Here is a 71,008-nt window from a genome sequence, read left to right on the forward strand (position 1 = left end):
CCTGAAATTTTTCTGCCTAAACCAGAGCAATGATGATTGCAAATAAGAATATCTCTAGAAGAAAGTTATCTGTATTATGCGGCTGTATTTGCATGGGGAAGTATTAAACATCCCAACCTAGGCATCGCTGTGTTAATGGCATTGTGGCAGTATTCACTACATGGAAACTAAACATATCAAGAGTTTTCAACGTAAGCTGGAAACTCAGCCCAACACTAAGTCTGAGGAGAGTAAGTTTACAAATTCTCTTCCAGATCTGCTAATTAAACACTACTTTATTGTAATAATAATGTGCTTGTTGTTTGATTCCCACAGGGAAGTACTGGGGGGATGTTTTGGCTGTTGTTGCATACTAACCTGATGATTTTGGAGAATAGCACCAATGGCCGAAAAAGCCAACATGATCTTGGGTGTTGTCACTGGGAGTGGGACAGAGAAGATAATTTTGCTGCCATATAAAACCTTGGTGGGCCTACATGTGGGGTAGCCGGAGCCATTGTGGTTTCTGCATCTCCAAAAGGACATAGTGGAACTGGAGAAAGTCCAGAGGAAGACAACTAAAATAACCATGGGATTGGAGCATTTGCTTTACAAGGAGAGGCAGCAAAGGTCTAGGGCTGTTCAACATGGAGAAGGGGAGGATGTGGGTAGGTTAACTGTACTGCGAAGGTGGGTGATATGGTGAATATAGACCATAAGCCACCAAATCCCACAACAGCAGAACTTGGAGACATTCAGTAGAACATCAGTTTAAAACAGATAAAAGGAGTCCTTTATTTGCAGGACGGGTCCTTTAGCTTGCTGCCAGAGGAGGCTGTGGAGGCCAGGAGCACTGGCAGGTTGTCATGGCTTAACCCCAGCCAGCAGCTCAGCCCCATGCAGCGGCTCACTCACTGCCCCGCAGAGGAATGCAGGAGAGAATTGGAAGCGTAAAAGTGAGAAAACTTGTGGGTTGAGATAAAAAACGTCTAATAATTGAAAGATAATCATAATTGTAATAATGTAATGGAAAGGAAAATAACAAAGAGAGAGAAATAAAACCCAAGAAAGACAAGTGATGCAAATGAAAACCATTGCTCACCACCAACCAACCGATGCCCAGGCAGGCCCCAGGCAGCGGCCCCCTGCCAACCTCCCCCCTAGTTCATATGCTGAGCATGACACCATATGGTATGGAATGTCTCTCTGGTCGGTGGGGGTCGGCTGTCCCAGCTGTGTCCCCTCCCAACTGCTTGTGCCCCCCAGCTTGCTTACTGGTGGGTTGGGGTGAGGGACAGAAAAGGCCTCAACTTCGTGTCAGCACTGTTCAGCAATAACAAAAACATCCCTGTATTCACTGTTTCCAGCACAAATCGAAAAGACAGCCTCATACCAGCTGCTACAAAGTCAATTATGCCAGCCAAAACCAGCACACAGGTTCAAATGGGAATGACACCACTGATGGACAGCAGGTCCATAAATAGGGCCAAAAGGCATGGGCAGAAAAGCAGCATTTCATGCAAAAACCATGGACACCTGGAGAAATGAGGGGCTTGGAAGCAGCCTAGGTCAAGTGCCCTCCTAGACTAGCATCTCCTGCTGCTGTTGCTGCAGGTAAAAGGCTTGGCTTGAGGCACCATTGGCCTGATCCAGCAAGGCTGTTCTCATGCTTCTTTTACTGATTTGTATAAACCTTCAGGTTTAAGAGGTTGCTCTTACTGGCCAGTGAGGGTGGCTCTTTTTTGTGTTTTTCTCTTTCACACAGAAAGATCTTTAGGATCCCTGCATTGCACTGAGGTCTTCATACTAGTCTGTTCTTTCATACACATCTCAGAGCTGTTTTTCCAACAGAGAGTTTGATTCAAAGCACTTTGTGTTTCAGAAAACCCCGGAATTTCCTTTGTCTCTGTGGATGTGAACTAAAGGCCCATATTCTTAATTTGATAGAAGTGAGCCTTAGCGTAACAAATATTCATGGAGAAAGCTATGGTGAGAAGTATGATAAACACAGAAGAATGAGAGCTGTAGAATCTTGCTCTCCACTTCAGGCTGGAGGATGAAACCCTTCTGGTACCTGCTGAGGAGTAGGAACCTTTCAATGCACACATCCCCTCCAATTTTTGAGATGGTAAAGCACACAGAGTGATTTGTTTGACGGATTTAGCCCAACACTGAATACTGGACCCTCGAGGTCCTTTGCAGTTTTATGGTCCTCACATATTTATCACAGAACTTTGCATCCGTGAAAGGAATAGTTAATAAGAGTATAATGAACTACGTTCAGGGTGTTTGACAGGGAAGACTGTTCTCAGTCAGTAAATAAGCAATTTAAATACTCTTTTCAAATTCAGTACAGTTTTGCAGGGTGGTTTTGTCTCATTCAGCTGCAGCTGTCTGAAAGACTTGTGTTTGGTTTAAACTAGTTATGCTGGTTTAACAGTTGTCTGCAGATGGAAGGGAGGGAGAGAAGCTCAGATGGGTGATTCATCCAGTAGAGGTAGATGTCCAGAAGAGGAGGTGAATCACTCTCTAGATGCACTTGTTGACTTTTTCCATTGACTCAAGGGGGAACTTTGACAACTATGTTGACCATGCAACTCTCGTGACTTGAACCTAAATCCTTGTTGACCTTGTAAATATGCTCCACTTAAGATGCAAAGTTTGTGTGCCTCATGTCAGCTCTGTCTCACTTTTATAGGAAATAAAAAGCAGTTCAAAACAGTTCGACTGTTCTAAATAATGAGGTTGGGTGAAAAATTTCTAATGATCATTTCTAGTATATGGTATAACTGGGACTTCCTCACACCTCTGCTTTGCAGCGGAGCTGGGTGCTGCTGTGGAAGATGGGAAGGGCTCTTGTGCATGGCATCTTTAATATCTTTTCTTGGAAATACTAAACATAGTCCTCTAGGTAGTCTGTAAACAAAGCCAAGGGTGGCCTATTTAAGTGCAAAACCTAGCTATTTGAGCTTCAGCTGTTCACAGAGTAGTAATATATCCCATGCTTAAGGTAAAATTCTCAATACAGTTCCTCCCAAGTTAAAAAAAATAAAGTGAGTTTACAACCACCATTACCATAATTTCAAGGATGTATAAGCAATTTACTGATTAACAGAGTTTAGTTAGCTATTAGAGCCACCCACACATGCTCCTGGCAAAGTCCATATGAAGCATTACTCCCCTGAATAGAGGGCTCATGTAAGTGTGATTCAGAACAGGATAACTGAATTAAAGGAAGACAACAAAGCTTGCTTATTTTAGTGAGTTATGTGGATATTTATCATTGCTTTGAACTGGGAAGGGCTGCAACAAGATCCTAGTGTTGTCCTTTTTTAAAGCTGGCTGATTTTTCCTTGAAACATCATTGGATTTATAAAATAATCAATGCCCAACTGAAAATTCAATACCCGTTGGTTTTATTTGAGATGTTGATGTAAAGGGGACATGTCTCCTAAGTCTCAGGAGATCTCGATACACACCTCTATGAATGCCTGTTTTCTCCCCAGCTTCTGAATGATCCTGGTTTCTGTTCATCAGATAAAACTGCACCCGATACACTGGAGAATCTGCCTACAGCCTCTGCTACCTCCAGACCTCCAGACCAAATGAGTTTGTGCACTAAGAGTTTTAAAAGCACTTGCAGAATTTTGAAAAGCCCTTGCTAAATCTAGACCTAAAGAAGGCTGGAGCTGTGTCTGTGTTTTACTCCCTGGCAACTCCATTTCTGCATCTTTCTTGGTCACGTGGCATGGTATAAAAATAATCTTCATAATCTTGTCTGTGGTGACCTGGGCCATGTGACAGGCCTTTCCCTCCCAGCTCTCTGCTGAAAGAGAAGACTACTCTGAGCAGCAAAATCTGGCGATCAGTGGAAGAAAGTCAACAAGCAACAGAGGCACCAGCACCTGCTTCTCCCCCTACACCTTCCTGGATGTTCAAGCTGCTCCTGTTTCCCTCCATCACTCTCCAGGTTCCCACCAAGTTTTCACAGTGCTTCCCCTCCTTTATTGCCACACACCTCTGTTGATAACATCTGATGTTAATAATCTAAATTATAATGCTAGTTATGTTGTCGTCCCGTCCCGTCCCGTCCCGTCCCGCCCCCCCCCCCCCCCAATCCCCTAGTTTTATTTTTACTTTTTGTTTTTTATTTTATTTTTACCTCTAGATCACTTTCACCCTTGCTGGGTCCCTCCAGTCGCCACCCCACTCTGCTTTGGGGCAGTTCCTTGCAAGAAGCGGCACTGGTTTTTCCTGGAATCGTTCCACCAGCTGACCTGTTTCACAAAGCTGACCTAACTAATTGCTCTCGCCAGCAGTAACGGTTTTTATTCTGACCTTTAAAAGGCCTAAATGCCGAGTTACGAGTCTTTCTCCTGCAAACTGTGCTTGTAGCAATTAGCCACCTGGGGTCACCGTTCCTTCCCGTACAACTGACTGCACATAGCGTGTTCTTGCTAGGATAAGAACTCACCGTTTCTAGTAAAATCTTCGTGGCTATTATCCACCTACGCTGAGATCTGCTGCTTGAAAGCAAATGGCTGCGTGCAAGAGGGAGTGGATCTCAGCTCATCTGCCGAAAAAAGACCTTTTGCAACAAAAGGAAAAATTCAGCTTGTTGAGAAGCTGCGCTTGTGGTCCAAGCTGCTGCCCCCTGCTCAGCCTGCAATCCTTGATTAACTGGCAGAATTTTGTACACCTGAGAGAGGCAGACTGAGCTGAAGGACTGCAGAAAAGGTGCCCTCTCTCTGTCTCCGTAATGCAAATAGCTATGAAATTAAATAGTTTGACCAGGCAAGAAAACAGAAGGTGATGGTGGGGTGTAAATCCCCGCACCCTCAAAGAACAGACCCCATGCTTAGTAGGGGAAGGACAAATTGTGATAAAAAGACTGGGATTTCTTTCTGGGAAATCTAGCAAATATGGTTTACCAACTCAGATGGCTGCGGTTCTGCATATGCAGTTGCATATCTCCAGGTATTGTGGACAAAAGGTGAAGAACTGGGTCTAAGATTTTCGGGCAGATGTTTCAAGAACAAATCCCTCAAAATCCTTCAGTGGGCTTTGGCATGAGCGTTTCCTATTATGCTATTAAATATGGGAGATTATTTGGTACTAAAGCAAAGGCAGTAAATATCTGTGGAGCACAGAGCAGCCCTGGGTAAGCAAAGCATTTCACCTGCAGCAGTTGCTCCAGAAGTCTTACTTGTTCTCTATGCCCTGTTGCATTTGGGTTTGGGCAGTAACCTCCTGGCCAAAGCCTTGTTGCCAACAGACCCCCCAGGAGGAGTTGTCACCTGCATCAGTGAAGCTGCACAAAAGCTTTCAGAAAAAGGGCAAAAGGAGACTTATCAGGAGAGAGCAAGCAGGCACTGTAGCATCTCTTGTCTGCTGCATCTTTTCACATGCTGGGGCGAAGGTGCACCTTTGTGCAGCCTCCCATAGATAATGGCATCACGCGCCCCCAGAAAAGGTCTGTTTTAGGTCTCACTCAAAAGAAGCTCCCTTGTGTCAGCTGTCTTTCACAGGACTATCTCCCTTAAGGGTGTGAGGACAGAAGAGTCTCTACTAACACAGCATCCTCTGCATCTGTGCCTGTGACTGATGGATGCAGCTGTAGTGGCATTTAAAAATGTATCACATCTATTTCTTAGCATGCCTGTTTGGAAGATTTTATTCCTTAGAGAGAAGTAAATGTCCAGCGTGTAATTGATTTGATTATATATATATATATGATTGTAAATAGAATAGACCGAATACCACATATAGTTTAAATCTGGTTTTCCACAATCTATCCCAACTAATTCTCTAGGTACTAACAGATAATAATTTCTGTGGAAGTGGCTCAAGAAAACTACATAAAGTGTGATACTTCCTTCATCATTTCCAGTTTACCACTGACATTTGGAAGAACAAATTTCACTGAGGCATGGAAAACCAGACAACTTCGGAACAAGAGAAACCCTTTCCCAGCCTGCCAGCCTCATCCTTATAGATTCTATTTGATCAAACCATCCATCCTTCAGAAGCTCAGCTTTCACACAGTGAAACTGCAGACATGCATACATCAAGAAACGAACGGAGTGTGGCTTTATCATCCTTAGCAGACGACCCCCCAAAAGCCAAACTGATACCCCACGGGACCTTCTCTTTGTAGGCAGAGCCCACAGATAGTGCCTAAGGTCCACTGTCATACACAAGACAACTATGCTACAGTGATGGTCCCTCTTAAGTACCTGCCTGGACACAAATTCAGGGTTAAGTGGCTGCACAAACCTACCAGAATCTTTCCCCCTTCTACTGACCTCAGCTGTAGTGGAACAGCTCTGGAGTCAGTAGCTCTGATGTGTCAAACCACTTCCTACACACGATGGCAGACTCCATCACGCTGAGCATTAAGTTTGATTTCCTGGATAAAAGCTACTAATACCTGAAGAGAGAGCAGCTTTTATTCTGTCTTGCAGAGCCAGCCAGTGAAACAATGATTTGCTGACCGAAGAGCAAAGACCTCACCGCGCACGCAGGGCGATGCTCCCCACCAGCCTAGCCAGGCAGTAGGTGACTCCTTGGCTTGATTGGCACCAGCTCATCAGTTCTGAGAAGCTTCACCATCCTGTGTTACGGAGAAAAGATGTGAACAAGTCCCATGGAGCTCAAGTACCTTTTGATGTGGCTCTTTTTAGGATCCGCCAAGGGGAACAAACCAGGTAAAAGACTACTTCTGCCTTTTGGGTAGGGAAAATATGATTTGCTTTTTTGTGGTGGCTGCTGGAGGATGTTTGCAACATCCTGACTCCTTTCAGGTAAGGAAAGATGTTAAGAGCTTAAGGAATTTATTATTCTAAGGAAATGAGAGAAATGGGTTTTGTGCCCACAAACCATCAACTGCAAGCAATCCAGCGCACTACAGGATATTTTTTGTCTGAGTAATGTATGTATCCTCCAACCCATCATTGGAATGGTGGGCAGATCAAAGCAGCCTTGTGCACTTTAGGTAGCTCTTTGAATTTGTTTTTTTTCCATTTTGCCCGTAACTTAAGGAAATATAAAAATAGACACTGAAATGTCAGTACCTCTGTAGGTAAAATTGATGGCAATGCTATTAGTTCGGAGTTGCCATCCAGGTTTGCTATGAGTATGTAGATACCAAGTATTCTTTCAGCCACGCCTCCCATCCAGTAGTGCCTACAAACCATGAACAGAGGCAGCTAATTCATTCAGCATAATTTTACACATTCATAAATTGTGATACTGCTTATATTGGGCTTAGTTATTGTGACAAGTGTGTGCATTCAGAAATGGTCTGGTGATATACTAGTGTATTTGAATTTAAACTGCTTTGTTTAAAGGGGGAAAAAATAATCTTACATTCTCAGTGGTCCATTAAATGTGGTATTTCCTTCCTTCTGTATCTGATGAGGATGTCCAGATTGAGAGGTATGAACAGATACAGCCTAAGGCAGGTTCTCAGATACACTGGTACTGTAACTGCTGACGGATCGTCTCTAGTAGGGTGGTGAATTTTACTAGGGGCTGGGCATCTCAAGGGAAGATTGCGTAGCTTATGATTTATTAATGCAGGAAGGACCTTCAAAATATTTAACCCCCAGGTGATTTTATTCTCCTTAAAATATTTTGCCAGTAAACGCTGTATCTTTTCCTTCACTGGGTGTTTTCATTGCCAAGTGAAGTGCCAGTGCCCGCGGCAAGTGTTTCAGTGCTGCGTGCAAGAGCATCGCTGCGAGACATTCAGCCAACGATATGTAAATAGGATCAGTTCTGGGATGAGTCAGGTCCCTATATCATGCTTTCTGTATTACTGTGGTGGGACACATTGTGAGATTTCTTGCTGGCAAGCCTCATTTATCAGAAATCTTTCTGGTTTTTGGAAAAAATTGAGGGGTGTTAGAGCAGTTGCATTTTATGCTATTTGATGTGATTTAATTCTCTGGTGAATGAATAAATGCATTGCATTCTTCACTGTATCGCTAAGCTCATCTCTCCTCAGCTTCTTGTATTTATTTTCAGTGTCTCTCCCAATGTTTAAACATAGTATCTTTTTTTTTTTTTTTTTTTTTTTTTCATTTCTCCCTGCAAATAATACGCTAAGGTAGAAATACCACCTTTTACCATTCAGGGTCTTTCATTGTAGAAATGCCTGAAGTACTGTGGCTGTAAGACCTACCGTTTTTAACTCATTAGAGGGATCAACAGAGAGACCTGGGAACAGACATAAGCCAAGAAAAGGGAAAGAGGCTAGGTCAAACTAGTGAAAAATCAGCTATGACTCAGTATACACAGTGCTCTTCATATTATCTTGTCTCAGTCTTTTCAGCTTGTCCCAGCACTGCAAGTTCAGTTCTGTAAATAGATCCTGCTGTAGATGTTGTTTGCAAGAAGGTTTCTGGCAAAATGTGCTATCAGGAGTAGATATAATTAGGGGAAAAAGAAAATAAAACCCCTTTGTTTTACAGAACAGTTTCACTGATAGATCTGATGTGTTCTGAAAGGGCAAAGTCCTCTGATATGTATCTGCGAAAACTACGGCATGGGATGATCGTTCATTTAGTAATAATAAAACTACACCTTAGTGCTAAAGAGGATAAGAGAAATGCTGATTTTCTTGTGAAAAGCATCACATTTATCTCATTTACTCTGCACAGCAGCAGTGCCTAGAAGCTGCATGGATGAGGCTGGAAGTATGCTAGGTGAGCGTCAAACACAAGATAAAAGCTGTTCTGTGCTCCTGTGACCTTTCCATCTTGCTATTCATCTTACAGGAGTACATTGAATAGATTTGCAAGTTAAACCTGGAAAGGATTAAAACTCACAAAAGAAAGAATTTTATTCAATTGAATTTCATTCACACAAGATGGGTACCAGATCTCAGTCATTTAAATGAGAGGAATTTCTTTCCCATTATACTTGCATATTAGTGCTTGCTCGCATGGATTTGAAACGCAATGCAGAATAAATTAAGGTTGTCAAACACATACAAGTAATTCTTGTAAGGTCAACCAGAGAGCAAATACCTTTATAAACCTTCCAGTTACAGTGGCCCTCAGCAGTGAAGTGTCCAATACATGGCTACAATTAAAATAAAAATGTTTAAAAAATTGTTAAAAAATTGTGATCCTGCTGAGAAAAAGCAGATGTTATGGACAGAGATCCTGCAGTATCTGCTTCTGCCTTCAGAGGGAGAAAGCTTCTCCCCATCTCATCAGAGATAAGATGTTATGTCCTTCTATTTTATCACAGCAAAAAATCCACTCTTTAGCTACTGCTAGAAAGCCGCTACCTTTGACCTCACTCTGTTGCCTTCAGAGTGTTGCAATTTCGGTCTCCCTGCTTTCTTCCTCGATGTTTAGCTTTGTCTCTCTTGTTTTTTCTATTGCATTAATTGTATCTTCAAAGCCCGGGTTTTGGATGTTTTCTACCCATGGTTTCCACCTCCTGACCCTGGTCCTGAATCATTCAACCACCTGGCTTACTGACTCTTTGCTTCGTCTCCTCCAATGCTTCTCCAAAACACATTTCCAAAGTCCACCTTTACTTTCTTCACTTGACTCCCTGTTCCTCAGCCCTGCCAGGGTAGCAGCACTCTCATCTGCTGCTTTTTCTTTATGTTCTCCATTTGTAAAGTGTGAGCCCTCAGATGAAGAATATAGAGCCCTCTTTATTTAGAAAAATGTTTAATGCTTTACAGAAAATAACATCAACATTAACCAATAATTTCCATCCCACTCCTGAGAGCTCCAGCAAAAAGATCAATGACACTGCTAAGGCCACAAGTCAAACGAGATGAGTCCTAACGCCACATCTGAAATCAGAAGACCCTCATCAGACCTTTTTTCACTGTTACCCAAGACTGGGACACATGCTTGTCAGCCAGTTCAATTATTTTCAGAGAGGTTATTCTCTTGTGCCCTTCCAACCCAACAAAAAGCAAGGCTTCCAGCCAAAGAGAAGAATCTGAATTTCTGCTGCTGTTTTAAAAGTTGGTTTTCTTTCTCAGTAATGTGTTTTTCCCTTTAGATGAAAATACAGAAGAGGCGGGTGTTACTGAACTCACAGATTAAAATGCAGCCAAACCTATTCAAAACCCAAATGCCACACGCCAAAACAAGGCTTTCACATCTGGTATTTTCAAAACCAGACTCTATGTTCTGCTACCATAACATGTGCAGTGGTTGCCTTTAAAGAGTGTGAGCTCTGTGGCTTTACCACAGGTCCAAGAAGGTTGTAAACACCCAGAAACAAAAGAATAAAAAAAAAAGTTCTCCATTCTCCACTTCATGTATTTTCTATGTGGTGCACCGTGCTTACACTAGTTTTCCTCTCTCTCCCTGCCTTAGGAAACATTCTCCTTCTTTCCTAAAGTTCCCTCTTCCACATTTGCAGTCCAAGTCCCCTGCCCAGCCTCCCTGCCAGGGCAGGCATGAGATTCATCTTTCTTAACTTCAGAACTCTGCACCATCTTCTCCATCAAGCTGGACATGTGGACCCCCTTCACAGCCAGGAGAGAGAACATAGTGCTTTCAGGGCACAGTTCACCTCCAGGTTGCAGATAAGGGTGCAGAGTCATGTCCTGTAAATGTCTTTCTAGTGACTACGCAGGGAATTGAAATGTCTGCATTTTGTTGACTGGGTGGCACTCAGTCCATGCCTTAAAACAGGAGTCATATGGTGCTGAAGGGGGATAATTGTGTTTAGGAAGAGGGGAGGCAGACATCAAATCAAGAAACAACTGGGTCAGCAGAAAACACAACATCTTCAGGCTGCTTTCCTGGGAGCTCACAGCAAAGTGAGCTTTAACATGGTTTCCATGCATTAGCTAAACCATACAATTATTAATGTGAGCATGTAAGAGCGTTCGTCCACCACTGTAGCTGATAAAAAGAGAGAAGCACCTTTAAGCATTGCTTTGGAGAACTTAAGTTAGGCATCTGCTGTCCTCTAGAGAGGTCTGCTCATCTCTGCTTTTTACAGAAGGAACTGAGAAGGCTAAATTATGCTGAGCATGAGAAAGCTTAGTCCACTGTCAAACCAACTCTAGCTTTGCTGTATATGGAAGTTTTTTTTTTTTTTTTGCACTACATTCCACTGACTAGGTCAATGGCAAACCGCAGGTTAGCAGATTAAGCCAACAGATAAGAGAAGTGCATGTCTCCCAAACCTAATGTTCTATGGTCCTACAGAGTTAATGGACAGCTCCTGATGGTTCATATTCTTTTACACTGTCTTGCCAACAGAGGCATCTTCTAGTACAGCAAACTCAGCAGGTGTTGAACTGCCTTAGAATCAGACATGCCTCTTCTCCACTGCTAGGAGTAATAAAACCCATGTCCTGCCCCATAAGGCTGATCTCCATTCCTGTTTGCATTAAATCATGTGCCTGGCAATTTATCTGCATTGTATTTCTGTCACTTACATTGCAGACTCATTGCTATTCTTGTGACTTTGTAAGATAATCTCTGTGTAGTCTACAGTATAGCTAATCAAAATCTCACAGGCAAATTACCATAAACTTCAGGTCTGCACCCCAGCCCCACAGCTGGGATCTATTGCCAGCTTACAAATCCACAAAGACAATAAATGACATTAATCAGAAGTGAAAGAAGCAGGCAGAGCTGTAGCTAGCTTCTTAATGGACCCTCTGGGAATAAGTTTTGAAGTTAGAAAAATTCATTACCATTTCATTCCAGTTGCCAGTACCAGTTCCTTCTTTTCACCCGTAACAGTTTCATCTTCCAAAGACATGCGCTATGTAGAGAGCACATAGTTTCAGACAGCATATGAACGCCCAGGGCTGAATTAGCTTTTCAGGCACATCTGGGGAAATGCCTTCATTTGGGCACGGTTTGATTTCTTGGTACCTCTGGGAAGAGACTCTCTTCATCTCTGAACTGGGCAAGTATATGAAGTGCCTGGTTTCTTCCACTGCTTCTACCGAGATCTTCAGAACAGCCAGTTTCCTACAAATCCCACCTTACTGCTTTTGTATTTAGGGGAAAACTGTCCTATTTTTGCACCTTGATGTTTTAACTTGACACCAGAATAATATCAGTGCTGGTGACACACAGCTGCATGACAGAGGAAATTCTGAGTTTAGGTTATCATGGCATGACTCACTGTCTGTGTCTATCTAATACCGAAAACACTTATCATGAATTTTCCCCATTCACTTCTTCTGGATAAAATATATTGTTCTGATGCCTTGTCTAACACTGTTCTGCTAACTCAGGCATGGAAGAGAAGTAGGCAGGAGAGCTTCATAAATCCTAATATTGCTAGCAGGTCTACTCTGAGCGGCGTTGTGTTAACTCACTGACTGTATTTGAGTGGGAAACCCCAGGGAAGAAACGCAAGCACTGAAAGAACTGATAGTGATTTAGCCAGCAGGTTTCTTTGCCCTGAGCCTGCATGATGATGCTAGATGCTGAGGGCAGCCAAAAGCTAGATGCTGAGGGTAGCCAAAGACAGTTCAGCTTTATTTAGCACACAGCAATGAACTTGCAAAAGACAGGGCATGGCAGGGTATTGTGCCTGGCACCAGCCTCCAATAACTCCTGTGTGATACCTGACAGCTTATGTGGAGGTTCCAGATGCCTTAAGATGCCTCTGATGGCCTCAGGCACTGTTGCTTAAGCAGGAATAGCAGAATCCCCCTATCTGGTGGCTTAGATGACAAGGTTTGCAGGTCTCAGAAAGGTTATCAAACTTAATTTTGGGAGCACACCAGAGGATGCAGTAACTACTTTTTAATTTTTATGTTTCATGGATGTCTATCATCTAAATTCACTAGTCTCCTAATCCCAAGAGCATGTCTCCATCCACTATACGGTAAGACTTGAAACCAGTTCCAAAATTTCCAGAAATACTGTAGACATCAAAGAGTCACTAATATGGGGAGAAATGTGGACTCCCAGCTGCCTTAGGCAAGTGATGTGGTTTAGCAATTCTGCAATTGATAGCAGTGCTAAATCTCATGAATGTAATTACACCAGCCTCTCTGTTCAGCCCATTTCAATACATTGTGTTAGTACCTCTGAGTGCATAGAAATGGAGTCACAGGGCACTTTTTTGGTGTAGGAGATAAGAATGGTAGGTGAGGGCTGATGAAGCTGGTGAATGAAGGAAAGGGAGGACAGAGGACATTGGGACTGAAAGGGAAGGAAATAGGGACACAGAGCACCTTGTCATGGGGGTAGAGAATTGGAGGATGGGGGTGGGGAAATGAGGAGGCAAACAAAACCCCAAGAAATGCGAAGATGATGTGAGGGCAGTCTTTTAAACCAATGCTAGCAGGAGTGGAGCCCTGGAGCAACTGTAGAAGGATACAGAATCCAGTGGAAATCTGGGCTATGCAAAACTGGGTCATTAGAGGCTATGAGGCAGGTTACACCTAGGTGTACTGACCTTTTGTAAGATTTACATTTTCATATCACAAGGGCTCAAAGGAATTGACAGACTAATTCCCAATCAGGTGCAAAACAGCAAAAAAAGCAAAGTTAATCTTCCCTAAAAATGTAAAAAAGTCAGAAACCTAGTCAAGGAGTAAATCTGCACTGCCATTCCATAGTTCCCTCGTTTCTTCCCATCCCTTGTTTTTTCTATCCCCTACATGGCAGGGATGTTGTTTTTTTAAGGGAAAACCATGCAGTTCGCTTGGGCACAAAGTTCCAGGGATAAGCAAGAGGTCATTCTGTGCAGGCACTATGGTCCAGACCTCACCAGGTCTGCCTGCCCTCTGCACAGTCTCCCCACACTATGCCAGGAGGTCCAGTGCCATGAAACACCCCTGCACACCTATACGCCACCACCTACGGCCTCTGCAGCTTTGGGGGATACTTATTTTTCCCTGATGGGAGTTTGAATACAGCGTTTAGCTTGAACCTGTGATGCTGCTAAATATCAAAGCACGGGGAGCTCCTCTGGGTCAAACTACAGCTTTCATTCTCAGACCAACTTCGCTGAGCGTGTAGTCATTATCAAGAGTTATTATCACATCTACTGCCACAATGCCTGGAGTCCTGGCTGATGGACTTGCTTGCATAAGCGTGGTACAAATAGCTGACCAACACAGGAAGTTTAGGATCCAAATGTAAGACAAGAAAGTACAGAAGTAATGCTGATCAGCATGTTGCGTGCCTGCCTGTTCTTGAAAGATGAGTAAAAGGCCACTTAAAGAAAAGCACCTCTGAAAATAGATAAGATACTTAAAGACAATCAAGAGGAATGATGACAACAGGTATCTTGAAATGTCCATATTCATGCACGGCTCCTCCTCCCAGTGTGAGGACTGGTATAGCAATAAATCCAAAAGCTGATGACTTTGATATCAAACACGGTGGTGAGGAGGTCTAGCAGGAGAAAAGAAGCCAATGTTTTGAATGGTTATGATGGTTGATAGGGAGAACATTCTTGAAAATGGGAGCAAAATATTGGATGTGACAGTGAAGCAGTTAGAAGTCAACAGAGGGAAGCAAACAGAAGATCACTGTGAGACCTAGGAAATTCATCTTTCCAAGTGCTTTCTGGATCAGAGTCTGGAATATGGGTGTAAAGGCCAAAGAAGTAGATACCGCAGTGGTTTAGATGTGAGAAGACAAGGGTGTGAGTGATGTGGATGTAATGAAAAGGCTGGGTGCTCGGAGTGTTGTGTGAGATCCAGCTGCAACGTGGGTGAGTTGATCCAAGAGCACCGGCCTGATGCGTATTGCTTTGCCATCACCCGAGCGCACCATTTTTGTGTAATCCTTATCTGACACGTGCAAGTACAGAGCTCTAACTTTGATCATCGATTAAAACAACAGTTGCCCTATATGATGAGTAGGCTAAATACTGTGGGTTTTCTTAAGAAGAGACTAAAGAGTTGTAGGTTTGAGTGCCTCGTGCTGAGATTCAGATCTACAGTCTGCTTCAAAGAGGCTTTTGAAGTCTTGAGGGAAACATGCTTTTAGCTTTCAGGGAAAGTGAGAGTACGTGATCTCAACTTACTGCTAATCTGATAACTCTTTAATTTTAATCACCCTGACAGTCTGTGGTAAACCATGTGGTTAACTATTTCGGGTACAGTCACTTCTCTTGAAGCCACAGTCTGATGTCGTTTACAAGGTGAATCCTCTGATAACACAAAGATACACGGGGGTTAAAACAGCCTTCACACAGCTTCGATGTTAAGCCACTCAGAATACTTTTCATTGTTGCCTTCTTCAAACTTTGTGACTTTTACTAAGCAGCAAGGTAATTAAAAGTTAAAAAGGGCAGAAAATATCAAAGTGAGAAAATGACAGGTGGCTCTGAAAGAAAAGGGCATTGCGGGACTGGGTCTGGGAGTCGCCGATTGTGTTGCTGTCGGCAAGACATGGCTTTGTTTCAAGAAGGCACGTTGGGAGTCAAGGGCAGGTGCCAAATGATCAAGTCTCAGGGATTCAAGGCCCTTTTGCAGTCATTCTTGCTGGTTGCTAAGGCTGCGTTAATTATGGCTGCAGAAAATGTGTAGACGTGATGACTAGGAAATTTTGCTCCTAATAGCTGTTACTATTATGCATAAGCATAAAGGGCCAAAGATCATGCACCCAAAGATCCCGAATGCCAGCCCTGATGCAACCAGCTTGTTTGATCCTTTAATTTCTTAGCCTTTAGGCCTTAAAGATTCATTAAATAGTGCCTTTATCAACTTTCGGGTCTCCAGCTCAGCTTCAGTGGGCTTTTCAAGTGCACTGAAATGACCTAACTTAATTCATTCCAACTGATTGAGAAGTATATTTAGATGTGATTTGCTGATGACACAGTACTTCACGTCCTTGTTTTGGGGCAAGTTATATTTAGGTTTGCAAACTTATTTCACAGTGAGCTGCTCCTTGGTGTGCTCAGGCAGAACTAAAAGTCTACTCCCCTTTCCAGTGTTTGCTTATTGCAACTTTTAATGACTTCGTTTTGCTTATTATGCCTCACTGCATAGATTCAGGGCTGCACGCTCTGCTGCAGGCAGCAGCTCTACAATATGATGGCATACAGCTTCATTAAGAAAAAGTTGGTAGCGTTTCATGTTGCCCATCTGCTGGGTGCAGAAAGAAAGGGCTCAACAGCTTGCTTCAGGCAGGGGGGGCAAGGGAGGCAGATAGGTCTGGTGCGTCCTGCCACCGCCCCCAGCTGCTGCAGAACATCCTTGTTCCAGCATCCATTCTCCTCCAGAAGAAACACAAGCAAATAAAATCAGCACGCACACACACACACTTAAAAAAATCTAGACAAATACAGGCTTTATGTCACTTGGTGGAGACACTCCCAAGGGATTTTTCTGCATCCTGAACAAATCTATACTTATAAAATCAATGGCGACAGCTGACTCCAATGTGAAGGTGGCTTTGGATGGTGGGACGGTTCTAATATTAAAATAAAAAATGTTCACTTAAAATAACTAATAGTTTCACCAGACACTCGGAGCCTCTCCTTGGCTTAGAGACAATCAAAGAAACACAGCTTTGCTACCCTCCTGTTCCCTTCATGACACCCAGTTTCATCTCTCAGCTGTAATTTAGCCCTGTGGCTGGGAGCAGAATTATGCTTAATTCACTGCCCTCTGGGCATGATCTGTTACTGATAAGACAGAAAGATGTGGGAAGTCCTCAGTGAATAAGGTAGATGCACAGGCTGCCCTGATTCTCAGGCGTTCTGTTTGCAGAAAAGTGCCCAGCTCTTCCAAGGACCGAATTTGCTGATGTCACTGCCGACATGTATCCAGTGGGGACCAAACTGTATTATGAATGTGACAGCGGCTATGCAAGAAGAAGTGGCCAGTACATGGGAATTCGGTGTCAGAGTATAGGTCAGGTTGCTTCTTGGGTCTACAAGGAATTTGAATGTATTGGTAAGTGATTATTGTCCTTTTCTACACTTCTAGAGGTGTTTTTCCAATGAGTTAGTCAGTGTAAGACACATCTGGGCATTGCTCTAACAAATGATCTTTTGTGCTTATCTTTGCAAATTAGAACTTGGAACAATTCTACCTTGTCTTTAAAAGTTTGGGTGCTCTGGCTTTGTTCTGCTATTCATCCTGCTGTAATTCAGCAAATATAACTTTTCCCACAGACGAGAAAATTTTGTTGTCAACGGCTCCCATGATGGAGTTAGATTTTACACAGAAGCCAGAAAGCAAAACACAGACCCCTGCACCCCAGAAGCAAGAAAACTTTTCTAAGTTTGACCAGAAAGGTAAGTAAGAGCCCATTCATTACTGTAACACTTTCTCTGCTGATTTTCATGGAAGCAGTGTAAGACTGATGAGTAATTTTTGATTATTTTGACAGACCAAAAGAAACAATTGCTATCATATCTTGGCTAAACAAGCGGTGTGGTGTAAGCGAACGAGTATTTTATATCCCAACAAAGAATTAGGAAGGCTTGGTATATCCTGCTTGTCTGTACTTTGAACCAATACAAATCATGTTGTTTCAAGAACAAAAGCAGAAGGTAAAATCTACCTGCTTTAACCATGTGCTGCCTTGTGATCCCACAGATTTTTGTGGTCCTCCCAAGACTGTTCCACATGCCTCTATAAGCCTGAACAAACAGTATTATGTGGGACAAGTATTAAATATCAAATGCCAGAGCGGTTATGATAAGCGACCCCCCACCTCTGGCACCTGCACGTGCAAGAAGGTGAATGGCAAAATCAGCTGGACCTGCCTTGACATACGATGCACCAACGACAGCAGTGAGTGGCTGCCACAGACTGTTGAGCCAGGTATGATGGTTGCTTTAGCATCACATTGGTGTCATGACCTGACAGGGTCCAGACCCCCCAGCTCAGCACATCAGTCCTAGGGAACAACCTGCTTGGGGTTGGGGGTGGAGAGATCAGGGACCTCAGGTATCTGACACCAATGGAGATGTGATTTCTGACTGATGGAGTTGAAACCTCGGGGGAGGATGTATCCTACTTTGTAGATAGCTGTATCCTACTTTGTCTTGGGTGTCTTTTCAGACTAACTGCAAAATTCTGAGAATGTGTGACAGATAGAGCCACACTGTCATATACTAGGAAGAAAACAGTAGAACAAGCATTTCTCTTTCTCCTTCCTCCTGGCAGTTACAGGTCATCTGTTGTCACTTCACAGTAAGGTACTCCAAAAGGTATATCTAAGCATTTCTCATGATTGCTCAGGGGTTTAGGATCCAGAGTTTATCTAGTCCATAGCTAAACCCGAGCAATGTCTCTCGGTTCTTAATTTAACATGCAGGATGCTGTTAGAAGATGGCAAGAAGCCCACTAATATTGGACCCAGATTCAGCAGGATGTGCCCCATTGTGGTCTGGCATCTTGAGTTTCACTGTGCAGGGAGCTAGCAGGGCTCCCAAGTGAGGCTGCAGAACCTCTGAACCTTGCTTTCATGCCTTTAGATGTGTTAAAGGAAAAAAAAACCCCAAACCACCAAAAAAGGCACTTTATGACCCCTACTCCATTCCACCTAAATTATCTACCTTTTCTGATGGCACCTCTCCTAAATCTACAGTGCAGGAGTTCAATATGCAGGGAGAAAACAAAGCCCCTTTTCAAAGGGTCTGTGATAGCACTGAGGGTCTGGAGCTCTCTCTGGGTGTCAGGCAGAGTTATTGATGGTGGAAGGCTGCAGCTGTCCACCACCTCCACAGTCCTCAGGCTTTCCTTACCCTTCCAACCTCCTCTGAGATAGGGGAGTGCACTGGTCTGAATTTTAAAGAGGTGGAAGCTAATGCAAGGTCAACACAAGAGGATTTTTCCTACCAACAGAGAGTGGAAATAACTGGTTTTCACCAGTACTTGGGCCTTTAAGGGGAAATTAATCTTGCAGAACGGTAGGTGCCTGCTGCATAGATACCCACACCTGAGCTGGACTGCCTTTATAACCAACAGGGGGGAACAGGTGTTGATGGTGCTGTGTTAGCTGCCCTATTTCAGGTCTATTTTAGGGTGAGATGATTTGCACCTTTTAAAGGCTTGTTTCTCCCCAGTGATGATAGCAGAGCCCATATGGCTATCTCAGAGGCTGCATCTGTGTAACTGTAAGGGCTGTTTCTGAAGTCTGTGCAGGCTTTTCCTGCTCGCTCCTGAGCCCTGGATGTGGAGATAAAGAAAAGGCTTTGCCCATTGCCTGGGTGCCGGGCTGCAGGGTGATTCTGCCTGAAAATGTGGTGAGGCAGCAACTGGCACTAAATCTGGCTCCCTGAGCTCACCTGCACATCAGTTCTGTGCTCACCCGTCTGCAACAAGGGGCTGGCCAAAGCCCCCCCAGCTTAAACCCTGAGCTGGGAAGAAGAGACCTCCTCAGGTGAGCAGGGGGGAGTAAACAGCTCGGTGGGGTGTGACCTGGCTGCCAAGGTGCTTTGCTGCACGTAGGCACGTTCCAGGGCAGAACCTGGGTGGATGAGCGGTTGGGTATAACCAGCACTGGTGTACGCAATGGGGGATCTCACCTGGGGTCCGGGCCTTCATACATTGCATGTAACGGTAGGTGAGATGAATGCCAGCCCTTTGTGACCCATGCCAGGCCATGTGGTAGGGCAGGATGGTTTGGGCTGGTCCTTTTGCCTGCAGAGCAACCTCTCAGGTGACACTTGGCCATCATTGCCTCTGTTGCTGCTCTGACTGTAAGAAAGAATCACCTTACTCACTGGACACGCTTTCAGCATTAACTCAGGACTTTCTCCCCTTCTTCATAGATCTGTCTGTTTCCCTGTGGTTCCTCGTTCAGAGTGTTTCGGGTACAGCAGTCACAATTTGTTGTTTGTTTTTTCCTCCTCCTTCATGGCAGTCTTTTTTTTTTTTTCTTTTTTTTTTTTCTTTTTCTTTTTCTCCACACACCCCCCCCCCCCCCCCCTTGATCATTCCACTTGGTACTATCATGGTGAAGGAACTTCTTGCTGTGATGGAAATAACCCATCAACGCACCAGTCCTAGAAAATGATACAACCTGTTGAATAGTCAGAGATTACAAATACTTGGAATTTTAAAATTAGGATTACGAAAAACATGAGACTGGATGATGAAACAGGCTATCATGGCCTTTAATTCAACAGAAAATAATTCCAGTTTCCTGCAAAAGTACACTTAAACCTGAGCAAAGTCAGGTCTTTGTAACTAGTACACCAGCTATTTCTCTTTGTTATGATGTGATGTCTCTAATGGGGCTGGATAAAGAATATCCTTCCCTTTCTCAATTGTCCCCCCAGCATCCAGCACAAAAAGATTTATCAAGACACCATTCTTACAGGACCTTTTGTTAAACACCTGTCCATATCTCACACTGGCTCAAATTCGGAGCTTCCTTCTCAGGATAAGGGAGAAATTCAATGAATTTCTTGCACCAGGGAAGCTTTGGCTTACATTTCTGGGGGAAAAGAGGTCCTGTTTGAAGCCATGTTTCCAAATCCTAGCTTGGCACCTTGAAAGTCATCCATCCCAATCTCATATGAAATAAATGTCTTAGCTGGATTCCATTCCCCGGAAGATGCAGCTCACTTCATGCCCACCATTAACAGATATCAGATCAGCACGTATGTTGATATCCAGGAAACGAACATGGCAATTACTGAGTCTCCTGTGCAGAGGGATAGCTGTCAGACTCTACCCTCATCATTGCTTCAATGCTGGAACAAGCTGGCTCTTCACCTAACTCTGTCCTCATCTCTGCTTTGATGCTTTTCACCACATAAGCAAATCAATACAAAAATCAAGAGTTTCTCTCTCTTCATAGGTTCGGCTCATCCATCCTTTTCCTCATCTTTGATACTGCCAGTGACAGGTATGCCATTTTGTTAGTTGGGTTCAGACTTCACTCCATCCCCCAGAGCAGCTGCTTTGCCTTTCAATTTGCTGTTCTACCAAACAGCAAATCTTCTGTGTTGTAAGAGTTAATAAATATACTGCAAAACACATCTGGTTTTTGTATGTGCACGTATTGGGTGAGAAGTCGGTGAAGAAAGTGTAAACCAGAGACTGTTTAAGCACTTAAATTTTTTTATAAAGAAGTTTTCAAAGCTACATAAGGGAAGTAAAAGAAAACAGATCAACTGCAAGTCTGGTTTTTAAATGAAGCAATTTTCAGACTCTTTCCCTGAGATTTTCTGTGAATTCAGTGAATAACTTCAACTGGAAAAAACAGGGAAAAATGTAAATATTTAAATTATATGTTTCTTTCACATTTTCAAAGGATTAAAAAAAGATGGCCAAATAAAATATTTCCTCACAGCAAAACTGATGCATTTAGATCAGTCTGAAGATATTTTCTTCTCCCCTTTGGCCATTCAGCCATTAGCTGCTAACATAGAATTTGTCTCTTACTGTGCCTGTGCTCAAGGTATGTACAGGGGCTTTTGATTCCAGCTGGAGTCTGCTGACAACTGTAGCGCACCGTTATAATAAGGAGGAATAATGGAGTGAGATAAAGGAAGGGAACAAAAGGTATTGTAAACTATGCTGTGGTTATTTGGCTGTGGTCGATCTTTAGTTGCCCGGGTCTCCTCTGGCTGGGTCCTGTTTGCCCCAGGGAGCAAAGCAATAGGGCAACATGGAAGAACTCTTGCCTCTGGGCATAGGGGTAAGATAAGACCCTATCCCAGGTCTTGCCTGTTTCTCCCAGTTGGAGTAATTGCAATAATTAAGATAACACCAGGTGCTAACCGTGTTGATTTTCTGTTTTAACAGCTATCTTTTTTGCTCTGCTTATCATTCCTGCTGTCTTTGTGTGACTCACCAAGCAAAGAATATGGTAAGTGGGACGGAACCAGGAAAATGTGACATCTAAAAAAAAAATCCCTAGCAGTGAAGAGCTATCAACCAGATCAGCCATCTCACTACTGCACTGCTTAAGTTTCTGAATACCTTATCCGGTATTAAATAAATGACCGTGGATTTTGGGTTGTCTGGTTCAGCTGGCAGAAGAAAAAGAAGAATCAGAGCTTTTGAAATCAAAAAGCATGCTTTGCCCCAGCCATTGTGCAACTGAGAACACCAGTTCAAATAATGGGTGGAAAATGAATCCTGTGGGGAAATTAAGGTTAATTATGCAAATATGTTGGTTTCAGATAGATTACACAATCAGTCTTTTTCTCTCTGGCTAACCTGTGGGAAGTCTGGTGGAGCATCTGCCACCATGACCACGTAACTCTTCCTTCATCCCCCTGATTTCTCAGTCGTGTCATGACAACTTTGTACTTCAGAATTATTTTAGTCTGTCCTCCTCGCTGTTTCTATTACTACACTGAATTGCACCAAGGCTATTCGTGTTCACAGACTCCCCAGCCTGGTTAATCCAGGGTGTCCCTGTCTGATATTTGGGAGTTCTCCTTTTCTCCTCTTTCTTTGCTAATCCTCATACCCATTCCTCTTTGTGTTCCTTACCAACTACTGATGGGCTCTGCTTCTCTGCTAAATGGAATTTTTCTCAAAAAGGAGGAGGGGAGGACCTTGTGAAACCACATCAGCAGTGTTTTTGCCAGTTCACAAATAGGATAAAGCCATAGAAGTTGAAGACAATGCTTTGAAACATGCTCTAGTGAAGATGGTCAACCATGGTGCAGATTGCCTGGGCCATTGTAGGCTTTCTGAGAAAATGGTATGTGAAAAATTGCCAGGAATGTTCTACATTTCACTGGCCCTGTGGTGGAACAAATTGTGAAACAGTTGATACCAGATGAAGTAACAACTGAGATCCTAAGCGGTGTCTTCTGCAAAAAGTACTGTGTGGTTTCCCATAGTAAATATAGTAGAAGCCATTGAAAACCTGCCTCTTCCCAGCTGTAGTAAAGTCTTTTGCCTGCTATAGAGAAGGCTTCTCAGGGAACTGCAGCATTCAGAACCAAACTCATGAAATCGATGACTTGCTACAGAAGGAACCAGATTGTACCAGTGATTCCAAGATCAGCAGTAGCAAATGAGGAGGAAGCTTTGACACTCAGATACAATGTGTGAAGGATGCAAAAAGTATTATGGCTTAATTCTCATGGGGACAGAGTGTCTTTCCACCTACAGAGCACGAGTGGAAGGGGTGCACCCCATCACTGATAGATGGGGAAAGAGCCCTGGCTGAAATGGCTTCCTAGAAACACTTCTCCTCCTCCTACCATATAGCAGATGTATTGCTGATATAACTGCAGCCTCTCCCAAGCGACCAGGTGTACATATGGACCACTTGCCCAAGCACTTAGATGATGGCATCGTCATTACAGCCCACACACCACCTTCCCCACAAAGAGAAATGCTGGATACCTGATGTTCCCCCAACCCTTCCCTAACTAGATGGGTCAAACACAGACATATTTTTCTCTTCCTTATGCTGGTCTTCTTGGAAAAGGAAATTAAATCAATTTTTCCTCGGCATGTAAACTGAAAATCTTACTGGACTCCCTTATGGATCAGTATACACGTGCATTTGTCATTGTTCCCCTCTTCCCAATTGTTTTAGACTAGCTCCTTCCACAACAGTTACTACATTATTCCTCCAGCTCAGAAAAGGATGCTGGAGGTTGCGGCAGCTGATTAGTTTGAAAACTGCTTTCATAGCTGCAGAGCACCAAAGAACCTAGTGCAAAGCCGTTTAAGGACAGACTCAACCATACGCAATACTTGACGTACTGACATTATCGGGAATTTGTGAATTTTGAATAGTCTTCTGTCTCTTTTTAGCCATGCTCCACTTGGTTCATCTGACAAAATGCAAGCAACTCTGTCCGAGGCAGACCATGGAGGGGAAGAAGTCCCTTCAGAGAGTAGTTCACCTCACCCTATTGCCTATGTATATGTGTATGTGCGTATTTATTTGTGCCACAGATACATAGAGATATGTGTATATGGGCCAAATGGCTCACAATTTAAAGGCACCTGTTTCTCTGCATTGACTCTAAACAATGCCTAAAGAATTCTAAAGAATGACCAGATTAGCTATAGATGCTTATATGGCATGCTACAAAAGCAAAATGGGATGAATCCCTTCCTTATAATTCAGGAAGCATGAGACCTGAGTGTAGTTTTCTATTTTGTGATAGAGCGTATGTGTTACTGTTTTACTGGGTTGTGTTCCTGTTGACTTATTCTTACTCCATAACCTTGATATTTATACTTCCCATGGCTTTTTTTTATTCCTGTTGGAATAGGACTTATTTGTACTACATATCTTTATAAAGATGGATGTGTAATGGTCTATTACATGCTGTTATTTTGTATGGGAGCGAACAACAATCTGTATTTATGCAATAGATGAGAGGTTTTCACACCTGGCAGCTGCTCGGAAGGCTGCAAGCGGTGGTACTAAGCTCTCCTGCTTCATTCAGTCAATGCACATTACTTGTTGCTAACACACCTCTGTTAGGCACTGCAGTTAGGCTGGCGTGGCTTGTCCTGCTCAGGGCATTTCACTGGAGAACATTAATATTTCATCTCCTGCTAGCATGCACATTTTTAATTTTTATACAGATAACAAGAGCAGAGTCATGGCTCCTACTTTTCCAGTGGTTTTTCTGCCTTTCCCTAGCCAGCTTGGCTTAGGGACTCTTTCTCCACATTGCATCTTTGTTTCTTGGAAATCAAGGGGGACACACTGCTGGTAAGGGACCTGTAAGTAATAGTGGGTTACAGCCTGGACAACTTTTATGGGGTTTAATTCTCCCAGCTATTAATGCCTACATAGAGATTCTGAACCCAGGTCACCTCCAGCACAGGAGCTGTATATGTACTTTATCAGGAAACTATTAACTCTCAGTTGAGCTGGACTATACCTCTCGGTAGGCTTGGTGGCCCTTGGGGAAATGTTTGTGTCTGAGGCTACAGCCTTCAACATGACAAGCAGAGAGCAAGCAGGATCAATAGGACCCAGCCTGGGAGCAAAACGGCATCACTGGAAGAGGCTGTGGCCAAAGGGCACTGTCACTGTTGTGCTTTCGCCATGGTCGCTCTTACTTCTTTTACATGAGATGCGGTGGTTGATATTTTTATTTTGTAAACTGGTTTTTTTCGGCATGGAACAACGAATGAACTGTAAGAATAAATTGTTGTGGATGTTTGAAAGGCAGCTTGTTCTTCTTGCTATTGATCTAAACTTTGAAAAATACATGATTTATTTTCCATTACCCTCTTGTTTTAACAAAAGGTGTGATGAGCTCAGGAATGTGTCTCAGAAGATTTATTCTAAAGACCTATGCTAAAGCTCACTTCACACATATCCCATCACAGCTAACCTTTAAAATGCAGCAGGAAACTAAAAATATTTGGACAAGAGGATCTCTGGCAATGTCTCCAAAATAGAGAACAGAAGCAGTTACTAGATTTTTACAATCTATTGTAGAGCTCCCTTAACCCTAACCCTCCCCAAAGGGTGGAAATACACATTCTTCTGTATCATGGTCAGGAGCCCGAATGTGGGAAAATGTGTTTTCCCAAAAGTGGCCAGGGTAAGAATTAGCCTGCACATTGCAATGCGTCATCACATGTGCTTTCATATAGGTGTCTCCATGCAAGCTGGTCCCATCATAGTGGAGATAAGAGGAGTCTAGAGACATGCAGCTGTCAAATGCAGGTGTCCACACAGGTTGAATAGTGTTCCAGACCCCAGGGACCATGTCAGCCATTGACTCCATTGACTGTACTGGGAGCTCAGACAGCAGCTTGCATGGAAACAGCTATAGATTGATCCAGTTGCCTGAAGGTAGGTATCTGCCATGACCTGAGACACCCAGGGATGTCAGAGACATCTGTCTAGGGCTAGAAGCTACAACACAGGACTATGGGAGGCCTGTCCTCCTCTCTGCACTGATCGCTGGAAGCCGAGCAGCATGATTTGTTTGTGCCCAGCCTGCAGAATTACCCCCACGTGTAAATACCTGTGATGAGATGTCCCAATAAATGAGCCAGATCCCAGCCCTAGAAGTCACGAAGACTTGCAGAATCTGTCACTCAGATCTGTAAATGCTAAAGAAACCTAATAAAAACATTTCTTGCAACTGAGACAAAATGATTTATGAAGTTTAAATTTAAGCAAGTTTTTTGGTTGCAATGACAAAAAATGGTAATAGGTGGGGATCTTACACACAAGTACTGTTCAGTGGCCAAAAATGGCCTGTGTCTTAGGCAATTTAAACAGTAGATATAAGGAAGGAGTGCAAGGAGGCAGTGAAACAGTACAGACCTGCCTCTCCGTCACAGCCTTAACACTGCAGCTACCCACACGTTTTCTAGATTTGTTTCTACTTTATCTATAGGAATAACAGTGTGGCAGCACAAATACGTGCTCACCTGTGGACTTTAAAGGCATGAGAGCAAAGACTTCAGGACTCCAGCAAGCACCAGCTCCACCAGTCCCTTCCAGGTCTCTGATTCTCTAATCGGTTTCTCCTCCTGCCTTCCTGCAGAAGAAATTCAGGGAAGATGTTCCCTAACTAGATTTCATTTTTACAGCTGTGGCATTCATACCCATACCAAATATGATCCTTTTCTCAAGAGACTCCAGAGGTGTCATCCCAACTGTGGGGAGGTCCATGTAGGATGAGGGGGAAGTCCATGGCTGCAGGGCAAAGTGCTGCTGCGTAAATTTTTGCAAGAGGCAAACCTGGTCCTTTTGCCCTGCCAACAGCCTCCACCTTCCCCCCTCTTCCTAACACAGCCCTTTCAGCCACCTGATGGACCACCAGGACCCAGCTGTGCAATGCTCAAGTAGTCTAGCAGGGAGGAGGGCTCCCAGGTCGATGTTCAAAGCCCAGCATTCCTTGGAGAGGCTCCCAGGGAGATGTCACTGCAGGTGTCCCCAGGAAACCTCCCGCCTCCTCAGGGAAGCTGGTGGCGGCACCACCATGAGCTGGTGAGAAAGCTGATTTTGCTCAGCAGGTCTTCGGTGGGAGGCGGTATCAGAAACACCCTGCTTCAGCATTTCCAGACCCAAATTCTCAGAATTTCCATTTCAAGGGGAATTTGGAAACCCATGGGGTTTTGTTCTGATTCAGACTGAAACCGTATTTTGAAATGACAAAATTTCCTGTGCACGAGTAGCCCTGTTTTCCAGCTCGCTCTGCTCAAAACCGAAGGTTTCTCTCTCCTCCAGTTTTTCGTGGGTTTGGGCTGCTCAAACTCCCTCAATCCTTGGTAAAGTTCTTACTTAGGGCAGTGTAAGAGGAAAATAATAAAACTGAAGGGGGTTAGACTCTTCTTAGACTTAAGTCACAGTACACAGTAAAATGAAGATCATTTTTTGTTTTATGGATTGGAAATGGTGGCACTGGGGTGACTTTGTAAACCGGTCTGTCTCAGTCCAACGCTCTGAGCATTCAGACTAAGATCTCAGAGCCTCAGGAGTAAACGGCTGTTTACCATTTCTGCACGTAGCCGTTTGTTAAAACAAGTCTTCATGTGAGCAGGTTACCCAGAGATGCAGGTAACACAACTGGCGAAAGACATGTGGTTGTGCAATTTGTCAGAAAGAGTGCAAAACTACAAGTACTTTACAGAAGCCAATGTGATACTTAGAAAGCAAACATTAGTTCATAGTAGGACACCTGGCATCTCGGGTCTGAAAATATTAATCTCACTGATATCATTATGTCATGTGAACAAGAAGCGTTCCCAGCAAATGTCCTGACAGTTATGTAAAATCGTACAGGCGCGGCACAAAGGCTTTCGGCACCTGCAGTGTCAGCTCAGCACGTGCAATGTTAACTTTCTCACTAATTTTAAAATGTTATTAATTCCTCCATATCAGACCTGAGATCTCCATTTTCCTTCCTGCTGAAGGTTTCCTCCAAGCCCATTTTACAGCTCCTCTGGCAGAAGTTTTCCTCTTCCCCTTCTACTCATTTGCTACCTCTATGCAGATATGTTCAATGACCCAGTTGTTCTGGTGGTGCCATCCCCCTTTTAGAAGCTCTCAACAGACTTTCCTGCTGTCTCAAGCCTTTAGTTCATATATTCAGGGCCCTTCCATTCATGCCACACTGGGTTTTGCTCTCGGAGTCGCCAACCATCATTTTAGCCCTTTAAATCAAGAAAAGGCACTAAAGGTCAGACAGAGGATGCTGTAGAGATGCAAAGAACCATGATTCATTGGTCCACCATGTAACTGGCCAACAATAACTTTTCACGTGTTTGGATGAAGAATCAGGAGGGAGCACTGTTTTTCAAGTCTCCAGGCTTTCCCGCTTATTTGGTGACCTTGCCACAACAATGCATAACGTGAAAATAGAGATGCTTTTTTTTTTTTTTAAATAAATGGAACATTTTTCTCTTCTAATAGCTCCTGGCAAGACGAAGCAGTTAAGTTAATGTAATTTTTTTTTTCCTTTTTGTAGATTCACATTTACCTGAAGACAGGAAATTCCCAATTGCACCCTCCTCTGAGACTCAGGAAGGACCCTCGTGGCTTTGAGCCTCATTTCCTAGTAGCAAGCCTGTCCCTGCAGGGTGAGATTAAAAGACTTGCACTCCCCCTGGACAGCCAGCTAGGAGACCAGCTTAGTGCCATGAACAGCACGTGTTTCAAGCAGAACCACAGACAGTATACTTGCTGCCTGCATGAAAGAGACAGACAAAACCAATAGCTTCAGAGTGTCCAGCCCAGCAAACGGGGATGGCTTCTCCTTTGTCCAGGAGATGGCAAAGCCCCAGTAAGGTGCCCTCAGGCTGCCTTCCTCACATGGCAGCCAGAGACACTCCTGGAGAGCTTTACAAATAAGCGTATTGTATTTACTTTTGTGAAATGTTATAGCCGTTCAAAATCTGGATGCATCAAAGGAGTTTTTCCCAGCTGCTTTCTCAAGCAGAGGCCAGATGGTGCCACTCTCTTGATTTTCTCATATCCTTTATGTTTTGGGACAGGATGTGACAATACGTTGTTCAGTTCAAGGAGTCTGAGCTGTTGGTGGTTTTGGAAAAGGACTAAGCAAACTGCATGTGAAGTGAGCTTTGACAGCGGTAGGGCCCTCTGCGAGCTGCATGCCCATTCACCCCACCCCAGCAGGCGATGCAATGAGCAACAGGGCTAATGGGGTTTAGCTCCCAGCATCCCTTCCTCCCAGCTCCTGGGCCAAATAATCTTTCCTTTGTGTGAAGTCCCAGCAACCCACAAGTGCCCAGAGTTCTCCCCAAAGACAGACAGACACAGAGCAAACTGTGAAATTACCTTCCCATCTCAGTGCAGCTGCATCTTCCCAGCAGACAGAGGAGCTTCCACCCCACTGGGGGCACACCTATGATGCGCGGACCGGCTTTGGGCTCACCGAAGGGCTGTATCCCTATTCCCCATTCATAGCCAGGGACAGCAGAAACCAGAGAAAGTCACAGATGTAAGCTTCCCACGAGGATGCTTCTGGAGGTGCGGACGGTGGGGCTGGGGCAGCCCTTTACTTAGCTCCAAGCTGGGGTGCTGTGCAAAGCACCCCTGGTGTCTGCTGGAAGCAAGCCGATTCATTTATGGTTTTGGCTTCCCATGTATTTCACATGCTTGCTGTGGAGGGGAGGGCGTTTCTGGGTACTGCCAGGGAAAAAGGTCCTGGGGAGACCCCGGGGAGCTGACAGAGGGGTGACTCACAGGGGTGGCCAGGGAACGGGGTATTCCAGCAGAGCCTGGAAAGCAGGGGTGGTGGGGCATGGGACAGGTAGTTGTGAGGATGAGTGTGGTTTCAGGCCCCAGTGGGTGTGAGGAGCTGGGTGAGCAAGTCAGAGGAAGCCCCATGAGAAACACCAGAGGTATCTGCAGAGGTCCCTCAACCTGAAATAGCACTGATGGTTTCACCCCATCAATGATCTGTGTCAGCATTTGACCTGAGGAGCAGAAGTCTGTCAGGGCAGGGGATCTGGGACCATAGGGGCTATCCAGCAGTAGGGGTGTGAGTAATGTTCCCATCTGGTTCTCCTAAAAATCAAAATATTCCACGACCTCACTGAGCAACACAGCTGCCACAAGTAAGCGCTTCTGCTGTTCTCACCGTGGCAGCTGGAGATGGCAGGACCAGAAGGCTGTGATGCTACTGGGCACTGCCTAGCAGTCTGCGGTGGGATCTGGTTGCCTGTGCTCAGGTGTCCAGAGCCACTGCAGAAACCCTTGGGAAACTTGCCTGGCCACTGGCTGCTGGCCCAGATGGGTGCAGGTGTCCCCCAGGATCCTGCAGCAGATCAGTCACTGGGTGTCTTGCATACATCAGGGCATCTGAAGTAGCCCAGGATGCCTCTTATTTATGCGGCTGAGCCACACCTGGACCTCTGCTGCCTGCAGTCAGAGCTTAGACACCCAGCAGACATGAAGACACCTGCATGTAGGTGTCTGACTCTGCACCTGAACCCCACCCCACGTTTCTGTGCAGCCTCCAAAGAGTTTTGTCCTGGAGGAGCAATGAGACCCAGTAGGCTGATGGACAGCTCCTGAGCTGAGAGGTTCAGGCTCAAGACGGTATCTCTGTGAGACAGTTTGTATGAGCTGTTGGTACCACAATCCACTTTGGTCATGCACATTCATAGGAAAAATAACTGGAGTCTGATGGTGACACTTTTGTAGGTGTTATGGCAACTTCAGATTGGATTTGGACACCCTACCTCCTGCAAGGATGTGGTAGGTACTAGGAAATTACTAGCAGTGACAGTTTCAGTGGGAAGCAATTTCTGGTTTATATATAAGGTGACCCCACAATTCAGCACCGGAGCAAATAATTTATATTGTAAACTACACAGGAACTGAATTATATGGCATATGTTGATATTTTACCCCCATGGAATACATTTCACAAAATCAGTTATACATGAATCTGCAGAACAGGCTCAGAAGCAGAGCAGGCAATGAAATTATCCAACCAGCGTTTGACAGACATTTATCTTTGACTGGTCAAAGCTTGCTGTGTGTCTGATCCCTGAGCCTGGTTGTCTGACACCTGAGCTTCTGCTCTCAAGGGGCAGGTTCCCAAAGCAAGCAAACAAAACCCTGCTAGCAAATGGACATAAACGCGGTCCCCATGTAAGCTCAGGGTTAGGCAGTGTAGTGGTTGTATGTAGGTACTTCCTTCCTTCTCCTTGTTTAATTTATTTACGGACCTCAAGAGAGCGAGGATGCTCCTCCTATGTTTAGTTGTATTTCTTCTTTCCACCTCCCTCTCTCCCTTTATCTTTTGCTGTTGTCATTGGCTTTTTTGGTCAGAATGTATTTGTAGGATAATCCTTACAGGTTCTCAGCAATCCTTGGGCTCTCTGCTTTCCTTGTCCCAGGATGAATCACAGACCCGTTGAGGTTGGGAGGGACATCTCATGATCCTTCAGTCCAGACCCCTGCTCAAGCAGGGTCAGCTACAGCGGGTTGTCCAGGACTCTGTACAGTTGGGTTCTGGGTATCTCCAGCAATGGAGACTCCACAACCTCTGTGGGCAACCTGAGCCACCCAAGATCCACAGCCTTCCTAAGGAGGTGAGGGACAAGTCAGTGACACCCTACCAGTGATATCTAACAAGGAGAGAAAGGAACTATCAGAAAGTGAGGGGCAAGCCAGCAACACGCCATCAGTGATATCTAATGAGGAGAGAAAGGAATATGATCTGTATATGAGCATGGAAAAAAGGGAAAAAAGAGAGGAAAAAAAGCAAAGCCTTTGTAGCGTCAGTGAGAAGCTCTGATTTCCTTGCCCATGGGCTGTTATCCACCCTGTCCCTCCAGAGTGGCCAAGGCAAGAACTCCTGACTAAGAGCTCCCTCCAAGGGTGGGCAGCAAAGCAAACCAACTGGAGGTTCTGCTGGCCTCTTTCTTCCTTTAATCAGAGGGGAAGGTGCTCTGAGAGACACCTGGAAAACTACTAGAGAAGGAAGCAGGACGGATGCTGTCGCGACGGAGGGAAGACACAGTCGCTCAATATGAGTGACCAGCAGACTTTGTTTATTGTGCCTTACAGTCACCTTTTATGCCTTGTTATAATTAGCTCATACATATTACAAAAGTTAAGCTCATTATTGGTTAGTTGCCTAAATACCAAGCCCGCCCCTAGTTTCTCTTCTGTAGTTATCTGTTCCCACCTGTAACATTCTTTCCCACCGCGATCTTCCTGTTATTGTGTAACTTTTGCTTTACTTCAGATAAGCTGAGAGCGATGTGCATTTTTGTCCAGCCAGCTGGACTATGTCTATGTGACCCTTTTCAGCTAGCCATTATCCACAGGATGCTGCACAGGACGTGTCAAAAGCTCCCGAGCCTTTTACACCCGGGATGTGAAGCAGGGCTTATTCCCGGGGACAGTCACTGTCAAACAGAGAAACCTGGTCCCTCCCATAGAGCTGGGTCAACCTGTCCTCCAGCTCCCCCAGCGTGAGGAGCTGGACCTCATTCTTGTCATTCTCGGCAATGACCGCCCAAGCCTTTCTGTGGTTGGTGTCCACCTCGCAGCAGGCACTCGACCAGATGTGGCTGGGTTTATTCACCCTCCCCTTGGCGATATAGTTGTTCCCAGGCACGGCACCCACGATGACATAGGTGGTGTTACAGCCCTGGGTCCTTCTGATCATCATTTGCTGCTCATAGTTCTTCCAAGCACCACCGTTGAGTTTCTCATTCTGGGGCACTATGTTGGTGAGGGTGAAGGTAGCCGTCCTGCTGCCGGAGTCGGAGTGATGGCCACTGGGGTTCAAATGGCCACGGTTCAAACCTGTCAGGTTCTTGTAGTCTTGGAGGATAGCTTGACTCTTGCTGAGTTGCTCTAAGGTGACGCTGAAATAATTTAAGATGGTCCACTCTCTTTCCATAGTTTTGGGATGAGTTGGACCCATCAGCTTGACAGGTAAAGAAGAGGAAGAAGTGTTAGTATTAGGGATGGGAATAAGGGAGCAGGTTTCCCTGGAGCAAAAGTCTCTGAGTTCCAAGCAACTATTATTGTCATCTCGATATATGAAAATCCTCAACTAACACAAGATATTAAAATAAAAAAAAATAATTCACACTTTGTCAGCTCTCTATTTGACTCGTGACCTTTGAGATCCATCCTGCAGCCTGCACTGGGAGTGTGGGTGGATGCATGAGACAATGAGCATTTTCCACTCCCAGGTTTGAAAGGTGACTTTGGTGAGACATCTGCCCTCCAAAACAGGTTCCCTTTTCCCCTGTCTCCACATTTCACATCTGCCCAGGGCCTTCCCCAGTTCCTCCCACCCCCATTCATCACATCCAACCCTCATCACCTGCATCTAATCATGCTCTCATCAGCCCTGGCCTTTGCTCCGTTCAGCCCCATTTCCACAAGCACTCTCTCAGTCTCTGTGAAAGGTTTTCATGCCTTTTTAAACCCGGTCTGTCAACACCCTGATGTTTTACAGGCTTAGGGAAAACAAAGCACACAGCTATCCTCTTTGAAGGCTGGGTGTCTTAGGGAGTCCTTGAAGGTGGACAGGATGGGAAGAGGTTGAGCAGAAGAGCTGTGGAGCCCACAGGACTCCCAGGAGATGAGAAGGACTCAGTCCCTTCTCCTCTTCTCCTTCTTTGCCCTTCATGTAGGAAGAAGTATGTGTGGTTGCTGCAGGAGTACCACACTCCTGAAGCACCAGTGTTTGCCTCCTCTGACCCCATACACAGGGAGATGTGTTGGAAACCAGTCCTAGAGGTGAGGTTTCTCTGGAAAAGCTATAGTTCATTGTGATGATGAAGCTTTTTTGTTCAGTAAGCAAAAATACCTCAGTGCAAGTGGGATCTGCTACTGCACTGCTAATAATGTGCCTCAGAGCTGATGTCTGTGCCAGGGAACACAGATGTGTTCCTTCCGCAGCATCACTGAAAATTAGTTAGAATTGATCAGCCTCTTAAAGAAGTTTATAATCCCCAAAGAGACCCGGGGAACCTAAATACCACAAAAAGACCTCTGAAGAAAGTTAACAAGATCACAGGTTTTGCAGGTGACCTGGGTCTGTGGTCCAGGAGCAAAAGAGAGAGACATTTTTATCCCCCTTAAATGAGGATGCTGCAGTGGTGCTAATACCATATTAGTTGCTGGAGTTCCTATGAGTAACAAGTGCAAATGATTTTTTTCTTAACTATAACACCTTGCTTTTCATATTTAGGGAAACATTTTCAGCCTTCCTCTGCAACAAGGTATGTGGCTTTCTTCTGTGGCTGATTTTCACCTAAATTCCCTATTGCTACCATATACTTAGCAATGACCTCAATTTCCTCTTCTTCTCTTCCATAATTTGCTTGGCCTTTTTTACTGAAGGTCTGAAGCTTGTCAGAAGGACGTTTGGGAGGGCTATGCAATTTGCAGAGAGCTGTGCGCCTGGTGGATCCTTCTGAACCAAGCCTGAGGCAATGGCAGTAAGAGGCAACTGCCGGTGGATGGAGATTGCGCACTTCTGGCTTGACTGATCCTGATCCCACTCGCTTTTCACTGCCTGAAATACCAATAAATTCACCCAGCACTAACCTAACCCTCTTGTTGCTGAGTGCCTGTGTCGAGACGTTTTCACTGGGTCGTCTCACCCAGTTCTGAGTTTCTCTGCACTTCTCTCATGCTACTTACAAAGCTAGATTGACAACTGGGAGCAAATAAGCTACGTCAGGGATGCAAAATAGCTCAGACGAAGTGGAGATCAGAGCCCAGCACTGTCGGTGCCTCAAAATTAGCTGCTGTTAGATGTTTTTTCTTCATCATTTTGTCCCCCACCACAGGATGGTACAGGGAGGGGGGCGTCATCTGACTTTGTAATGTAATGTAATTTGACTTAATATTCCTATTAGGCCAACGTGGAAAACCAGGAATTTTTAGGATATGACTCGCATCAACCTCCCGCTGATGTCTCAGACACAGCAGAGGAAATGTGGTGAAGGTGTTTGATGTGAGATGAGATGAATCCCGTCCCGTGGGTCCATTTGCGTGGGGGGGGGTTGCGGAAGAAGTGTTTGGTTAAATGCTGTAGCTAATCTTTTAATGACTGGAGGATGACATGCCAGTAGGAGAGGACACTCACCTGGGGCTCAACCAGCCACGTTTTAGGTCTCTTGCCCGGTCCAGGCTGGTAGAGGTAAGCAGAGTATACGGGAATACGCCTGTTCCTGTCGTACAGGGTGGCATAGTAATACTGGTTCTTGTAAAGCTGGCAGATCCAGGCTGGGCTCTCCGGCTCCAGGGCTTCATTTGGGGGAGTTGCCCGGAAGAAAAACTGAGGGCATGAACTTTCAAAGGATGTCACCACCTCACTGCATCCCAGCCAGAGGCAGCTCGCCAAGACCTGCAGCAGCAGCAGCAACAGCATCGTGGGGAGGGTTTCAAGTGAAGGCTCTGGCTCACCTGGAGGGCAAATGCAGAGGTACACTCAACTTGGAGAAAGCTCATCATGGCCTGGAGTCATTTTTGTGCTTGTGGGACACAGCTGGCAGAGGAGGGGACTATGAGAGACCAAGGAGGGGACAACTGCTGTCCTCCTGGGTATGGAAAAATCAACAGTGGAATGAAGGTGAAATCTAAAATAGGTTTTAGGTGCCTAGACGAGGCAGCAGTGGGAGCAATCAGCCCGTCTGAGGAGGGATTCAAATCCATCCCACGTCTAATCAGCTCACACAGCAAAGTTTTCTTGGAACTGAGGCATGGTGTGGGGACAAGGCCATATCTTCCAATGTACTCGTTTTGGCCAAGAGCTCAGCTTTTGCACTGGCACTGGAGAACAAAGCCTGAAGCAACCCAGGGGCTGGAAGTCCCTCATTTCAGAACACCATCTCGCTCCTTTCTGCTCTGAAGACCTTCCCACAGCAGAGGACCTGCAGCTGGGCACGTGCTCTGCTCAGCCACCCACAGCACTGAGCTGGGCTTTAGTCTCACTGGGGATTTGGAAGGGGAATAACAGTAACGCTGTGCATCCCACACGTCTCTGGCCCCATGCAAGTTTGCACCAACCTGCAGCTCTTCGGTAACTCCTCTGTGCTCACTGCAGGGTTAGTCTCCCCTAAAGTTGGGTCAGATGTTTAACCCAAAGTGGTCCAGCTTGGGGTCCTGGCTCTCAGCTGACGGTGGGAAATGTGTGTCCTGCTGCTCAGCTTGCATTTTCAGGGTGTCCAGCCCCAGGCAATGAACTTGCGGACACATGGATACAGAAAGAGAAGGGGGCCAAGCAGATGGCAGCAGCAAGCAAGAGGGATGACGCCTCTATCTTATCAACACCCTGGCTGCTGCTGCAGCAATGCAGATACTGAGGGGCAGCTCTTCCCACGGTTGCGCAGGGTTCCTGCCCATGCATATCTTTAGCTTTGCTGATCATTTTTCCTGTAAAGTAAAAGGCACCAGTGCAGGATTTTCTATTTCTGGAACAGAAACAGGTGCTATTTTGTCTTTCCCAGGTGTTGACATGATTTTCAGTAGTCAGCAAGATTTTTTTTTCAGAGAATTTTTCAGAGAATTTTTCAGAGAATTGCTGAAAAATTCCCTGTGATGCTGGCAGCAATGCAGAGAGCATCATCTTCTTTCAGGTGCACCGCAGGCCTTGGGATAGCAGTGATATTTCTGATCTCATTGATATACATTTGATGGAATGGTTTTTAAATAATCAGCATTTAAAATAAAGCAGGCATGAGAAGCAACCAAAAGAATTCATGGGAGAGAAAGCTGCCATGGCCTCTGAAACTTAAACCCCACTTTGGCTGGGGAGGTGCCTGAGCTGAGGACCACTGGAGGCTTGAAAACTCACCTTGCCCATTTGCTCTTTTCTTAGTCTTTTCCCTGACCTTCATCTATTAATTTCCATTGGATTCAAGATATTGAGCTAGATAAACCCTCGCTCTGACCTAAGTCATCTGGTCCTTTATCTCTTTACTAGTGCTGGATCAGAAACGTGGTGACCAGTAAGCTGAAAAATGAGACAAGTGAACCGCAAGAAATGACTTATCACAATGTTCTGCAGAGCATGACTCTATCTGCCCCATCCCAGGCAGAAAAGTTACTGAAAAGTCTTTCTTTTGCACCACCCCCTCAACCAGCTTAAAATACATCTAACGGTATCAGATATATAGAAACCAACCTACCGTGTGAAAGAGCGGCACATAAATATTTTACTCACAGGACTCTGCTCGCCCCAAAGTGGTAGAGGACTTTCAAATGTCTCTGGTACATTCTGAAACCAGCTGTGGCCTCAGGGTGGTTTATATAGATTCTTTAACAGGGTTTAGTGTAAATTTGTCCAGGGCTGGAGCCAGGACCTGTGTTTTTCCAGAGGTCTTTTGCAAGGTCATGGGTGGAATTATGGTACTCGATAAGCTCCATCCACTTCTTATTCAACAGTTTGATGTGAATTTTCCAGGTGACTTGGCAAGTGGAACTTAATTATGCAAGGGGTTTTATGGCATTTCTGATAACCTTGAATCAAGTCTCCCCTACAGCTGCGAGCCAAACTCTGTCAGTGGGCCAAAACAAGACCTTGAACCTACCTTTTCCCAGCGTTGCACATGAAAGAGGCTACAGCCCCCTCATCTGCTTGGTGCGTGCTGTAGTCGACAGGCAGTATTTCTAAGGTAAGTGATGGTGCCAGAGCAGGTGTAAAGGAGTGCCTGGCGGCACCAGCCACCCTCGGATCAGGAGGGCACTCTGCCTCCAGCATCTTCAGTGCATCTTGTGCAACCTTTGTCAGGTTCCTGTGCTGTAGGCAGGGGCATTCAGATGCAACCCAGTGCCTGGTGTTTGCTCTTAGCTAACCGAGACCTTGCCAGAGCCTAGGCAATAATTCTTCCTCAAAGAGATGTCCAAGACAAGCAGGACAAATTGCAATCACCAAGATGAATAATTAAAAAAAGCAGGGATGAATCTGTTTTCCTACAATCAGACATCTCAGTTCAGCATCAGGCATCTCCTTGTGCATCTGTTCTCAAGGCTTCCCATGCTGATAGTTTCCTCAAAGCATCCTTTGCCAGGTTAAACATTTGGCTGGGGCAGCAGGTGAGCAGCAGGAACACTGCCACTATTTCAGATCATCCCACCAGGTTTGGGTGACACTTCCAGATGGATGACACATTGCCAGAGCTGCCGAGGGCTTCAGATCTAATGATATCTGGGGGATCAGCTTCTGGGAGTGCCAGTTCATAGTGGGGTAGTTTATTTCCTTTGGGAATAGCATTCCTTCTTTGAGGTTTTAATCCAAGCATCACCAAAAGTGATTTTTTTTTCTTTCCTGGAGCCCACCTGATTTTATTATTTTTTCAAAGACCAGGGATTAGCTCATGTGGTGACAATTTCCAGGCTTCTTCCAATCTCTTCTGCCTCTAAGTGTCTCTCTCATATTCTCCAGATCTTTCCTTTTCTGTGCTGCCTCTAAGTGTCTCTCTCATATTCTCCAGATCTTTCCTTTTCTGTGCTTGAGTTTCCCAAACCATTCCTTCTGTCCTTGCCTTCCTTAACATCAAATGTTAAAGAGCTGCAAAATACGGTGCATGCATAAACTCTCACTTTCTCCTTGGAGGGTGGATATTAGAGCTCAGCAACTGCAGCCCACACTTTGTCTCACTTATTTAAACTGAAGCTAAGGAAACACTTGGAATATTGCAGGCAATGATGAGAAAGGAGCGAGAGCTTACCTTGAAGCAGTCTCAGAACAGGCAGCTGAGCTGTTGCTTCACTCTTCTCCCTGGAGAAATAGTCTGATCCCTCAAGAGTCCCACTGCAATATATACCTGGTCATAAAAAGGGAAACTCGGGGAAAAGAGAGGATTTCTACTGTTATTCAGGGGAGATTTGTTCATGCCTGCCCAGAAATGGGTTGACAGTTTCTGTTTGCTGTTTCCTCAGGATCTCTCCCAAGTTTGATGACTTGCAGCATCACGTGTCAGCAGCAGATAACTGTGTCTGGTGATTTCCCTTTCCATTTCCTCATTCCTCGCGGGGCACCACTGCTGCTGCAGCTCCTGCGTCAGGTCCTGTTCCCTGCAGACCCTCTCTGGTGGCACTCGCCTGACCAGCCTGCCTCTGAGCACACACAGATGTTCACAGTCTGCTCTTCTACAGCCTCTCAGAATGTAATTAATGTGGTCAGGCTATATATTTTCCCTTCAAAGACGGTGAAGGCTTTGCAATAGCACTTATTAATGCCATCCTGCAGACCCTGGAGGCACACCTTGGTCTCTGCTTGCTGCTGGACAGCCATGGCTGAGCTGGTGTTCAAATAGGATCTCAATCTGTCCAGAAAGGAGGTTCGGTGGAGACTGTTTTCTTTCCTTAGGAATGAATAAAAGGGATTTGAGGGGCTGGACACAGAGAATAAGGTTTGGTAGGCTGTGCTCTCTTGACCTCAGTGGGCAGAGGTAACGAACAGTGTTGGTTCCTATGGTCTCTTTAAGGAAAGCTGGAGGAAAGATGCTGGTCTTCTACATTATTAGTGGGGTGGAAATGGGACTAAAGACTGTTAATGATTATGACCAAGAATCATCAGAAAAAGGCCTGACAAAAGTCAGGGACTCTAAGAAGGGTCCCTTGTCCTGAGCTGCATGTTGGAGCAGAGTTAAAGGGGTCTGGCAATATTCTGTGCACATTTTGATTAAAAGCTGCAGGGAGCACGACTATTTTATCTTGGATTTTTCATTTCTATACAGGCCCCTAGTCCCAGGCCACATGGTGCATGCCTTACTCTGTATCTCTCTGAACCCCAAGGGTTCAGCAGACGCTCCCTCCTGTAGCCCAGTAAAAGCATCGGTGGGCAGCAGTTCCTTGCACTGGATTTTACCCCCTGAGCTCTGCCTTTGCCCTCTGTGTCTGATCCTGCTACTTTTTGTTAGTGCAAGGGCTTGTTCGTTGAAAGCATGTCTTGAGGAGTTGGAGCAATGGGAGCAATGGGATTCTGTGACTCTAGTTTAAAGCATAATTTGACGGACATTTCTGAAGAATAGCAACGTGCTGAGCTTGATGTCCTTGCTGGCCTTCTGTTTTTAACACGGTAAAGCATAAGGTCATGGTTGGAGGGGTGCACAGAGAAAGGAAGAGGACAGGCAGTCAACACCAAGTTTCTTCCTTTTTCAAAAAGTGCTTAAAATAGCCACAGTGAAACAGCAAGCAGCCCAAGCAGATACCAGCTTAGCTAACACAACCAGTACCCAGCTGTGCTATCAAGGATGCAATGGAAACACAGTTCAAGGTTTCAAAAGGCCTGATGGTAAAATCCCAAGCAGAGCAATTTGCAGCAGGCCATTCTTGGAAAACAAAAAGTTCTTCCATGTAATTGGTGTCAACAAAAGCTCACCTGGGTTAACTCTTGTGGTGGACAAGTGAAACTGTTCTAAACCCTTATGTGGGCATTTCTTTTGGAAGTGGAGGAAAATGAGTCCAGTTTAGTTGTGAATGAATGAGCAGTGGGAACGGAACCGAACTCTTCCACTTGTCCACAATTTTAATTAACCTTGGCAAACTTTCCTGAGTTTATCCCAAAAATGTATTGTGTCTAAAATACAGGTAACAGTCCAGGGATACTGTGGCAATGAGTTGGTTGTTATAATGGGAAATAATCCGAAGCAGTCATGAACCTCTCGTCCTACTCCTGAGGTCTATGAGGTCATGCTTTTGCATTTCACTGATTTTTATAAAAATTGTGCTCTGATGCTTACTAACTGGCATGGTTCTGCCTTTCATGTCAGTGTAGACAGTGCCCATATGTTGTCTAGAGCTGTGCACTTTCTGGGTGGAGAAGTGATGTGAGTGATGTTGAATGAACTCTCCTGCAGGCCAGCTCCCATGTGGTCTGTCCTGTAAGACAAACCTCCATTTCTTCAACCTGTAAAGTTCAGAGATGGAAAAATCCTATTGGACCCTCCAGTCTTCTCCTAGTTGGAAGCCTGGACATTCATAGATGAAGTATTTCCAATAACTTTTCCATGTCATGGTTGAAAAGAAACAGGACTTACATCACTTTTCTAGGGAAAATCTATCGAATTCCAGATGTGGCTTCTCCATGACAATGTTCTCCTAAGAATTACCTCAGTTTTCTTTCTATCAGATGCTAAAAAAAGCAGTCCAACCTCCTGCTCAAAGCAGGGCAAGCTATGAGATAGCTGTTGAAATGCAGGGAAATGAAAATACCTCTTGTGACTGCAGTGTAGGAAAGCCAGGATTTTGAACCAGAAGCAGTGAGAAAAGCACTACTACTGTAGAAAAAGAGGTGCCACCAAAGCCTTCTCTTGAGACTTTGGTCCCCATGGAAGAAGCAAGCAAATAGCCACAGAAATGCTAAGTAGATTGAGCACTGCAGGTCTTGAGGAAGGGGTAAATCACAGCAGCAGAAGCCAAATGGGCATGAGAAAACAAAATGTAAGGAAGAGAAATGTTGCTTGGGCATGTGAAATGAGATGATGTATGCTGTTCTGGACCGTTCTCCTTAGAGGGCAGCAAAGATCCTGGCATCCCATGGCCACAGGCAGGACTTGAACATGTCCAGATGCTGGACATGCCATCCTCACTGACCTGTGAGTCACCTCTGGTGCTGGGAGTTACTCTGCTGATGGGAGCGAGGACAGAGAGGGAATGCAGACACCTCAAGGCCAGCGGACTCTTTTGTAGCAACCAGGATGCTGAGACATGCCTGTCTCACCCTACTGCTATGCCAACTATGTTCACCTTTGCCAGGTGTTCAGATGAGTGTAGGCTTCAAGTCATGGTTCGAAACCTGACCTAGATCAGACCAAAGATTTGAGGTGCCTGGCAAAGGCAGCAGCTGCTGCTTCTGTCCCTCCCCAGGGTCCCAGACGTGGTCTCAAAGCAGCTCTGCCACACAGCTCTCCATTAAGGAACGTGGCCCCTCTCCCATGCAAACACCACAACCCTCATCCAGGGGCATGTGAAAATTATCAAATTGATGGAGAAAAAGCAGGGAAAACAGAAAGATATAAAAGACTTACTAGGTTGTCTAATCCCTCCAAGGAGACCAGGTGTGTATTATCCATTTTAAACTATTTACCTTGAGCTGTTCTTCCATGCAACATGCCAAATGCTGGCTTATAGCAATCCTTGCATTTTGGAGACAAATGTGTTCAATCCATCCTTTCCCCGTAAGGATCAACAGTGGTTTTAATAGAGTACGTTCAGCTGAAAGAGCTGGCATGTGCTTTGGGTAACTTCAGTTACATTAACGCCACCAGACTGAGTGCCACGGTCCCTGTGCATGCAGAGCAAGTAACACTTCAGTGACAGTGGGGTCTCCCCCTTGTCACCGATGAAGCACCACCCTGCTGCAAACACTAACCAGCTGAGAGCTGTCTGGTTGCCTGTGGTTACTTTCACTCTTTCAGTTTCATTCAGCTTTGGAGACCAAAAATTTGTTATTTTCAGTTTCTGATTCTCGTGCAGCAGCACAGAGTCCGCTGGGGAGGATTAGGCAATAACTGAAATCCCTCGTCACAGATGCACACCAGTGCTTCTGTGGGCTGGGTGTTGATGGATGAAGAGACAATGGCAAGGAAAAAGCAGGAGAATTGCTTGGGAGCAGAGGTAAAATGTGGACAGCAAAAGCAGTGCGGTAACACTGATGTAGAAGGAAAAGAAGAGCACTGTGTTTGTACCTATGACACATGCAAGTCTTAAAATAATCTTACATAAGGTTGTAAGACATGCCCATCCCCAAAACCTCTATATTCATTCATCCTAACTCAGGCAGTTGAAAAAGAGATTTCCAAACCTGCACTTTATAGTCAATGGAGAGAAAAAGGTGTCTCCAGAGATGAGTTAGTGTAAGCCTCAATTAAGCAAATGTAAAATGGTTCAAATTAAAGCGTTTATTTCTGCTGAGTATAAAGGCAGTGAAAGCTGATAGCTTGGTTACAGATGTCTGACTTGTAGATACTTAAAAGCTTTGTGCATTAAATCCACCCCCTCTCTTGGTGACTCTGGTTTTGGGGTATATCCAGTAAAGCATTGCAAGCCCAGTCACACTATCACTGGGGTCACGTCTCTGGGTCTTGAAGCAGCTCTTTCCCACATACCCAGGAAGAAGCTCAGTGCTTGTGCTGTGGTATGAAAATCAGCAAAGACTTACTGCATTTTAACACCTTTTGTGGACTAGAATGGTTGCAGATGCACTCTAGGTTATGTCAGACAGATTGGTTTCCTCAAGGAAAAAAAAAATAATTGTTTGCTCAGATTGCAAGAAACTCAACCCCATGGCTCAGGGCGAGGAGGGCTGCTGGCTTCAGGCTGATTTTATGGTGCTGCACTAAAAAAGGCAAGCGTTGAATCGATGGGGGAATCCTGCCAGTGAGGCCAGGGCTGGGTGGTCAGGGATGGAGGCCGTGTATGCTTGTGGGAGGAAAAGCAGGGACCAAGCGCATTCAGGTCTGTAAGCATGGATCACTCCTGACTAGATCCTCCTAGCAATGCCCCCGCACGTGGCCTAGGTCACAAAAGATTAGCACCGAAGGGCAGATCTAGGCAGATCTGGGATCTGTCTTTTTGCATTTTCTAGGGCTTGTCAGACCCCTTTCTTCCATCCCTCCAGTTTGCTTCTCCCTTGAAGAGCTCCCTCATTCAACTTAGCAGCATGGCAGCTTTGTGGCTGTACCCAAAGCAGTCAGCCCCAGCCTTCAGCACAGCCTCTCAGGGCGATTCTGTGAGCAGATGCACTTTCCCTGCAGGCCTGGGGTATGTCCCAGCCCCCCTCCTCCGAGCTTTGCTCACCTTTATGGGCAGCGGGTCACTCGCCACCACCAGCACCCTGCTCTGGCGGGCTGCTGGGCTCGGTGACAGCAAGGGAAATCCACGGGCAGGAGGCTGGACTGGAAAGTATCTCACAGGCTGCAGCTGTTCCTCAGGTAAAATGGAAGTCCCGAGACATTAAAGCTTTATCTGGAGCCTGATCCTGTGGGATTTCCTTCCTTCCACCGTGCAGCGATGACAGCACACTTCTTCATAAGCTATGGCAACACTCTCAGCTGTGCTTTGATTTCAGAAACACGCTGTTCTATACAGAAACTAGTCCATGCTGTGGTTTCACATATTTTTAAAAGGATGAAATATCTTTAATTAATAATACAACCTGTTCATTAAGACTCCTTTGATTTCTCTACTTGGAAGACATTTGTGTATTGGGGCCAGGATTTCACCATGTATGTGGGAATCCTAAATCCTGCTGAGACCTGGCTTGAAGCTGCCCTGAGGTCTGCTACCAAGGCGGCCTGAGGCATGGAGCACACATCTTTGGAAAAGAGGTTGAGGGATTGAGGCTGGCTGAGCCTGGCAAAGGGGAGGCTGAAGGACAACCTAACAGCTGCTAATGACAAGGATGCCAGGCTCTTCGTGGTAGAGCCAGGCACGATGACAAAGGGCACCAGCCACAGACTGTGGCTTGGGAAGTGCAGGTTGGACAGCAGGACGCAAAATGCCTCTAGGCGGGTAGCACATTGCGGCGACAGGTTGTTGGGAAATGACAAATGGTGAGTTGTGGAGGTGACTCATGGCTGAGCTGGATGGAACCATGGCTAAGCCAGTTTAGAGCTGACAGGGCTTCCACTTCAGGCAGGGGGTGAGTTGGAGTCCTCCAGCTGCTGTTGCCAACCAGCATTTCTATGACCCTATGGTAGATGCACCTCCCATCTCCCCCCCCTGCTGCCCTGCCCTGCCCCAACACACTCAGGTATTATCTGGAAAATTCAAACAAGTCAGGAGATAGCCAGATTCCCTGGTCCTGAGAGCTGTACGTTAAACCCTTTCTACAGCCCAAAGCCACAAAACCCCACACCACATACCTCAGACAGCCAAGAGGAGGGCACTTTTCCAGATTCCTGGTTCAGGCTCCTTTGGAGGATAGACACCAATTTGGAGGATAGACACCAAACAGATGAGACCCCATCAGCTCATCTGCCCCCGCAAGGAGAGACTGATGATATCCAACGGTCTCTGCACCAACCCAGCTCTTCTGCTAGCCGTGCAAAATCACCCCACGGTGAGAGAACAGTGCTTCAGCCACTCGGGAGCCACAGGTTGGCCCTCTCTGCAATGAACACAGGCTGCGTTACTGCACGTTAATTATGCCAAGGGTAATTAGCAGTTACGTCAACATGAAGATTTCCAGTTAGGCTGCTGGATCACTCTACATGGAAATCAGGTTGTTGATTGTGAGCAGAACTATGTCAGACCAAACTCCAGAGGAAAAGCCTCACTGCTCATTAGGCAGAGCATCCCCTTTGCTCAGGGGTTGTGACTTGGGACTTCTCTGCCAGACTTGGCATCCCCTGAGCCCAGGGATGTGGCAGGGCAGGAAGAGCCAGCCACCTCTGAAGATGTCAGCTTCAGTCATCCAGTGCTCATGAGACATGATAATGCTGCATCGTAGGAGGGTGGCAGATCCTGCTGATACACAGGCATCATCTTCTGTTAAGAGACAGAAGCTGTGATTTAAGAGAAAGCCCTCGGAGATGCTGAAGCTGCTAGTGGAAAACTTACTCCTGTTATGTATATTCTTAACTATGTGTTTTGTCATTTTGTATTTTTGTGACTTTTCTGCCATTATTGAAAAATCCAGACTTCTAAGTAAACAGATCCTTCATTCATAAATCTTGCTTAGTGGTCACACTCATCGATTCCTGAACATATCTGTGATAAAAGGATTCAGACATAACACCTAGCTTTTAGGAAGGTGATAAAACCACTGGATATTAAGTGCTAAAATGCCACTTAGGTTGATCTTAGGAGTTCATTCAACAAAGTGACTAAGCTTCAGTTAGGATCTGTCTTTAAGAGAGCATGAGGAAATGGCCTGCTCTTCCCAGCCACGGGGTGATGTTTTTTCTTACAGTGGACGAGGAGCATGAGCCAACCTTGAGTGCATATGGTAGGAGGTCAGCGTGAAACCCTTTGCATTTTGAGTGCCTGAGACTTTAAAAGTTTTCCAAGTGCCTTTCAAGGATGTAGATGTTAAAGACTTGATTAAATCTAAAATCAATGAAATCTGCTCTCTACTACCTGCTACTTAAAATTTGCATCTGCCATATAAGCTGAGGACCAGTGGGAACAAAGAGACAGCACTCAGACACAGAGGCCCGCTGCTGCATCGTGATGTGTGGGTGAAGAAAGTAGTTAGGACTCGAATCCTGGAACATTTCCTGATGAAGCTGTATTCACAAGAAACTGGCCCTTGAAGCCAGACTAAGGCAGACAATTGCAACAACCCTCTCCTAGCTCACCCTGTCAAAATGACTCAGACTCCCAGATGTGTTCCTAGAGCTCAGCTGATGGCTAAGCAGGATTCATCCTGCTGAAGAGCTACTTCTCAGCGCTCCCTTTAGAGTCAATAAACGATGAATCCACATTTCCAGGGCACAGTTCACACCAGGCAGATGAAGTGTATTATATTAGAAAAGTGCTTATTTCTCTCTGACGACTATAAGGGATCCCAGGGTGACAAGCTCTGATTTCCACCTCTAAGATTACACGGGATGAGTCCCACTTTGTGTTGCTATCTCTACATACGTGATGTCTATTTTATATCATTTAGCCAAAGCCTAACATAAAAGATACAAAAGCTATCCTTTTCCAAAGCCCTGTCCTTATGTCTCTGACGCAAACAGCCCCTCCTCATTCACTCTCATGACCTTGGTATGGCAATCCAGCAGGAATTTCAGGGGAGTTTCACAACCCTCTAGGAGGACCTGCTGCACTTGCATCACCTTTCCTGCATGACAGGATGTTCTCTGGAGAGCACAACAGAAAAATAAGCAGCATAGCAAGGAACAGGAGGGAAGGATGCACCTCATGCAATTCAGTCTTGGTGTTCTTAGATCCAGTAATCTGATGGGGTTGAAGAAGCCAACAGGGCGTAAGGGGCAGAGTTATTTTTCTTTTACTTTTTGGCAGGGTTGCCTGAGTTTAGAGTAGTGCTCTGCATGTTCCCCAAGCCCCAAATAGCTGTTAGCGCCAGAAGAACACCTACTGTGAAGATAAGTTCATGCTAAACTAGCTATGGGCTAGATGCAGATTTGGGGTGCTTGAGAAGTGAAGTCAAAAGCTCTTTGTGCAGGTGACTTGCTCTGAGTCAGACCTCCTGCTAGACCAAGAGCTAGCTCATGGATGCAGTGGAGCGTCAGCTTATGCTTGCTCTAGGCTGACTCCTCCCCTTGTGATGCAGCCCTACCCTGTAGCTCAGCCCAAAGAGATGACCTCAGGGAGCTGAGCACAACCCAAGAGGACTAGTGACACTTCCCTTGTGGCTTGGTTTTCTGCTGGACATACCACTTTCTGCAATATGGCCATTGCCAATAGGATGCATGAGAAAATCCAGAGTTTTGAGACGATGGATGCAGAACTCAGTGCTCATTCTCACTACCAGCAGGTGGAGAACACGTTTACTATAAAAATATACCGGCGTCCATAATAAGCAAGTGGGGAAATTTGAAATGGGTATTTCCAGGGGTATGTCAACAAGATGTGGTGAGTCACGAACTGTGGTAAGCTAAATTCAGTGTTTCCTCTGTTTTGTGGGCTTCTGCACCAACATGGTTTTGAAAGTGTTGTATACGGGCAGCACCTGTCTTTCCAAGTAGGAGACAGAGGAATGGGAACACAGAGGGCTGATGGATCTACAGATCAAACTCGAGCAAGGTGAGGAAATGAACCATAACAACAGGCAAATTCTTCAGTGATGAACAAAGGTTTTCCTTAAACAGAAGCAGACAGGAATCCAGCAGGGAAATGCAGAAACCTGCACGCAACCAGCCCAGACCTCACCTCAGCTGGCTCTTTGATGCCTTTCCGAAGGTGAAGGTGCTTCCCTAGAACACAAAATTCACAGCAAGGACTGACTGCCGGGACCCATCTCCCAGCAGGGGATATCTGCCATGGCAGAGGAGGCAGCTGATGAGGTTAGAGAAGTTCTGGGCAGCAGCAGCACCCTTGTGTCTGGGCAAGGTGGTCGACCTGCAGTCCACCATATGGATCTAACCAGAGGCTGTCTTGCTCTTGAAAAGCAAAAGCAGAAGTATTTGCTGACACCAGCGAGGAAACCAGCACAGCAAAACTGGTTTACAGGAGATGCATTTGAAGTCCAGACTGGCTGATAAGAGGCAGATCACATTAGTAATAAATTTTTGGAGGGTTTTTTTATATGTTTCTGCATGTTGAATCTTCAGGGCTGGACCACACCTGGTTGCCCTCACCAGATCTCTAGGTTGCTTTGGTAGAAACAGTCAGATTCACCAGTTCTGAGTACAGGCTGTTGTGCCTGGGCAAAGCATGAGCGAATGCCGCCAGCTGCATTTGCTGGGAGTAGGGAACCCTAAACAAGAAGCAGCCAACCTCATGGTGGAGGTACTAGAAGCAAAGGGGTGGGCTTGCTCAGACTCTCCAATGTCAGCTCTTGGAGACATCATAAAACTCGGGAGGGAGTCAACCTCGAGCAGACTGATCTAGCATTGACATTATATCTGCTGCAAGGAAAAGTCCGGACTCTCCAGAGCTCCCTTCCAACCTCAGCCTTTCCACAACGGTCTCTGTGTCTCTGATGTGTGGGTGCTGATTCCACAGAAGCAATGAATGAGATTGACCTGGAATTTGCCACCTACATCTCTTCCCCCCCCCCCCCCCCCCTTTTCCTTTCACTCCTGTATCTGCAAAAAAACTAGAAGTGTCTGTTAAAGAAACCACCTTCCTATGGTTACAAAGGAGGTGGGGTGGAGGGAGTCTGCGTGGAGTCAAGTCCAACCTCAAATGTCAAAAGGCAGATCTTTATAAACCCATGGGCATTATGAAAGAAATCTGGAGAGTTATTCCAAATAAGACCAAAATACAGATCAACGTGGGTAAGGCTGGAGCAAGAAGAAGGTAGAAAACACCAGGTTTAGAGCTCGGTTTCTATGTCCTGGTTCTTGTTTTGAAGACTGCCGCAGACCTAAATCACAGAAATAGGCACAAAATGCATTGGCTGATACTCTCCAGGTTTTTTTGGAGGTAACAAAAGTTTCTGCTAAATGCAGAGCCACTACCATCAGCCCCAACACGGTATCCTGGGAGGTGTGCCACAGGACACGGCACTGAGAACACAACTCTTTCTGTACCACTCTCACCCTTCTGGATATCCCCTGTGGATGCTTTATTTGGAAAGCATGTTGGGGTTAGCGGCACAAACCTGCCATTTAAATCCCTGTGTTTATTTAATATCAGCCTTTCAAAACATAATTCTTCTGCAGGATTAAAACAGGTAACACCCCTCTTTATTGTAACCTAAGGCAACACTCGGCCACATTATTCCATTACAGAGCTCATCTCTCCTAAAGATCACAGATGCCTTCCAGCTATTTGGGTACTATTCGTCAGTGATTACAACATGAAGTCTTCTGCTCATCTGAGATTCTTTCTCTGCATGTCATGCTGTACATTGAACTTTTATTTTTGCTCTTGGAAAACACTCAAGTGTTTGGAAGAGAAAATAGAGGAGCAGACTTAAAGATGTTATTTACTTTCAAATGACTCCTTCGTGCTTCAAATTATTTTCATTTAGCATCCATTCAGGCATCTCATCTAGGTAGCCTTTAAAAGGCTGCATGTTGTTTATTCTCAGTCGTCCAAACAAATTGGCCTGCAGGAACAATCTGTCCCTGAATATAGTAAATAACATTCACTAATGGCAGGTAAAAGCTTGTAGCTTTATTGGTTCTTCTAGCAGTCATGGACGGACTTTCTAGTGGAAGACACAAATTTCAGTGCAAGTTACAAACATCACAGTTAATATTTTTCAGTTTCACTATTGCAATTAATTGCAATAAGGTTAGATATCATTATTGATAAACTGAAAGGGGAAAAAAAAATGACAGTACGGAGAATTTCTTTATCTACTTTCTGCCCAGTGATGTTCAAGGGCAAAACACACACAGACAGAAGGTAGCAAAAACTCTGGACTTTTTTGCTTCCTGACTGTGTTATTTGAACCAAACCCATCCTGAAAGTCCCACCTTCCTAGCCCAAAAGCTGCCAGGCTCTCAACAATGTACATCAACAACCAAACACAAAGCAACCAGGTTTTACTTTCCAAAAAAACGGCTATTTTTAATACGTGAATTTCAATTCATGCCATCCAGGGCACTCCAAAGACATCGCACAGGAGGAGGCAAGCAGCCTGCCCAGCACCCCGCACTCTGCACGGCGCCGTGGTGCCTCGCGGGGAAGGGGCTTTTCCCCAGGAGCCACCACCTCTCTGCGGTGCTTTGAGAATGGGAAAGCAGAGCTGGGCCATTTTTCAGTTATTTTGATCGCAGGAGCAGCAAAGCTGCCCTGCTGAGCATCAGCAACCCCGGCACAGGAAGGTGGTTGTGTGCGGCGTGTGCCAGATAGTGCTGGGCCGTCGCACGTAGGAAGTGATGCGGCGCTTCCACGTACGCGGCGGTTACTGAAACCGCAGCGCCTGGGTTTCGGCTGGGGACTCACACGAGCACAACAAGCCAGCCGTCTTGGATCCCCACCCCAAAGCAGAAATGCTCTTTATCTTTGAGCCAAGCTACCCAAGTCAGAAAGAGCTGAACTGCAACTGGGTTCCACTGGCAAAACACCGTGGTGTTCGCTTAACTTGCAAACACAGGGGAAATTCTTTATGAGAGATGTCAGACCTGGCCCTCCTTTGACTTGTCTCTGCTGTTATGAAAAACACCTCGCCAGCTGCAGGAACAAGAGCCAGGATTTCCTGAGCTCGGACCTCAGCTTTGACGGGGACTTGCCGAAGGACCATTGTGAACTCACAAATCCTCTGCCTCAGCCTCCCTCCCTCGATATGACCGACACAGAACACTTGGGAGCTTGTAAGCATCCCAAACTGCACAGCAGATGGACCTGGAAAGGACATTTAGTCCATTGCCAGCCTCCAGAAAAGTTCAACCCAGCGTATCCCATTGCTGGCAGCTGCCTGTCCCATCTATTCACAACAGCCTCATTATTGTAGACGCAGCCGCAAGCCTGGGCAATGCATGCCTACCTGCATTACCTAACTGCACTGGCTGCCCTTGCTGCTGGATTTTTTTCATTTTGTTTTGTTCCTATTGTAAATCCTATATGTGTTTGTTACTGAAATAGCTGAAGATTGATTTAATGTTCAGCGCATCGGCACTTCAAAGAGGAGGTGGTCAGCCTTCTTGTGCTACAAGCTGCGATTCAGGACAGCTCCGTAATTTCATAACTGAAAAGATTATTATTTTTTTTTTACATGAGACAGGCAACAGAGGAAATAACACACACAAATTCACTCTTTATTTTAGGTCCCCGAATCTGCTTTTTCCCTTAGTGAATGATTTTACAACTAACCATTATTTTTGTTCTTTACAAGTGTCTGCTTTGGAAGAGTTTTGAAATTCAGATTTACAACTACTTGTAGCTGAACACAAGTGTGCCTGAGTGCTTGACTTTGATTTTAGGAGAAGCAAAATTGCTTGACTCAATTTAAAATAAACAATAATGGCATCTCAAGTGGAAAGTTCTCTAAAGTGAAGGAAAGGAGCATCGTTACAGGCACAGTAAATCTCAGGCTCTTCATCGACCTCAGCATCAGGGGGTGGCATATAGAAAGTAGAAACTAGGTCAGCTCCAAAACCCGAGCATCCTTGTATTGAGCATGCTGGGACTAAATCAGAAAGGCCAAAACATAACACAAAGCTTATCTGGGGCAAGGAGAAATCCTTTCTTATGTGCTCTGACCCTCATAATATGACCAGGAGGTGCCCTGATCTGCTGCTTGGTGCAGGGGGGAGGTTATGGACAGGTGATACCTACAAGCTGAAAGTGTCCAGAAGCAGCAGATGCTTTCAGCTTGCCTGGGTCTCAAGGGACTCTTGTGAGATACTTACAAAGAGCTGCTAGAAGTTGTCTTGGAGAACCTGAGCAGGGTAAGGCGATGCTTTCAGATTAAGAAAGGGAAGAAGTCATGCTTATCCCCCCCCCAAAAAAAAAAAAAAAAAAAAGGATTGGGAGGAAAAGATGGATCCTGGAACCTATGGACTCAGAGGATGAATTTCATTTCATTCCAGAAACACTGCTGAGACCAAATTTCTGCAAGCACCTGGAAAGTAACAGGAGAGAGAGGTTTGTCAACACCAGGCTTTCTCAAACCACTGTGATTTCCTCTTGTGATCTGGTAACAGACATTGCGGGTGAGGGCGATGCACATGATTTCACGTCACTTCTCTTTACAAAGACATCGGATCATGTCTCCTGTGGCATTATTTGAGAGACTGAAGGCTGACGCAGTGTGCCGGGATACATGTGGGAAGTGCTGCAGAATGCTCCCAGGGAGCTGCCTTTCATGGTCCACACCAGACTGGAAGAACATAGACATGGGTCTCGACCAAGTCTGTCCAAGGTCCTGTTCAGTGCCTTCACTGGTAGTTCAGCTGATGGAGGAGACCATATCCTTATTAAATTCACAGACTGTTCCAAGCAGGAAAGGAGTCCAAAGATGTGAGGGAGTGAGACTATTACTTAAAGTGATCAAAACAAATAACAGAAATATTCAGGGGGGGAACCCATCTTGAAATTCATATGCCTGGTAAGAGAGCCTTCAAGACACATCAAGTAATTGTTCCACGCCATCCTGCACTGTTATTCCCACCCTACACCCACAATTAGAGTTAACAAAGATCTGAGAAGTGCAATGGATCGGATAGAGACAGAGGTACCATAGGGTCAGATCAACCTGGGCAGCTGTTGGAGGGCAGAACACAGGACCAGTAATTGTAGGTATCAGTGCTAATCTGAAAGTTATGGTGCCTAAAGCTGTTGGTATCTGGTGGGGATGTGATGCTGGCTGTGATGGTAGTGAATCCTATAGTCCGCCATGGTACAGTATGCAATGGCATCATGATATGACCTTTTGACATGAGCTTCTGCAAAGATGCAAATGCCATCCCAATATCAACACCAGCAAGGCCCCAGCTAGAGCGGCAGGCTGAGTTTTGGACACCTCCATCAACAAAATGAGTCAGCCAGGAGGAATCCAGGAGTGAGAGATCGCTGTTCTGAAAAACACAACTCGTGATGCACAGCTGAAAAAATATATTACTTTTTAAAAGGAGACTCTGGAGGGTTGGCAGCAGCCATCAGGCACACACCTGGCTCCAGCTCTCCTTGCCCATGTTGGATGAGACAACCACGGATTAAGCTAAGCAAGACTCAGTGCAATTTGGGTTAGACACTAGGAAGGTTTCTCTAATTTTCCAGGCACTGGAACTGGCTCTCTGGGAAGGCAGTAGGGTCTCCATTATGGGACAACCTTCGGGTACAACACAAGCATAATGACTTCTGGGTTTGGTTGGGAAATGCATGTGATGACCTTTGAGGTCTCTATCACTGATCTTATGACTGTGCTTGAGTTCCCCACTGATTTACTGTGTGCCTGAGCTCCAATGACTCAGTTTTTTGGAGATGTTTTCCTCCCACCACCAAGTCATAAAACTGAATCTTGTTCAGCTACCCTGAAAATTAGTAACTAGGGAAAATGTGCCCTGAAGGTGTGAAAGAAAGACTCCACAGCTGCCCGATTAAACAACATCTGATACGCTTCTGACCAACATCCTCCCGAAATGTTTAAAAGACCACGATTAATCCCTGCCAGTTTCTTTCAGTTTAATGTCTTTGCAGCTGCTGTAATTCCCCCATAGATTTGGTCTTTAGATGAGGGAAATGAAGACAAATCTTCCCCAAAGTCCTTCAGCTCACTTGCATCTCTCCCGACAGCCGTGATGAAGACATTTTTTGCTGTCCCTGAGGCCTCTGGGAAACGCTCAGCAATGAAGGGCAGTTCTGAGTCAGAGCTCCTTTCTTCTTTCACTTCACCCCATGTTTTAGCTGTCTGGATCTGCCAGAGACACCAGTCCTTGGTGCCACTTTCACAACTCTTTTCTTTGAACATGTAAGACTGTAGACCACGGTGGGTGAGCAAGACACTCTCACTTGTGGGTAGATGCCTCCCTGCAAAGTCCTCCTTTTCAATCACCAGTTCAGGGGTCATCAAAATTCGGCTTGGACACCTAAAAAAATGCATCCATAACTGGAGGCAGCAGAGACAGTTTCTGGAAAAACTACCCTTCTGTCACAGAGGCCTCCAGTGGGTTCCCTTTGTTTCAGAGGGCGAGAGGAAAACAAATGGGATCCAAGGAAAGGACGCTGGTCATTTTTAGGCAGCTGTCAGCAGACAAACAACCTCCTTCAGTAGCTCTGTGTTGAAGTGGCAACACTCACAGCCACCCTGAAAAGGGATCCATGATCCAAGAGTCAAACTCGCAGCAGATTCCAGACCAGCACAAGGCGGGAGGCACCTGGGGGACTTTAGGTCTTAGGATGTGGGAATCTGGACACTTGTGTCATCTGCATCTAAGCCCAGCCCAGCATCCCCCAGTGACGTGCCCAGAGTAGCACTAGAGAGGAGCGCAGGAAGAGAGCCCTCACCTCCATTGTCATCTGAGGTTGAGGCTCTTCAGAAGGTCTGGGAGCCACAGGAGCAACATGAGACACAAACATTCATCTGTCTATAAAATCCCCTGTGGTCTCCATCCAGCCTTTTCTTCTTCCCTTTGAATCTTCTTAGTCTGCCTCTCTTCTCCTCCTTGTCCCCCCTGGACCTCACAGCGATGTCTTCCTCCCTTCCTTCATCCCTCCCAGTCCCCTACAACCTTGGCTTCAGTTTCCCTACCTTTAACCTCACCATACATTTACTCATATATTAGATATACTATTAATATAAATATATTTATTCATGTATCATGTATCTATATATATAGCAGAGACTATAGAGATGCTTCTACATGGTATGTATTCATCAGATACATTATAGGCAGATAGCTGAGACTTCACCAAACAGCTCATCTACAGTTTCAGAAAGTTCAAACCCATGATTAGCTGCATGATCGTTATTTTCCTGGTACTTGTCGTCCTGTCTGCTCTCAGCTCTTCCTTGTGTCAACAGCAATTTTTTAAGTAGCAGATCCCCTGCTTCCTATGGGGCATAGCTTTGTACCGTAAGGTGGAAGGGGAATGAAGGCTCTTCTCTCTGAACAAAACCTCTACTGCAATCAAAGTGATTTTTGGCTTTCCCCTGAACAGGACATCCAAGGCCGTTTCTCTGAGCCCCATTTGTCACTGGGCAGAGGCAAGGTCACGGGCACCGTGGGTCAGCCTTGGGCTCCAGCCTGGGTCATTCACCCCATCTCCCTCAGCTGACTTTCAGGGCTGTGTTTAGGGGTTTGACTTGTCTCCATGTCAGAAGCCCAGATGTTATTCCTGCCCCATCCAGCTGTCTGTCTTGCCAGAAATGACCCCCTTCAACACAGACCTTGTGGTTCAAAGCAGCACTCCAGGTGACATCCAGTTTATGAGTAGCTCATGAATCTGAAACAGCTACCTTGATAGACCAGCAGAATTTATTCACACTTTATTCTCCTTTGAGCCTCAGCATTCATTCTTCCAGAGGTGGAAGGTCTATGGGACAAGCAGACCATGGCTTGCCCCTCTTTGTAGTGGGCCAGTGTAAGCAGATTTGGGCTCCAGCCTTCCTGGATTGGCAGTTAAATCACACCCACGTGGTCTTTCCTGAATTTAGCAAGGCACAGAGCTACCTGTTCAGCAGGTCTTTCTCCCTGCTTTGTCCCTTGGTTACTTGCAGCTAACACCCCCCACCCCACCCCCCATACTGAGGTGGACCAAGAGGGCTGTTACATTGGAGTAGAAAGCAAGGGTGTTCTCTGACGGACATTTGTGTCCTTAAATCTTCTCTGGTAGGAACCAGAGGAGCAGAAGTCTTTCCAACAGCCGTCCTGCCTGCTGTCCCAGGCTGCGGCGGCCACTCAGCATGGGGACCAAGAGGCTTCAGGGGTTTGGTTTGGCTGGTGACTTGGATCTGTTAGCCAGGATGAAGTGGCCCTTGCGTTGTACAGGAGTTGTTGTACAGGAGTTGGTCAGCGCAGTACCACAGAACCAGTTTTCAATGTGCTCGTTCTCAAAGAGCAAAAGGGTTCATACGCCTCTTTCTGAGAAAAAAAAAAAAAAAAAAGAAAGGAGAGAGAGGAAAAAAAAAAAGCAGCTGCACTTGTTTTTGCTGCAGGAAGTTCTCACTAATGGGGAGAAAGAAAGTTCCTTTTAAAAACAAGGCATTCATTAGTACTTCTTTTTCTTTGCTTTGCCGTCACCATTGGAACCACCGCAATATCACATCCTTCTTTGTGCCTGTCACCTGGTCTGCTGCTGCTCCAGTGGACAATAATACCCTCTGGGGTTACAGGGACCTCCAATTCTCAGAAACAAAATACAACACTGGTTTTTGTCCTGCAGTTGCCTTTTTGCCTCTTCTCTGTCCTCCTGGGCAAGCCATGTTGCCCAGCTGCCTCTCCATCCTCACCCAAATTACTACTGCTGGCAGTAATTTTTAGCTGTTGAGCTAAAGACCTAACAACAGCTAGTATTTCACCTCCTGTTTCCAATACAGCAATTAATAGCAGACAAACAAGCCTATTTCCTAATTGTAATGATTTTTTATATACCACAAACCCACTGTAACACCCCCTTTCCTAGTGATACTCCTTCCCCCCCACGCTTAGCTGCTCTCCCAACTGTCTCCTTTGGCCACACATTGGAAATTGCCACCAGAAAGGGCCAGTAGGGGTATCTCCGATGTAAATTCCTCACCTTGGGCTTAAAGTGCCTGGGCTCTCTTCCAGCCTTCCTCACCTGTGGCATCACCACCTTCAGCCCAGCAAATAACCACCGAGCCCCGACCCCAGTGCTGCACCTCTCCGCTTCGTTCTTTGCACCCAGGAACGAGCTGAGCAAACACTAGCAGCGTGGCTCTGACGCTAACAAGCAAGAGAAAGATCTGGAGGTATAAAACCCCAAGCCACAGTTATTTCTTTCACAGCATGACACCATTAAGGTTTCTGTCATTAGAAGGTTTCCATCAAGTATTCAACCCAACAGGCACGTTGGTGAATGGGAATAATCTTGCTGGTGGCTGCCCATGGAGATGCCCTGAAGATACAGCCCTGGGCAATGGCTGTTGAGCAACATGCTGGTGGGACCAGAGGGAGTGTGCTCCTTCCACTAACTGAGAAACACAATTTCTGATCATTCAAGCTGATATTGTCAGTTTGTGTTTTCTGCTGACGTCCTGCCTTCTCCTAGAGGCACCACGTGCATCCTTCTGCCTCATCTCCTGCAAAGGGATCACTGGTTTCCTGTCACCGAGCTCCTCTGGCAGGGTCTAGCTAATCAGATGCCCTGAAATTTCTCTGCAGGAGAGGTGGGGTTGAGGAAAACACCAAATTCACCTCTGTTCTGTCAGGCTGGCAGACAGCTACAGTCTCGTGCTGCCCAAAGCAGGAAGCCCCAGCATCTCCTGGCTGCACGACCTGCTGTGGGAGAACTGCAACGATCGAGGCTTGTACTGATAAGGGCAGAGCTCTGGCAGCAAAATCTGTTATTGAACTAAACTCCTGGCACCTGCTGGTGAATAGGCTGACTTTGTGTCAAAAACCTCTCAGGAGCAGTAGACAAAGGGAGACGTGCAAGATGCATTTATTTCCAAACGTGCCAGGAAATGATCCTGATCTGCAGCTGATGAACACTCACGTGAACCTTCCCCGGAGATGTGGACGGGCTTTAAGGTGGGCTGTGGCCATGCCAGCCCCACGGAGAGCTCAGGGTGTAAGTGGAGACAAGCCCAGTACACCAGGAGAGGAGAGGAATTCTCCACGTCTCCAGGGCTGAAGGGGGAAATGACTTTCTTGGTTGCTTGTCTTCATAGAGAAGAAAATGCCCAGGTTCCAGAGCAGCTGGCTTGGAGACCCGCCTCCTCTGTGGATGATGTGGTTCCCATGTGCGTGTCCTGCGCGTTCCCTGGGGTGCAGTGACCAGCAGCACCGCCAGCGCTGAGCACAGACAAGGGCAATTCGGGACCCTGTCCCCCTCTCGCCACCTCGTGCCTCCCCTGCTTCCTACCCTGGTCCCTCTGGTTACCCGTCCCAGGAGGGCTGTGCTTCAGGCAGGGTGGTGGCCCAGTGATGCTCAGCCTGACGAGCACACTGTCTCCAGGAGCACTGTGCATCTCCCCTGCAGAGCCAACCGTGCTCCAAGCCCCCAGCCAACCCTGCTGGCCATGATCTTGCACTATGGGGTGTCCTTGAACCCCGCTGCAGCCCCCAGTGCCAATGCCAGCTCACCACCAGTGAGCAGCACTGCAGGCAGGGGACGTGGGACCCAGACATGCCCCTGAAGAGTAGTAACTAGTCAACGTGGCCCAGCATCCCTTCAGCCGCCCCCTTTCCCTGTGGCTTCCTTCCACCACCCTTCCCGGGGCTCTGCGCAGCCCGAGGTGAGGAAGGCGTCGCCTTGCTCCAGCAAAGATGCGCTGGGTGGGTGCTTCTGCCCAGTGTCCCCACGCTGCCGGCCCAGAGCAGCTCTGGTGATGCCAGCAGTGCCATAACAGCGCCGTGCACATGGTTCTGCTTCCCTCTAGTGACAACGTGGCTTCACATCAGCAGAAGCGTAGGCTGTGGCACAGCTCCTGCACCTGCACAGAGGTCTGCTCTGCCCTTCGGGCTGTGGAGATGTGGCCCTTGGGCTTGGAGGTCCCCCAAGGATGGGGGTGGGAGCACCTCCATCCCCACTGAGTTGCACAGAGTTTGGCATGAAGGATTCTGCGTCCACATGAATAATCTTCATTTCTCCATCCATGCCCTCTGCCTGTGCCCGTCCATGGGCCGTCTCTGCCCCAGCACAGTGCTGGGATGCCTGTGGCCCTTGCAGAGGGTCAGCTGAGAAACACCGATTTTGAGAGGAGCTGCACAGGGGAGATGTGACCCCTTCACACACACGTATGAGCCCACCTCCAAACTCCTTCAACCATTCATGCCCACAGTCCCTCTCCTAAAACAGCATCATGGAGCAGCTATGAGGAGATGGCTTAGGACAAGGCAGGGACAGAGCTGGACTCCAGTCTAGTGGCTGGAGCACTCAGCTGGGAAAAAGCATTTCTAAATTCCTTCTTTTTTTGATGAAACACCCAAAACACATTTCCAAATCATGGCTAATAGCTCTTTTGGCTTCTCTACATAAGGTCTGTCCTACAGTGGCCAAAAGCAGCCATGTCCTAATAACAAATCCTTGCTTTCTGCAAGAGGCAATCTCTCCAGTTGTCTCTCTACAGATTTTTTTACCCCAAAGTTTCTTGTGCATTAAGCATTTTCTTCAAGAAACCTGTTTCTCTCCACAATGTTTCTGAGCTCTCCTCATCACTGTACATTATGCATTCATAGCCGTAACATCTAGACAGCTCCTCAAGGAGCTTCGGCTGTGCATTCTGTTAAATTTTCATCATCCTCCACGGATGCTCGATGATCCAAACAATGATCCCAATGTCTATTGGCTCTGTGATGCCCCAAGCGTGCCTCATCCCATCCCCAAAAAATGTTTTTTGGAGCTTAGAGGGCTTTGTAACCTAGTCCCTGGGACCCCTCACCCATCACATGGCAGTGCCCAGCATCATTTCCTCTGCCCAGTGTAGCTCAACGTTTGCAGCCCACTTTTCCTTGCCCGAAACTCCCTGTCCTCCCATCACTGGGGACAGGCACGCAGATCTGGAGGGAGCATCTCCACACGCTCCGTGTCCCAGTGGCAGCCCTGCAGCTCCTTTGCTGGGTGGGCACATTCACGAATCATTGCTCCCAGTGCCTCTCGTCGCTGGGCCCCACAGCCGTGGGTTGCTGACCAGTGATTTATCTGCGTGCTCACATTGACTCCCTGCCTTTTGTTGGCCACTCCTGAATATTTACTCAACAGGAGACAACTTCTCTTTGCCACATAATTGATTGTTTCTGTCTCTGCTCAATTTTCTGCTTCATCACTGCCTTGTTTCGGGAAAAGGGGCTTTTTGGGGAGGTGATTCATTGCTCTGTGGATTTTCCTGCATATTCAGTTCATCAGCTACCCTGTCCGCTTCCTTTCGTTGCTGCTTCCCCCGATTTACCCATTCCTCAGAGCAAATTGATTCACCGTTGAGGTTTATTTTTGGCGTCCAGCTGCCGGGCTCTGTGCAGCTGCCTCGAGCTGCTGTGCTCCTCTCTGCCCCCCCAGCACTGCGTCACTCCTCCTCCTCATTTTCCTCCTGCTGCTACTCTTGGCCATACTCCTTCATCCTCTTTCCCTGCCTTCTCCCCCGTACAATGCTCCGCTATTTTTAATGAGCCAAAATGAGCCCCACGGATGATACACACAGGCCAGAGGCAGCAGCAATATGGGGGAGGTTTTGCACGGGGAAAGTCAGGAGGCAGGACACGTGGGGTGAGCAGGGACGCGGGGCCAGCATCCCTGTACCAGGCTTAAGGGCTGCTGCTGGCTCCCTGATCCCGGCTGAGCACACAGGACCAGCTGCAAGTATCCACCGATGGGTTAGCACTCAGCAGCCTCCCTTCCCGTTTTTGTCTCTCCCTTGTCTCCTCTCTGTTTGGAAGGGGTACAAGCCAGTAGCTGTGATTTAACTGACCCGTCGCTTGTGCACAAGGTCTCCCGAGTGCCAGGGTGGCTTTGGCCATGGGGCTCAGGTGATCCAAAGGAGCCGTCTGTGAGTCGATAAAACCAGTGCAGTCTCGGAGATGTGGTGTGTGGGGGATTTAGGCAGCTTGATGCCAACTGCGGTGCCTAAAGCCAAAACACAGGTCCGTAAACCCCCAGCTCAGCTGTTCCTTAATCCCAGAGGTGTCTCAGTTCTGCCAAAGCCCTCGGCATGAGAGGGATGCCGGCCAGGCAGAAGGCCATGCTCCAGGCAGAGCTAGGGAGCTCCCCCTCATCCTTCCCGTGTCAAGCCTTCCTGGCGTACAAACCCACGCAGGGACCCAGCAGAGGGGTTTGGTCACTAGGTGCTCTCCAGGCCACCCACCCACAGGAACCAAGCCCAGGACTGGGGTCCCTTGGACATGGCACTCGTGGGCAGAGATCGATCCTCCTCACTTGGGTGACACACTGAGCTCACGTTTGCCCCTCAGAGTAGTTTATCCAACTTTTCCTCACTCTTGAAGGTCTCCTCTGAAATCCTTCCCATTTTCCAGACTCCTTTTTGCAGCGTGGACCCCAAGCCTGAGCACAGCATCCCTGTGCCTCTCAGACCACACTCTCCCTGCCCTAGTTTGGCACCCACTCACACCAGCCCTTAGCTTGGGTAGTGCTTGTGTCTCCGTTTTGGATGATTATCGACCTAAAGCCTATGTGTTTTGGGGATTTTCCAGTCCCCAGGTCTGGCTGCTCCAGCCTCAGAGCTAGTTTTAGACTATGCTACCACATTAAGTTTGCAGCTCAGGTTTACCTAGCTCCAGGCAGGAGGCAATTCATCTCACCCCTGCCGGTGGCCCTTCCCCCCCCATTTCACCCAGCAAGCAGGTTCTGCTGCGATCCCAGTTCCTCCTGGGGCTGTATGAAATAGCTACGAGCACAGACTGGATCCCACAGGTTCGCTGCTCTCAGCAGACCCTTTGACACCCCGTTTGCAGTCACTCTGGCACTGCGCTAGGTGAACATGGGCCATGGGGATGTACACAGCCTTTTCACGAGAGTGTCATTTAGTGATAAGCCAAACACTTTCTAGAAAACTTGAATATGTTACAGAACATGCTCTCAGATTTGGAATCTCATAAAAATGAGGGGAACTCAGCCTGCAGCGGTCCAGTCTGCACCAGCCAGTGCTACAAGGCACAAATTACATCACCTTCTGCTTTCCCCAAGCCTGGACGAGCTCTGCTGTAAATCTGCGTGGCTGGCTTTTCTCCACTAGGTTGCAGCATCAACTTTTATTTTTCTATCCTTACCAAACCAAGAAACTGAGGCCTTTTTTGAACAGGCAGCTCTGCCTTGTCACCCCCCACCCTGTGCCCTCCCTGCCCCTGCATGGGGCTGCTGGTGACTCAGTTTGGGGCAGTCGGAGCCTCCCCTGGGGTCCCTGCAGAAGTTCCAAGTGCTCCTATTTGCATTTAGGCTGGCCCTGTTCATATTCATTGTGAAATCAAAAGCGAAAAAAATAAGCAATAATCACATCGCTAGCATGAAGCGCGGAGGAAGGGCTCAGATGAAGGACCACCAATGACTCCCTTCCACCTCTCCTTCCAGAAAGCTCTTTTCCCCTGGTGTCAATGGCAATTACTGTGAAGTTGCTGCTGATTTACAGCTTCATACTCATTCTCCAACCTGATGCTTCACAGATCTTATTAAGGTTGCGTCAAACTTGGGCAAAAAAAGGCCACAGTGATACTGGGGGCTTTATGCTACATACGGTGTCACACCTGGCACGTCAGTGGGAAGTTACTTGTGTTCTGTCACTGCTTGGCCACGAACGTGCCGGTGGGTTGAACCCAGGCTGGAGACTGTCTGGATCAGATGCACCCCTGCAAAACTGCCTGTGAATGAACTGGGATGTAGGATGGATTCTAGAAAGAGGAAAAAACAGGAGTGGTGGTTCCAACTCCTCTTCCTGCCCCACCCCTGGTGCCACCCCCACCCCCCATGAGCCCTGCTGCGAGGGCAGGACGTGATGCTCTGGACACTCTTCTGGATGAGACCCAGATCAGGTCTACCAGGGCACCTGAGCTACAGATGCCCCATCCATGTCACCCCAGTTCAGCAGTCTGGAGCTCTCCAGTCTGGTGGAAGAAGCCATCTGGACTCCTCAAGTGCAGCAAGCCACCAGCACGGGAGACGGGGCTGAGTGCCACGGGAGATGCTCGTGGTGGGGTGGGTGATCCCCCCCCAGGTCTGCCTACGGATTCTCTGGCTGCTGCCCTGGCTTTGGGAAAGCAAAGTGGGGTTTGAAAGGCGGGTTTCTGTGCTCCTGCCACAAGCCAGTGGTGCTAATAGCGGAGAGAAAGCCCCAAGGAGGCCGACGGGTGAGCTAAGACCTGGCTACAAATACGCAAAAGGTGGTTGCAGGGACACATCCCAACTCCTCTCCATCATGCCAGACTGTAACAAAAGGCATGAGCTGTACATTGGGGACTGGGAGGCTCAGGCTGGATGTAGAAAAGACTCTTGCAGCCACGTACCACTGCCCTGGGACAGAGATCCCTGGCCGGTGCACCCTCCATCCTTGTGGGTTTTAGGGCTTGGCTAGACCAAGTCACAGCTGACAGCCTGGCTACAGTCCTGCTCTGAGTGGGAGGCTGGATTCAAGATGTTCCTTTGACCCAACATTTCTATGAGTTGGATTAAAAATAATTGGTTTTCCTGCTTCCGAGTATCCTCAAACTGCTTTTGTGTTGTCTCTGCAGACCCGAGCTCTCCTGCATGCCTGCTTATGAAATACCAGTGTTTCCAACAGCAACAGCGATGCAGAGCTCCAGAGGTGAAGGAAGCAGCAAAGAGGAGTGCAGGAACTCCCTGTGGAAGCGGGAACAGCCCGGACAGATGTGCACAAGGTCCCCTTGGGAGCCAGCCAGGCATTGCTCCATGGTGACTCAGCATTCCTCCTGCCCCCGACTCCTCAGCTTCCCCCTGCCCAAACCCACACCCCTGGGGCCTTCCCAGGTCTCAGCTCACGGGTGCCGTGCTCAGCTCCTCTGCTCCTGTCCTGCACTTGGCATTTATCCTTTGCATGTTCACAAGCCACTGGATAACGGAGCCAAACAAATCCTCCCTGGTGCCAGCCTGGGGCATCACCACCCCATTGCTTTCCTCTGCCAAAGCCACATGTGAGGTCCTGAGGCCAGAGGGTATTTTCAGATGTGGAACACAGGACACCGTCACCCAAAGCCTGCCTGGAGAGAGGACTCTGCAGGCAGAAATAGAGGCGGATGTGCTGGAGCTCTTGCTTGAAAAGAGCCCAGGACATCTCATGTCCTTTTGAGAATGGATACGGCTGTGCTCGGGGCAGCTGACAGCACAGAGTGTTCAGTACTGCTGGTCCCTGAAGGCTCCAGGGGCTTGGTAACGTCTCATGAGGAGCAGTGTAGCCTCACCCTCAGGGTTTTCCTGGCATTTAACCAAGTCCCACTAGTACAAGCTATTCCAAACACAATGAACACACACGCCCAGTGCAGCCAGCTTCCCTCTGCCTCCCATCCCGCCCGTGGTCTGCTCTCTCCTCTACACACAATCCTTCCATAGCCACCCTGCGAAAGCAACGGTGGACGCAAGTGGAGGTAAAAAGCAGGTTCTTCTATTAGAGATGCAGCTTCTTTGTGGCACTCTCACTCTGTGATGGGGTCTGTGGAAGTCACAGAGGGTAGGAGAGGTGAAAAGGTCTTCACATCGCTCACGTGTACTGTGGTTTTAATGCTGAGCGGCTGTTTCCTCCCCGACCTGTGGCTTTTTACCTGCAGTGAACTTCCCTGACTCCTTGTTTACCTTGCAGGAAAAGGGAACACTTACTGTGCAGAGGGGAATTCGGCAATAGCTTTTCTGCCAGTGATCAAAACACTTGAAACCCAAGAGCAGCATCTGAATTTAAAAAGCGTAATTAGAGTGCCCGACAGGCAGAAGCTGGAAGAGGGCAATGAACGAAGCAGGGGGCTGGAAGAAAACAAAGCAAAGCATGAGAGGAATCTGTGCTTTCAACAGCCCTGAATATCTTGCACCGGCTACTTCACATCAGGCACCCAAAATTAATAGATTCTCTGACCTTCGTTTCTCTGTGCTCCGGTTCCTTGTTTGCAAAGCGGCAATGACAACAGAGCCTCACCTACAAAAAAGATGTCATCAAAGCAACTACTTCAGCCAAAGCATGTGGATGCTGCACAGATGAGCATGAAGGAGGAAAAAAACCATAAATCTGCTATATGGTTGTTCACCGAGGAGTACTACCAAGGCGTGCATGGAGTGGAGCAGTGTCCTGTGGGGAAAAAAAAAAAGCGTGAAAAAATTACTCATGTAATTAAGGTCTGTACCACAGTGCATGCACCCACAGAGGTTATGTGGGCAGCCTGAAGACAGGCGTCTCCAAACTTCTACATGCTTTTCCAACCTTGTCACTTCTGATGTTATTTTGAAGTGTTTTATGCATAGTACTGCTCTACAATATTAACAGCGCGTCTCTGTATTTTGCAAGTAACTCTCTCCTAGCAGAGGGAAGCCTGGCACATCTTCACAAAGCAGTGATGCCATTAGCTCTGGCGTAAGGAGCTTCAGTTTTTGGTGATCGTCACCAACCACATCATCACGTTACATGGACCTCACTGCTGATGGACTGCTGGATTGACTGCATTGTGGTCTCTGCAATAGCTGGCCTTGCTGCTACGCTAGGACCTAAGAGGAAGGTTAAAATCCGCACGAGAGCCACATGCCCTATTTGTGGAGCTTTGCTCCTTTAAACACATGTGGGAGGGAGGACTGGTAAATCCTTGGACAGTTTTTCATCTTGCCTCGACTGGGCTGGGCTTTGGGCTCGTCTGTTGTCTGGTCCCTTGTCATAGCTGCTGTTATAATGATTCATCCATCTGGTTTTCTGGGAAAAGAAAATGAGCTAGGGAAATGTTTTTCCAATTTTTTAAAATTTTTTTTTTTTTTGGCTCGCTCTCTCCTCGAATGATTACAACTTTGCACCCGCTGGAGCTGACAGAGGGGAAGGAGTTTTGCACATCATTTCTCGCTTACTGTAGCAGACAGGCGCGCTGAGAAGCCCATTCCTCAAAGCCAGACCGTGATGGTGATGTCCTTAACTGTGTTTCCAAGAGCAAAAAGGATCTAACAGAACCCAGCAGAAGAGTCAGTCACCTCCAGCGGGTGCGCTGGACAAAGCTTATGCACCTCGGGGACCACATCCACTCCTTCAGCTGGCTCTCTGCCTGCCTGAGCTCTCCAGAAATAATGCGAGATGAACGGCAGCGAGGCGGCTTGGAAAGAAATCCAGGTGAAAATTGCTGACACTGGAGGTCTTCTCACTGGGATTAAACAGCTGCTCTCATAAGTGGTGTATTTTATCGTAAATTAGGTAATAATACGGGGAAAAAAAAATCCTAAGAGTTCACACAGGGTGATGTTTAGTCTCAGAGCAGAGTGCAACAAGAAGCCACGCCAGGGTTTTAATTTGTTGGTTTGTACTGTAAGGACCAGGAGTCCTCTCGGGGAGCCAATGCACCCATCCAGCTGGTAACAAGCAAGGTCACCCACCGCCTGGGTAAGAAAAATGGCAACGCAACCTCCCTTTGCCAGCAGCCCTCAGCAACACTGCTTCAAACAAGCCAGCGCCAGAGATCTTTTCCCTCTCTCCCTGCTCCAGGAATGCATCTTCCTTGGTCCAAGTTTGGTTAGAGGTCAGACTGGGAAGGCAGCAGCTTGTCTGGGAGCAATCATTCCTCCATTCAGACACACATTAATAAATCTCCATCAAACGGGTTGTGTATCAAAGTTCTAGGCTGCTAAAGCAAACCTTCCTGTGACAAATTCCTCCCTTTATACCAGCTTTGTATCTGTTACAGGAGAAAACCAGATCCTCCTTGAACCCACCAGCACAGGAACTGCCCTTCTTGCCGGCCCAGCATCCTTCCTCTCTCTCCCCCTTTTTTTAGATCTAACACCTTCTTCGCCTCACCAGCCTTTACTTGAATTTGCCCATTCCATGATTTCATCCGAAGTGGGTGGTGAGTTCACTCTCCCCCGCGAGCAGCCTCTTCACAACGGCTTCTGGGATCCCTGCCAGCTTCTCTCCACCCACGGCCTCTCCCGTTGAAGCAAACCACGCAGCTCCTGCTGCTTCCCGGGCCAAAGGCGGCATCTCACATCTGGAGGGCTGGCTCGGGAAGAGCAAGGGGAGCCAAGGAGCACCCCACGGAGGGTACGAGCCCCCCACCTATCCCCTTGTCCTAGCACATCCCAGCGGCAGGCACCTCCACCCTCCCTACGCACCCTTATGATCCCCCGGCTTTCCTCCCAGGAGAGTGCGACGGCCCATCGAAGTGACCTTTGAAAGATTAAAGGACACCGCAAGACCAAACTTTGTATAGAAAATAGCTTTGTGGACCCAATACCAAATGAAAACTGGCCTTTTAAAGTGTTACTCCTACTCAAAAAAACCTTCGCATGAATTTAAGCACTCCCAGCTCTTGCTGACGTAGATCAGACAGTGAAGCCAATGGGTCCCGCAGCTTCTGAGACTGCAGAGCTCAACAGCACACTGAAAAGCGGATTTGATTCGGATTTTGAAATTGTATGTGTTAGAACAGAGCATTAAAACCAAAAATAGAACACAGGGCAGGCTCTTGAACCTCTTGAGTTCTTCCCTCTGCTCCTTCCGATTTGCCATGTTTTCAAAAATCAATCTTCTGACTGTTCCTCCCAATGCCATTTCTGGGCTGGCAGCCCAATCCTAATGCCAGTGGTGATTTACACGCTTTACTGAAAACGCAGCGAGCAAGTGCTTCACTTTTTCACTCACTCATTCCAAACGTTTTTAGCGATCTGCTTTCTCAGATCTGTTTACATTTGGGAAATTAAAATCTAAGTAACAACTCCATTATGAACAAGAACACCACAAAAATTCCACCACTGCCAGAAAACATCTCAATACAGTGACAAACACAGCCATGCTCCGGTACTGCCGCTCATTTGTGGGAAGGCTGCTTTATAAATTATACATGAGTGCCTTAAAATTTCCAGGCTAATCTCAACTAAAAAGCAGTGTCTTAGACTGTCGTTTCACGCAAAAGTTCTCCAACTGGAATTTTGATCTGCACAGTGAAATCTGCAAATTTACTTGCAACTGAAGGTAATTTCTCTTCTCTTCGTCAACGCTTCAGCTGGGACTTCATTTCTCACGCTGAAATGTAACGAAGAGTTGTTACATGACAGCTCATTTGAAAGCCTGGGAATCTGTGGTAATTTCCTGGAATTTCCTGAGAAATCTGAGTTTTCCCAGACGTGATTTTTGAACAGGTTCTGAGGATTTCAGCAGGCAACCCCATCAGCTCAAGGCATTTCTAGTAATGACAAAACTATTTAGGAGACCGTCAAGCCGCTCCCCTTCCAGTCTGTTCCCCAGAACAAGGCAATTCTAAAGATTAACTAACCAATGGCAAAATCTAATGGAGAAAATCAATTTGCGGTCTTCTGGAGGCTGTTAAAAGATTGGCTAAATCGCCCGTGCTTACGGCTTCTACAACTGCCAACCTGTTTTAGAAATTTATCCTGCATGGTGGCATTTGAGCATCTTCCAAATGAAATCATTAATTATAAATAAATCCTACTGGGTTTTAATTCATGCCTCCGCGTGATGTAAATGGCAGTACAAAAAGTAATGGCATCTGAAGAAACGAGGAAATAAAAAAGAAATGCCTTGTGCCCCTTGGAGATGCCCCTGCTCTGCACTGCCACACATCACTCTGGAAGCTGTACCACAGCTGGCTCCTCCAGCCCGTGCTCAGATGCCCCTTTCCCAACTGCTTCATCCCATGCTGTGCTGGCATCCAGCCAGAGATGTGCAGGGCTTGATATGTTAATTGCTGTGGAAACTAAAAGCCAAGAAAATCTCTCCTCTGCAGCAATCATGGAACACTGCTAGCACCAAAATATTAAATGTAAATCCTTACACGATTCCAAGGCTCACCTCTCCTTTTTATGGCAAGCAGCCCTTAAAAACTGTGTTTTGACACAAGGAGAAACTGGCCAGGGCTGAAGCCAAGTCATCTGCTGCCGTAGAAAGTTCTCCAAAGAGGGAACCCTGAGAAGTGACACCATGATGCTGAAATGGCAGCACAAACAGGAGCTGCACGTAACATGACTCAAACACACAGCAATCCGGGCAGCAGGGCAGGCAGCCACACATCTCGCCGTGGGCTGTCGCAGGAGAGCAAAAGGAGAAGGGTGAGAAAGTTACAGGAAAAAAATTATTGCCACTGATTTCAAGGAGCTGAATAGGAACAGCTTCCGAGCAAATGTCTGTAAGCGCTACACTGACTGGTTTGAACATTTACAACGTCCTCTTGCTGCTCAGCGGCAGAGGTGGGGGCACATAGCTGGTCCAGCTTTTGTGCCTGGAACCCAAAAGCTCTGGACATTTTGAGGGCACGTGCACCTGCAGCATCTGATGTGCACTGCTGGAGCACAGAAGCCGCCAGTCTGCTGAACTGGTCAGAAAACAGGACAGCTCTCTACAAGAGTACAGCATCTGGAACAACACACGTGAAGTGAAAACCTCTTGTGTCCTCACTGGATCCGCTCTACCAGATAAGAGATCCAGAAATTTTAACGCTATTTTTGTTAGGATTACCCAAACAAGTAAGAATTTGCTCTCCTGGCATCTTTAAATTGCTGTGAGCTTTAACAGCCTGTTTTACAGCGTAGCAAAGCTCTGCCAACATAAGCCTCTGCTGTTTCGTACTTTGCAAGGTCTCAGCTGGCCTCAACCAGGCTGCAGCAAACGCCACACTCCCTGGCTTTACTCCACTTGTACCTCCACCTTCCATTACGTGTGTGTGCCTAGGACGTGACTGTCCCCTCACAAGCAGGTCATCTTTGGCTACCAAGTCTGAAACTGCCTTGAAGAAATCACAAAGCATCTTGTTAGAGTATCACAGTTTTGTCTTATTCCTGATCCACTCTTTTATAAGCATTTTATGCCTGCACGTGTCATCAATTAACAGAAGGATTAAGCTGCTGCAAATTACAGTTCTGACCCTCAATTTATTTGCCATTCTCCACGCCCATCATCCCAAGCTCCTATTCAACATCATCAGGGTATTTGCCCCCCAGATTCCCAAACGGATTTCACAGAATTCCCTTACACAGAAGCCAGACATTTTGAGACTGATTCAAGATCACAGAATATTCAAATTAATGTAACAATTTAAATTTAGGATTGGTGTAGTAAAATGGATCAGATTAATGCCTCACTGACCCAAAAAGGGTGCACTGCAAGTCATTTCCAAAATACGTTTGTATTAAAAATTTCCTGATATAAATTACCCTTCTCTCCCTCTCAGCCCACCATCAAGCACCTTTTGTTAGTCCAGAAGTGAGTTTGGGGGAAGAGCAGTAGCTGACTTCCAGCCCTGTTTTAGGCTTAGTCCAAGTGTTTAGTTCATTTTAACACTGTTCCAGAAGACCAGCAACTAGGCAAACCTTGCTGACCAAGAAGCAATCTCCCTGCACATTACATTTCGCAATTGCTGCAGGGTACCAAGCAGGAGGACGGAGCAGACTTGCAAACAAGTGCAGATACACGCTACATATGCTGGTACCTGATCAGCGTTTTGAGACTGGTGCCATTTTTGTAAGCACCGTTTTGCATCTAATCCTGGCTGTGTGACAGGGAAGACTCTGTTCTAGTAGCTTCACTTTTTAAGAAGGCCAAGAGCTGAGAGCAAAGACTATTAAAAAAAAAAAAAAAAAAAAGAGACACACATTACACATGGTTCTCACTTCCTCATACGTGTATTTTACACTTAAATGTTTGTTTTCATGAAGCATTTTCCTTCCTTCTCACCTTCTTTCATCGTTTCTTTCCTTGCTGCTGTATCAAAGATCCAACCTGAAACAGGACACAGCCCTGTAAGCACATGGGCACACGAGCAACAGTACTCGTGTCTGAAAAGCCTTTCACGAGATCCAAGCACTTGGCAGCTCCCTTTTCTTGTTATATGATGCAGAGAACATTGCTACAGCTTAAAACCCTCTTACTTTTCAATAGAAATAATAAAAACTTCAGTAATCTCCATCAGCTGTTTTTGTGCGATCACTTTGTATTACCTTGTAATCAATTCTTACCTTAAGATCAGTTTCTGTGCTAACAAGCTGCTGTAACTTAAAGAAGTCTAGACATTTAGATCCTACCTTGACAGGGTACAAGCAGCTAAACTCCAAATGAATCCATCTGCTCTTTCAAGGTCTTCACACATGAAATCATTTAAGCAGTGGTCTCTACAGGAGCTACCCAAGCAGTGGATGTACTTAAAACACGACCATTATTTGTAAGCCACATTTCCAGAACGCAGCACTTAATTCTGTACAGCTTTTAACCTCGACAAGAACATCTGTCAAAACCCACTAAAATATGTATGGGGGCAGGTGTCAGCTCTCTGCATCATACTGAAAAAAAACCAAAACAAACAAAACAAATGCTACTAGCCATTCTGCATTTTCAATATTTTAATCATTTTTGTATTAATTTAAGGGCTAACCTA

The 71,008-nt window shown here is 46.4% G+C and overlaps 2 protein-coding genes and 1 long non-coding RNA gene across 4 annotated transcripts in view; 1 reads left to right on the plus strand and 2 right to left on the minus strand.

The window, feature by feature from the left end:
- The first annotated feature begins 14,220 nt into the window (after positions 1-14,220).
- LOC119148314 (sushi, von Willebrand factor type A, EGF and pentraxin domain-containing protein 1-like) lies at positions 14,221-21,714 on the plus strand. The gene is made up of 7 exons (XM_037388298.1): positions 14,221-14,332; positions 16,670-16,855; positions 17,056-17,199; positions 17,504-17,731; positions 19,687-19,728; positions 20,721-20,768; positions 21,671-21,714. The coding sequence occupies exons 1-7, from the start codon at positions 14,221-14,223 to the stop codon at positions 21,712-21,714; spliced, it is 804 nt and encodes a 267-aa protein (XP_037244195.1).
- A 10,324-nt stretch (positions 21,715-32,038) lies between these two features.
- On the minus strand, positions 32,039-44,752 carry LOC119149314 (endonuclease domain-containing 1 protein-like). 2 transcript variants are annotated; one of them, XM_037390430.1, is made up of 3 exons: positions 44,648-44,752; positions 34,921-35,240; positions 32,039-32,739 (listed from the first exon to the last, which is right to left on the minus strand). In XM_037390430.1, exons 2-3 carry the CDS (start codon positions 35,203-35,205, stop codon positions 32,194-32,196), a joined length of 831 nt encoding a protein of 276 aa, XP_037246327.1. In that variant the 5' UTR covers positions 35,206-35,240; positions 44,648-44,752; the 3' UTR covers positions 32,039-32,193. The 2 variants fall into 2 exon arrangements, with proteins under 2 accessions (XP_037246327.1, XP_037246326.1); XM_037390429.1 differs by lacking the exon at positions 44,648-44,752 and adding an exon at positions 38,507-38,944.
- A 26,197-nt stretch (positions 44,753-70,949) lies between these two features.
- LOC119148565 overlaps positions 70,950-71,008 on the minus strand; it is a 2,389-nt gene continuing 2,330 nt past the window's right edge. The window contains exon 2 of the long non-coding RNA XR_005104421.1: positions 70,950-71,008. This exon is cut by the window's right edge and continues 978 nt beyond it. This is a non-coding gene — a long non-coding RNA (uncharacterized LOC119148565).

The sequence above is a fragment of the Falco rusticolus genome, chromosome 5, assembly GCF_015220075.1.
Source record: "Falco rusticolus isolate bFalRus1 chromosome 5, bFalRus1.pri, whole genome shotgun sequence".
NCBI lineage: Eukaryota > Metazoa > Chordata > Aves > Falconiformes > Falconidae > Falco > Falco rusticolus.

Coding starts and splice junctions, on each gene's coding strand:
- LOC119148314 (XM_037388298.1), top strand. CDS start 14,221: ATGACAACAGGTATCTTGAAATGTCCATATTCATGCACGGCTCCTCCT. Junction 14,333..16,669: donor CTTTGATATCAAACACGGTG/GTGAGGAGGTCT, acceptor TTCTGTTTGCAG/AAAAGTGCCCAGCTCTTCCA. Junction 19,729..20,720: donor CCTCGTTCAGAGTGTTTCGG/GTACAGCAGTCA, acceptor CTCTCTTCATAG/GTTCGGCTCATCCATCCTTT.
- LOC119149314 (XM_037390430.1), bottom strand. CDS start 35,205: ATGCTGTTGCTGCTGCTGCTGCAGGTCTTGGCGAGCTGCCTCTGGCTG. Junction 32,740..34,920: donor CGTGGCTGGTTGAGCCCCAG/GTGAGTGTCCTC, acceptor TTACCTGTCAAG/CTGATGGGTCCAACTCATCC.